The following is a 69,521-nucleotide window of genomic DNA, read 5'->3' on the forward strand; positions in this document are numbered from 1 at the left end:
CACTGCCAGGCGCTTGAAAAGCGTGAAACCTAGAAACGGGGAAGGGAGAAGGGCGGCGCGGAGCTGGAGCCAGAGAGGAGAGGAGACGGTGCGCGCGATGATCCGTGGGGGCTCAAAGGGAGCAGAGGAGCCGCCACGACGCTGAGAGGGACGCTCAGAACCTGCGCAGCCCGCAGCCTGCCACTGGCCCCTCCCAGTCCCTGGGGGCTGCTCCCTGGCGCCCTCCTTCCCCCGCCCACCCGCTAAGCCCGGGATCTGCAAGCAGTCAACCAGGTGAGTGAGGGGGACCAGCGGCCACTGCCCTATCCAGCCCCATCAAGTGGGCGCCCCTTGGCTGCCCTGCTCTCTAGGGATCCTTCCTCCCTTGAAGGGCCCCAGGCAAAACCAACCAAGAAGTGTTCATTGAACTGGCTCAGGCAAGTGCAAGCTACAGGTGTTGGGGGAGGCTGGAGAGAAGGCAAGAGGAGGGCAGGAGAGGGGAGAAGATGAGGAGGGTAGCTTTAGAACTAGAGGGGGTATTCCAGCCAGTCCTAAACCCCAGAGGAACTGAGTAGCAGCAGACAAGACGGCAAGGACCTGTACCTTGAGCACAGTCCTCTGGAAAGAGATGAGAACAACAGAGAGGGGAAACAGGAGAAGGGGGACGCACAGCATGGAGAGGCTGCCTTGGGCCCCTCTGCTCTGCCCTAACCCCTCCTACTCTTTAACTCAGTAAGAAACTGCCCTAGAATCCACCTCCAGTCCCCACCCAGCTGCACACCGCACCCTCCCAAGAAAGTAAGGAGGGAATCAGAGAGAAGTGGGCACAGAGCAACCTCCAAATCAGGAGACAGATAAAGGCAGGTGACAGTGGTCCCTCTGACCTTAACCATTTGTTTAACCAACATTCCCTGGGCACCTGGGGAGACCAGGGGGATGTGGCAGTGAAGAAGGAGGATATAACTCTGATCCTCAAGGTAGACCAGTGGGGGAATGCAGACCTGGACACAGTAGTTCCCCATCACCGAGGCAAAGGAAGTCTTCCTGGAGGAAGTGACGTCCCAGCTGCGCTCTGAACTGGAGTCAGCCAGGTAAAGCAGCAGGAGCAGCATGGTCACCCAGCCACACCTGGTGAGTTCAGCTCCACTCCATCAAAATCGAGAGGGTGGCCTAGAGGGAGCCAGGGCTGGGAAAGCCCAGGAGGGGTTCCCTCGGGAGGGGGAGGGGAGGAGAGCTTCGTGGGGTAGCAGTGAGACTAGAGAGGAAGAGATGGGCTCTAGAGACCCCTGGAGGGAAGCGCCTACAGGGCTGGTGTCGGACAAGAGGGGAAATGTGTGGAGGACAATCCAGGGGAGGAGGAGCAAGAATGAAGCTGGGTCTCTGGCTGTCAGTCTGGGCTTTGTGGGAGAGTATGAAGTTTAAGAGGCCTGTTTCCAAGAGGAGGAGAATGTTTCCAGGGAGGAGGGTCCAGCAGGTCCAGAGCTGTGGAGAGGTCACGAACAATCTTCACTGGATTCAGCAACGAGGAGGCGGCTGGTGGCCTTGGAGCCAGCAGTCAAGTGTGGTGGCGCAGAAGCCATATGGGAGTGGATTGATCTTTGAGAAGGAGGTAAAGTAGGGGTGTAGCCAGCGCTCCCAAGAAGGGGGTGGGCGAGGTTAAATGGAGGCAGATGTGGGGGAGATGGGGGCTTTGTTTGGTTTCAAGAGGAAGAGGCTTGAGTGCCTCCAGGAGGAGACGCAGGTGTGGTGAGGGGGTGATGGGGGATGTCATCCCTGGGAGCCTTGAGGGCTGCCAGAGTCAAACCAAAGACAGGGATGCACAAAGGCCCTGCCGCCTAGGAGCTGATCTTCTTTTCACCTACAAAGCTTCGCAGTTTGGGCACAAATGTGGAGGAGGCAGAAAGCTGGACCCATGCAGAGTTGAGGCATCTCTGGCAGCTTTGACAGAAGGACAAAGGAACAAGTTGCAAGACACGGTAAACTGCAAGAGATTAAGCAAAGTGAGGCAATGTGGGTTCTCGGGTGGATGCATAGAGAAGCAGAGACAAGAGGCTCATGGAGAAAAAGCAGAGTTCCAGGATGGCCTTAGATCAGAGCACAGTTACAGCTGGAGGCTGTGCAGTCATGGTGAGGAGCACAGGTATAGAAAACACACAGCCTAAGCTTTTTTTAATATAATTTTATTTATTATTTCTGGCTGTGCTGGGTTGTCCTTGCTGCGCAGGCTTTCTCTAGGTGCAGCGTGCAGACTTCTCGTTGCGGCAGCCTCTCTTGTCGCGGAACACAGGGCTTCAGTAGTTTTGGTGTGGCTCTGGAGCTCAATAGCTGTGGTGCATGGGCTTGATTGCTCTGTGGCATGTGGGATCTTCCTGGATCAGGGCTCAAACCTGTGTCTCCTGCAGTGGCAAGCAGATTCTTTACCACTGAGCCACCAGGGAAGCCCCACACAGCCTAGGTTTGAGTCCCAAAACTGCCACTTATTATCACCATGTCTGTGACCTTGGGCAAGTGACTCAACCTCTCTGAGCCTCTTTGTCCCCATCCAAAGCTGAAGATGGCAATAGCATCTATCTATAGGGTTGTCACAGGGCTTAAATGAGTTAATGACATAAAAGGCCTGGCATGCTGCAGTCCACGGGGCTGCAAAGAACTGGACATGACTGGGCAACTGAACAACAACAACGATATAAAAGACTTAAACCAGTGTTTGGCACATGGCAGCGCTGTACTGGTGTTTCTATAGTGGTAGCAACAGTTTAGTCAAGAGTGGGATAGCTGGGTTTCTCAGAGGTGAAAGGGTTTCAGGAAGATGACAAAGGTGATGAAGGGAAGGGTACGTGGGGTGGAAGGGAGGAATTGGGAATTGGAGAGGAGGAGCCAAGGCACTAGGAGGGTGCAGGGTGAGGCAGTTGTGCAAAGGTTGCCAAAGCCCCTCAGGGGATTTGCACTGGAGGAGCAAGCGTACATCCCAAAGCCTTGGAAGGAGGTGGGCAGGAAGGGCAGTCCTCTGCAGACAGTCTGCCGTCCATCTCCCTGCTTCCAGGCAGACAGGTCTCCAGGGTGCTTCTGCTGGGCAGCAGCTTCCTCTCACCAGATAGGCAGGCAACGGAGATTGGCTGGCTGGCTGGCTATGTGTTGGCCTGTGTCTTCAGCTCTCAGTGTGTAATGCACCTCTGTGTGTGTTTCTGGGTGTATCCAGCCACTGAGTGTACACATGTGATGTATGTGTGTATATGTGTGCACAAGCACTCAGGGATGAGGATCAAGGCTGCAGGTGTCTGACATAGGAGCTGGGAAACCACACCTCCAGACTTCATTCTCTCTGTTCTCTTGTTTCCAGAGAATCAGTGTGAGCCTGTGTGTGTGTCCACGCACACATGAGTCTATTGCCTGGACAGGGTGTAGGGGAGCTCTAGGATTGGCTAGGGTGGGGGTGGTGACAGCTCTGGGGGTTCCCAGGAGGCAGACTTCAGTTGGAAGAAGATGAGAGTTTCCAGGGTAGTGAATAAGCCGGCAATGAGTAATGGTGATGTGGGAGGTTCCCTGAGGATGGAGGTGGGATGGAGGGGGACAATGGGGAGGCCAGGGGAGGGGGCTGGCCCAGACTTTCTGGGATTGAAGGGGAACAGAAGGGCCAAAGCTCAGGGAAATAGAAGGGTTCACAGTGAGGGGTTCAGACTGAGCAAATGAGGCACTTGGTTTCACATGGAGGACAGCGGGCATAGTCCAGTGCCTGATGCTTCGACCAAAGCCCCAGCCCCCTCACCCTCGCCCGGAAGCTCTGGGGCCCTTGCAGCAGGAATCTGGAACCAGGAGACCTGGCAGCTGCCCCCAGTTAAGCAGCTGCTCTAGAACAACACAGACATCCCAGATTCAGGGACTGGGTGGGGGAGGCCGACCTGAAGGGGTTTCAGACAGAGCCCCCAACCCTAGGAGCTCTGCATCCATGTAACAGAGGACTACCCTCCTTGGGCCCCAAGCTTGTTGGCTGGATAGTAATAATCAATTGCTAATTTTTAAAATAATCCAACACCTCTGTACCTTCCAGTAAGCAGAAAGTCTGCTATAGCAAAACAACATGACTTTCAATCTGACAGAGCTGGGTTCAAATCCCAGTTTTACCTGTTACAGCTGAGTAAACCATGTTCTTCTCCTCTCCCAGCCTCAGTTTCTCACTGGGTGAACTGGGTTCAGGACTGCAACAGCTCATAGGGTCATGGTAGTGTTAGTCACTTAGTCGCTCAGTCGCTCAGTCATGTCCAACTCTTAGTGACCCCATGGACTGTGGCCCACCAGGCTCCTCTGTCCATGGAATTCTCCAGGATAAAATACTGGAGTGGGCTGCCATTCCCTTCTCCAGGGGTTCTTCCCAACTCAGGGCTTGAACCCTGTATTTCGGGCTGATTCTTTACCATCTGAGACACCAGGGAAGCCTCACAGGGTCATAGTAACGATTAAACATGTTAGTGCTGGGAAAGGGCTTAGCACAGAGTTGCTATTCAATGTGAGTGCCCCTCCCCCAAAATCAGAACCCCCCCCCATCCCCACCCCCGAATCAAGCAGTCAAGCAGCAGGTTGCTTCTGCAGGGCAGGGTAGCGGCAATGACTTAATCACATCCCAAAGCAAAGAATAGCCATATTTCAGATGGATATACCATTTTTTGAGATCTTTTAATATATTGGCAGTAATTTCTGAAGAGGTTTCATGCCCACCCTCACAAACCACTAGCAGCAGGAGGACGGATCCAGAGACAATCACCCAGTTCAACCTTTCCCTTTACATTCAGACAGCGGAGGCCCAGAGAGGGGCCCTGGCCCGCCCGCGTTGCCCCAGCAGACCAAAGTCAAGAACCCTGGTCATCTGAGACACAGTCCCTCGTGTCTGCCTCTGCCCCAAATAGAGTTTATGGCCTGGACTCCCAAATAGAGTCCACATGGTCTCCCAGGCTGAGGTGAGGCAGGGGGCAGTCTGGCTGCCTAACCAGGGTCAGTCAGGCACAGCGAACAGCAGGGGTCAGAGCCCTGACTTTGTGGGAAAAGGCCAGGGTCGGGTCTGGCTTGGCCACAGGCTCCCTCCATGACCTTCCTCACTCCAAACTTCAGTGTCACCGCTGTGCAGATGATGGAATTGAACAAGATGATTTCTACAGGTTCAGCAGCTTGGGTGCTCACTAAAATTCAAGATTCAGAGCAATGACCTTCCCTCCTGCTCAGGCAATGGGGTTGAGGACTGGACTCAGGATGAAACAGAGTTTGAAGGGATATTTGAAGCGATAGCAATGGTGCAAACTCGGAGGACCCTGCTTCTGAATTTAAAGACTCCATAGAGAAGGGAATGGTAACCCACTCCAGTATTCTTGCCTAAAAAATAGCATGGACAGAGGAGCCTACTGGGCTATAATCCATGGGGCCACAAAGAGTCAGACACGACTGAGCAACTGAGCACAATCCTAGAAGTGATGAATGTGACAATCACACACTGGCCAGGAAATCACAAATTGGCCAGGAAATGCAATCATAACATGTGTTCAGAGGGGAGAGTACCAAAACGATTTAGTGGATAGCACCAGTGACACCCACAGCAGAGCAAGCCAGAGCACCCACCGCAAAACAGCACCCAACAGCCCCACCTGGAGGGCTACAGTCCACCAGACAGAAAGGGTAGTGCAGACGGAATTGCAACAGCTGAACAACTGCAACACCGCCCCTGTGTGCCCTAGATCCCAATTAGCCAGGGTGGAGGCAGCTTCAGGGGGCTTCCCTGGTGGCTCAGATGGTAAAGAATCCGCCTGCAATACAGGAGACCTGGGTTCAATCCTTGGTTGAGAAGAAGATCCCCTGGAGGAGGGCATGGTAACCCCCTCCAGTATTCCTGCCTGGAGAATCCCCATGGTCAGAGGAGCCTGGCGGGCTACAGTCCATAGGGTCGCAAAGAGTTGGACAGGACTGAGCAACTAAGCACAGCACAGCACAGGCAACTTCAGGAATCAGCCCAGCACCCATCTGCCCTTAGCCTATTCTCTGCCTAGGGTGGAGACTCTGGGAGTAGTCTGTCTTCCAGAGTTAGTGCTGCCTCCTAGGAGCAGATAAGAATCACTTCTTGGCAATTAGCCCCTGGAAGCTTAGCTCTCGGGCAGGTATTTGCTTTAGTTGGACTGAGCCATGAAATTAAAAGATGCTTACTCCTTAGAAGGAAAGTCATGACCAACCTAGACAGCATGTTAAAAAGCAGAGACATTAGTTTGCCAACAAAGGTCCGTCTAGTCAAGGCTGTGGTTTTTCCAGTAGTCATGTATGGATGTGAGAGTTGGACTATAAAGAAAGCTGAGCACCGAAGAATTGATGTTTTTGAACTGTGGTGTTGGAGAAGACTCTTGAGAGTCCCTTGGACTGCAAGGAGAGCCAACCAGTCCATCTTAAAGGAGATCAGTCCTGGGTGTTCATTGGAAGGACTGATGTTGAAGCTGAAACTCCAATACTTTGGCCACCTGATGTGAAGAGCTGACTCATTGGAAAAGACCCTGATGCTGGGAAAGATTGAGGGCAGGAGGAGAAGGGGATGACAGAGGATGAGATGGTTGGATGGCATCACCGACTCAATGGACATGGGTTTGGGTGGACTCTGGGAGTTGGTGATGGACAGGGAGGCCAGGAGTGCTGCGGTTCATGGAGTCACAAAGAGTCGGACACGACCGAGTGACTGAGCTGAACTTAGTGTACTAAGCCAAGGAAAGAGCAAAGTGAGTTTACCTTCCTTAAGAGATACACAAAGCACACCCTGTCGCTGCTGGCATGCTAATTACAGGAGCTTATTTACAAAGCCTGTGCCCTGTGCTTCAGTCATTCAATAAGCACTTAGCAAACCTAGCAGTGTCCTGGGTTGAGAACTTGTGCTTCGGGATCAGGACACCAGTCTTCAAATCCTGGCACCACCACTGATACTCTTGGCCTTGGGAAACTTGAATCTTTCTGTACCTTAAAATCCTCATATATAAAATGGGGATATGACAATAATGCTTAATCACATTCTGTGAAAATTAAATTACATGTTATTACAAAGTGCTCAACATAACACAACTAACTTAGTCAGCAATTTAAAAATGCTAATTTCAGATTCTCATCTAGACTTTTCTATGGCTAAGAAAGACTAGCCTGTATCAGACCAACTCACTCAATGAGGATAACTAAAAAGGCTGGATTAAACATTTAAGAAATCTGTTCAAAGGCATGGGAGAGCTACCAAGGCAATTGGTAAAGGCCTTGGGCTTCACCAAGTAAAGTAAGGGCTTGAGGGGCCAAGATCTTGAAGAAAAGAGAAGTAGTATTTTATTTCACTTTTTTCCTTAAGGCATTTTCCGGTTTGTAGGGGGCAATGGTGACCATGGAGTTGGGAAGTCAGAATTGGGATTTAGGGCTGAAAAAGGTGAAAGGCCCTGTTAAACACCTCCAGTTTTTAATTGGGAGCCCAAAAGACTATCTTCTAGGAATACTGGTTAAACAGATATAGACCAGACTCAGGAAGACTGAACCATAGCTCGAAGTCAATGCAATAACAGATTGGGTTAGGGTGGCCTGTCCCTTCTTCAGCTGTCTGTCAGAAGCAAAAGTAAATCTTCTCTAAAAGGAGATAATATTATCCAGGGCTCAAGCTATCTCTACAATGTTGGGCATTTAATTAAAAAATTATCTAGCATTACAGGAGACAAGACTTAATGACCCAAAACCAAGAGCGATAAAACAGACAATAGAAACAAGAGAGCCAGATGTTGGAGTTTTCAGACATGGACTTCAAAGAGTTTAATACGTTCAAGAAAATACATAAGAGGAAGTTTTTTAGTAGAATACTGGAATTTATGAAATAGAATCAAGTGGCAATTCTAGAACTAGAAAGTTATAACAATTGAAATTAAGAACTGAATAGATGGATTTTACAGCAGAGAAGATGCAAGTGAAGACAGGATTAGTGAACTGGATGACAGATGAGTAGAATTAATAGCCAGAGAGAATGGGGTGGGGGGGGGGCAGGCAGAATACTAGAAAATATAGAGTAGTGTGTAAGAGATGTGTGGGACAATGCCAAAAGGTTGAACATGTACACAATTAGGGTTCCAGAGGAGAGGCAAGAAAGAATAGAGGAAAAGATAATGGCTGAAATTTTTCCAAAACGGGCAGAAATCAAGGCAGACTGTAGAAGCATCAGGAAGACCACAGAGGATAAAGACAAAGAAAATCTCACCTTGGCACATCATAGTAAAACTGCCAAAACCCAAAGATAAAGAGTCTTCTCTGTAAAAGAAAAAAGAGCCTTGGACCCTCTAGCCACCCAGGCTCCCCTACCCTTGTCCAATGTCAGCTTTCAAGAGTCTGTTGTGAGACGAGCTGAAGGGCTAGACTCCATCCCTCCCTCAGGGGCTCCCTGCATCAGCCTCAGACAGGCCTTTCCCACAGGAAGGACAATGTCAGAAAATGATGAGGTGCAGAAGGGGTGAAATTTGGGAATTTCACAGCACCCTCTGAGGGCAACAGGAAGAAACTTTGGGGATTTACCTCCACATCAACCCCAAGGTCAAAAAAAAAAAAAGAAAGAAACAAGATTACCTTCTGTGTGAACCAGACCACATGTTCTCTGATTCTGATCTCCCTTTTAGTCTAGCCACTAGACCCAAATCGACTTCCCTCTCTGAGCCTCCATTTCCTCATTTGTAAGATGTGGCTGTTAATAAGTATCAAGCAAGTGTATCATTCAGTGATGTCGTGGATGTGAAAATGCTTTGCAAACTGTAAATTGTTGTACCCCTTCAGTGGTTTCTACTGCCGCCTGGCAGAACCAACAACTGCATTAAAGACAGCAGATGGTTCGTGCAAACAGGGAGCTTCCCAAGGAATCTGTGGTTGGTAGATGCCCTCAAGGGTCAACATACACTTTCTTTGCCAGGATTTTGGGGGTTCTGAATTCCTGCCAGTGTAGTGTGTCAGCCAGGAGCTTCTGGCTGGAGTCCCAGGAAAGCTGCTACTTTCCCTGGTGCCACTTCCCAGCATGGGCCAGGGGAGGGTGCCCTGGAGTCACCAGGTTGAGCAGACCTGGAAATGGCCTCCAAGCCCTCTAAGCTGCTTGGGCCAAGCTGATTCCCACCTGGGTCCAGAGTGACAATGCAAACTGGCCTCACCTTTGCACACCCTGTCATCAAATTCTCTCCAACTCCACTGAATATAGGCTTTGGACTCAGGAAGGACAATTCAGGGCCTGTCCCTGAGGCCCTTCCACCTGAAGGGTGGAAACTGTTCTGATTCCAAACTCAATATGACCAACCCCCCAGATCTGAGGCCTGAGAGCCCCTTCTCTATCAGCCACCACTACAACAACGTGACTAATATGGAATTCTCACTATGTTCTTCATTGTTCTAAGCACGGATTAAGCTTAAAGCATTTAATCATCACCACATCCCATCAGGTAAGTTCTTATAATAGACCCAATTACAGGTGTGAACTGGAGAAGGAAGTGGCAACCCACTCCAGTATCCTTGCCTGGAAAATTCCATGGACGGAGGAGCCTGGCAGGCTACAGTCCACGGGGTCGCAAAGAGTTGGACATGACTGAGCAACTTCACTCACAGGGCTTCCCTGGTGGATCAGCGGTAAAGAACCCACCTGCCAATGCAGGACACGCAGTTCTATTCCTGGGTCGGGAAGATCCCCTGGAGAAGGAAATGGCAACTTACTCCAGTATTCTTGCTGGAAAATCCCATGGACAGAGAAGCCTGGCAGGCTATCGTCCATGGGGTCACAAAAGATTCAGACATGATTTAGCGACTAACCAACAACAATAGGTGTTAACACTGAAGCACAGAGAGGCCCTGTGTCCAGGTCACGCTCTGTTACTCATCTTGCAAGCTCATCCCAGTGGAGCATGGTTCTGATTACACCCCTCCCACTCCAACTCAGAGCCCTTTTCTGACACCTTTTCACAATTCTAGCACAGCTCCATGACAATGATCTCATCCTCCAAGGGCCTTAATACCTGTGATTCCATGTTATAGAACAGAATTCTCAAAATAGATGTCTTAAATTCCCCAGACTCTGATGCTTCTGTATGCATTCCCAGAATTCTAGAATCCGATGATAGATCCCACAACCAGTTACAACAAGAAAATCCTAGAAGGGGATCCTAGTACCCAGTGATTGGGCTTTTAAGTCTAGATTCAACAGTATAATCTTGGGGAACTGATGGGGGTAGGATTGGTATCTAATAGAATGTCCAGTCTAGAAGGACCTGGGGCCTTGGGTCTGCTCCAGCCCAACCCATGTAAGGACTGTCCCTTCTCACTTGCCATCTAGAACCTCAGGAGCTCCTCACTGTCACAAGGTCACTCACTGGCCAGGCAGCAGGTCACGAGGTCCTGGCCTTGGATATTGGGTAAATCCATAGATCTCTATGAGCTTCAGTTTCTCCTCTGGACAAGCTGGGGCTAGACCAGGTGGTTTCTAGGGCCTCTATTGCTCAGGGGAGGAAGTTGTCTAAATCCCAAGAGCTGCCCCTGCCGTCTGATTAGGACTACTGATCATGATCATCAGGTAATGAGCACCTAGGCACTGAGCTGAGCACTTTATAGCTATTTACTCATTTAATTGTTTCCCTGGTGGCTCAGACAGTAAAGAATCCACCCACTATGCAGGAGGTCTGGGTTCGTTCCCTGGGTTGGGAATATTCCCTTGGAGGAGGGCATGACAACCCACTCCAGTATTCTTGCCTGGTGAATCCCCATGGACAGGGGAGCCTGTAGGCAACAGTCCACGGGGTCACAAAGAGTTGGACACAACTGAGGGACTAAGCACAGCACTCACTTAATTAGCCCAAGAAGGCTTCCTGGAAGGGAAGAGGTGGAGGGTCTGTGTCTGTCTGGAGGACAAGAGGGAGTGGGGAGGGAGGAAGATAGCAAGAACTGCCACAAGGAAATCCAGGGACGTGGTGGAGAAGCCACTCTTCCCATGTGGGGTGAGCTGTTGCTTCCCAGAGGCAGAGGGGGGAACTTCCCTGGCACTCCAGAGGTTAAGACTCCTGGCTTCCACTGCAAGGGGCCCGAGCCCTGGTCAGGGAAGCTCCGCATGCCCTCGAGGTACGGCAAAAAAAAAAAAAAAAAAAAAGTCTCACAGAGGCAGAGGCAGGGGCTAGCCAAGATGGCATGACCTCTGCGCTCCCAGGCACTGAACGGAGCCACAGAACCGAGGGTGGGGTGGAAAGCCCAGATGCCCGGCTGACCTCTCCGTGGCTCTCTGCCCACAGGACGACTGTGAGCTGAGCCCCTGACATGTGGGCTGGCCGCGGCCGGCGGCAGGAGGAAGCTGAATGAGTGCCCGGAGTCCCCAGGTCGATGCCGCCCCCAGAGAAGAGCCAGGGGCCCCCGGCCCGGGAGCCCGCGGGCCACGCTCAGGACCGGCTTCCCGGCCCGGCGTCGCAGGCGCTGTTCTGCGCCTGCGGCCTGTGCTTGCTGCTGGCGGGCGTGAACGTGACGCTGGTGGGCGCCTTCGCCTCCTTCCTCCCCGGACACAACGCGCCCCTCGTCGTGGGGCCGGCGCTGCTCGTGCTGGCGCTCGGCTTCTTCGCGGCCTGCTGTGTGTGTAGCCGCCGCCGCGGCCGCGCGCCCCGTTCGCGCTCTGCGGGGGCTGGGAGTTCCGGACAGGGCGGCGGCGGGCGCGTGGCGCTGGAGATGGAGAGCAGCGAGCGCACGGCGCAGGACACCACGGCCGTGCAGCTTAGCCCCGCCGCCTCGGACGCGTCGTCCGGCCGCTCCAGCCCGGGCCCCGGCCCCTTCGCCCTGGACGCCCCCGCGCCCGCTGCCGTCTACGCACCACGCGCCGACGACGGGGTCCGGCTCGACCTGCCCCGGGAGCGCGTCGCCCCCTAGTGAACTGGGTTCCCGGCCCTGACTTCCCCTGTCCCGGTTCCCTCCCATCAGTGCCGTTGAAGAAAAAATAGGGAGGAGGAGAAAGAAAAGAAAAAGGAATTTTTTTACGGGTCCGGGGCTGGGCATAGGTGGCCTCTTCTGTCCCATCTCTGGAACTTCCAGGGTGCGCGGTGGGGAGGGGAATGTGATGACGGTGCCTGGTGCCCGGTACTGACAGCCCTCAAAGGAGGGAGCAATGCCTTGGCCCTTTGAGGGCGGTCTGCTGGGTTCTAGTTGATCTCATTCCCCAGACGTCCGGAACTGGGCTGCTGCACCTTCCCCGCCTCCCACCCGCCACCCATGGCATTTGGGCACTGTGAACAGAGCCACTCTGAGGGGGTTAACTCAGCAAGGCCCTGGAGGGGTGAGAGGAAGCTGGGAGACACGACCCGTCTCGGCCTGGGCGGTCTCCTATGCCCGCCTGCTGTGAAAGGCTGCGAGCGAGCTCCCGCTCCTGCCTGACCTCCTTGTCTCTACCCCAACCTGACCGTTTGGGATTAATGCCGGGGAGGATCTGATCTGAGCCAGATCATCCATAAGGTAGAGCTGGGTTGAGCACATTCCCATCCTTTCTGCTGGTGGCACAGATGGTAAAGAACCCTGCAATGCAGGAGACCCAGGTTCCATCCTCGGGTAGGTAAGATTCCCTGGAGAAGGGACTGGCTACCCACTCCAGTATTTTTGCCCGGAGAATTCCATGGAAAGAGGAGCCTGAGTGAGCTGAGCTACAAACACAGAGCAGGGGGTGCAGGGGGAGATAGGGAGGAGTGGTCAGGAGGCTCCTCCCACCCTGGTCTCCACCCGAACCTCACTGTGCATTCCCCCTATGCCTCGCTCTGCTCCTTAATAAAGCACCTTTGGAGTCAAGTTCTGACTGCAAGACTTCTGATCCTGAACCCTGGAGTCTGCAGTCCTCCCAGCCAGTGCCTGGTGCTTCATCATCTCAACACCAGCTCCTCTTGGAGACCTAGAAGAGAGCCCCAGGAGTGTGTGACTGTGAACAAAAGACTGTCTGAGATTGTGTGTGCCTGTGAACAACTGTGGAAGCAGAGTGTCAGATTTGGGGGGGGGGGGCGCTGGATGAATATATGAGTGTGACTGTGGGTGAGACGGCCTGGCTATGTGGATGAAATGGGGAGCGTGGGAGTATTTTGGGTGGCACTGTCTGACATCACACCTGTGTGGGAGTGTGTGTGTGTGTGTGTGTGTGTGTGTGTGTGTGGAGGGGGTGTTGTTGAGGGCTGGGTCACCCAGCAGAGATGGTGAGGGAAGAAGGGCTTCCCAGGTCTTGCAAAGCCTACACCTTTCTCATGGCCTCTGCTGGGCTTGCAGAATCTGAGCTGTCTAGGTGGGTGAGAGCATCTGGCGTAGGAATGCAGGCTGCCTTGCAAGAGAAACAAGGGGGCTGGGGGCGGGGAGGAAGACCCAGCAACTCTGGGCCAGCCCCTCTCACTGCAGGGATCCAGGCAAGCAGTGCCCAGTGACCATGGCACACAGCGGCCCACCATCTCTGGCTGGCCATGACTCCCTGCCCCGCCACCATCGGCCTCATCAGCTTCCCTTTCTCTTTCCAGACTGGGGCCTGATGCTCTTCTGCCCCCACCTAGGCACTGCCCATCAGCCCTGGGGCTTTGCTCTCTTTCTCTGACCTCCTTGCTGCCTCGGCCTCTCCTGCTGACTCCCCTCCCACAAACCCAGAGAAGAGAGAAGAATCCCTCTCAGTGGGTGCTGAGCAGATCATCTCTGTTCATTAGCGTGGGCTGATGGCCCTAACCTTTGAATCATCTACCCCTGGAACTGATAACCCTTCTCAGAGCACTTCCTTCTACCTAAGTGTGTGTGTGTGTGTGTGTGTGTGTGTGTGTGTGTGTGTGTGTGAGAAGACTACCTCCCCAGCTCCAGGCCTGTCTCTTCTGGTCCACTGGCAGCCTCAGACTCCACCTGCTGCCTTGGGAGAGTGGGCGGTAAGTGGGGCCACTGCCGATGCCGCCTTCGGGTGTGGTTTGGCCCACCCTTCTCCTGCCCCATTCTTAGGAAGAGGCACCCAAGATTCTAGCCCTGGAATGCCAGGCCCTGCCCAAAGCCCTCACCCTCCTGCTGGTGGAGGCCTGGAGTTACACCATCAGGGCTTCTTCCTCTTCTACAGGAAGACTTCCTGATCCTGTCTGGGAGCCTGGCTGCTAGGGAGGAGGGTGAGGTTAAGGTTCAGAGCAGGTAAGGTTCATGCGCTAAGTTTCAGAGCAGCGGGCCACAGGTCTATGATAACAGAGCAGGAGGAGGGTGGCCTCAGAGAAGAGCTCTGGCTCCTGGAGAGTCTCGCTTCCATTGCCACGCCCAACTGAAGGTCATGCTTTGTCCCATCTGCGCCTCCTCCCCTTCCCCAGGCACACCAGGAGATATCTGCACACCCCAGGACCCACTCTACAATCAGCCAGCCCTACACCAAAACCCCCCAGTGTCTCTCCAGGCCTGCTGCACCCTGGGACTCCTACCCTGATATCTCTTCAGGGCCCTCTGGGGCAGAATGTCCACCAAGGAGCCACACCCCTGCAGGACCCTCAGAAGGGTCAGATTCCAGGCCCTGAAGGCAGAGAGGGGCTCCAGCGGAGGGCAGTAGGGGGCATGTTTCTGCGGAAGGAGAGAAGGCGATTCTGACAGTATGGAGGCAGCAAGCTCCCTGACCTTGAGGAATCTGAGCAGGGACTGGCATCTCCCAAAGGGACGCTGCCCAGGGGTCCTAGGATGAAGGCACTGCCCCCCTCCCGCCCACAGAGAGAACCACTGCTGGCCAAGCCAGAGGAGCCTACTAAGGGCTGAAAACTCAGATCCTCTCCCTCTCCTCCCACTAGAAGAAATGAAGGCAGCCACTTAGGACCTTTTTTTTTTTTCACTAATTAATTCAACAAATAATTCCTGAGTCTTACTATGGACCTATGGGCTTCCCAGGTGGCGCTAGTGGTAAAGAATCTGCCTGCCAATGCAGGAGATGTCTCCCCTGGGTCGGGAAGATCCTCTGGAGAAGTGCATGGCAACCCACGCCAGCATTCTTGCCTGGAGAATCCCATAGACAGAGGAGCCTGGTGGGCTACAGTCCATAAGGTCATAGAGTTGGACGTGACTGAAGTGACTTAGCACGTACACACTATGGACCCATAGTGAGCAAGCTCTGGGGGAGCTCACGTTCTACTTAGGGGGGAATTAAAGAATTAAATACATAAGCACACAAGACCAAACACGTTAGCTAGTGAATAGTGCTGTGCAGCAAATCACAATAGGAAGAAGTGACAGAGGGACTTGGATGGCTGGAGAGGACTCCTCAGAGAGGTAACATTTAAGTTGAGCTCTGAAAGCCACACAGAAGTCTAGAGCAAGACCATTTCAAGCTCAGGAAGTGGCCGGTGCAACCCTAAAGTGAGAATAAACTTGTGTTTATTTGTGTCCGTGTGTCAGACCACGAAAGAAGGGATGTGGAGACAAGGGTGGGAGATGAAGATGGAGAAGGTGGGGAGTGGGTTATTGTTCTGCTCCTATAAAGCTAGGAAGCCAAGGTGAGGAGCTGGGATTTTAATCTCTGTGAGATGGGAACCACAGGTGGGTTTTAAACAGGGACATGATATGATCTGATTTATGACTGCACCGCTCAGTCTGCCTGCTGTGTGGAAAACAGAGTGTTGAGGGACATGAGGGAAAAGAGGGGCTGGGTTAGAAGCTCACTGCAGTGGGAAATGCTGGGGATAGGGACCAGAGTGGTGGCTGTGAGCTGGTCAGATCCTACATCCATTTTTGAAGTCTCCCTATCAGTCTTTAAGGGAGTAAGAGAGGAATCTGGAAGGAAGTTCTAGAATTTTGGTTTGCACAGCTGGGCCTATGGTGGAGGACAAAGCAAGGGCTATGGTCAGATGAAAGGTCAGCTAACCCAGTGGAGCTGTCCCATAGGAGCTGGAGCCACACCCCTGAGTTCCAGATGGAGAGCCCTAGTGATGCAGATGAAGAAGCTGTTAACCTGTGGGTGCTGGTGAAGCCATGCATCCCGATGAGGTGGGTGAGGGGAGATGAAGACAGGACCAGAACCTAGAGTAGTCCAACCTCTGACTCTAGGGCAGAGTAGGGACTTGAAGTTGCCTAGTTCTGAATCTCACCTTCTGCCAGTGCCTTTCCAATGAGGTCTGTGTACTAGGAGTTGGGAATTAGGGAGAAGGGAGTAGAAGGTGAGGTTCAAGAGGCTGGGACTCCTGGCTTGTTCACAGCTATGCCCTCAGTGCCCACCTGGCACGAGGCAGGTGCCTGATAAATATCTGTCAAACAGCTGAATGAGTAAAAAGGTGTGAATGTTATCACACAGCTAAGATTCTGGGCCTCCTGCAATAGCGAATTATCAAGATACCCAATTCTGAACAGGAAGGGAGAAAAGTTCTTATGTGTGTGGGGATTCCCCTGGCCAATTCCTGTTTTCTGCATTGTGAGGAGGTGGAGTGAGGCTGGAATATAGAGCTGGCTAGATAGACATTGCGGAGAAGACAATGGCACCCCACTCCAGTACTCTTGCCTAGAAAATCCCATGGACGGAGGAGCCTGGTAGGCTGAAGTCCATGAGGTTGAGAAGAGTTGGACATGCCTGAGTGACTTCACTTTCACTTTTCACTTTCATGCATTGGAGAAGGAAATGGCAACCCACTCCAGTGTTCTTGCCTGGAGAAGCCCAGGGACAGGGGAGCCTGGTGGGCTGCCATCTGTGAGGTCTCACAGAGTTGGACACGACTGAAGCGACTTAGCAGCAGCAGATAGACACTGATGGATGCACCTGAGGGCCAGGCTCCCTTAAGTAGGAGGCGGCCAGATAGGAGGGCTGACTGAGGAAACCAGCGCTGCTAGGGAGTGCCACCAGAGGGCACCCTGGGCACATGACAGGGGATAGAGGTGACAGTCCCGCCAGACTGCACAACTTCCCCCATTTCCTTTTCTGAGGGGCCAGGCCTGAGGAGATGGAGAGCAGGGAGTTAGGAGTGCATGAAGAAGTGGGTGATAAAGTCACCCAAATTTACTAAGTGACATCTCCAACTCTGGATTCTGCCCTTATCACAGAGGGAGGCCTGATACTGGACACAGACTTATGCTTTATCAAGGACACAGGTTAAGTCCTGGGTCTGGTCCTAGACTGAGTCCTCACTCTGACCTTCGACTGAGCCCCTGCCCGGGTCCATATGCGGTCCTGACCTGAACTTGATCCTGATCACATTGTGAGCCTTGATCCTGACTGATCTATACAGTGAACACTGATCCTGATCAATGCTGACCTGTATCAAAGTTTGCACCCTGACCTGGGTACAGACTAAGCCTTAATCGTGGACAAACAGTAAGCTCTTATTTGGTCACAGACTGAGCCCTGACCTTGATCCACGCACTAAGCCCGATTCTAGTATCAAGCTGAACCTGATGCTAGTCACAGAGTCCTGAATCTGGTCCCAAACTGAATGCTGACCCTGAACTGAGACTGAGCTTTCGTCGTGGTCACAGACTGAGCCTTGATCTCTAGGACTTGCTCCCAAATACCCAATGGACTTCAGGACTTTCCAGATAAGGCTCTCAGACCAGGCTTTAGCCCCAGAAGGCAGTAATTTCTGGAAACACTTTTGAGGGGGAGAGAAGAAATTCTGGGTCTCTGAGTGGTCCAGAAACTCCTAGACATTGCATCCCTGAGAGGCCAGAGAAAGGCTGGCTCTAGGCTGCCAGGGATGTGAGGGGGTAAGGACAGCTGGGCCTTCTCCAGGTACCCCTGGAGCTCCAGGTAGGGCCTGCCTGCCTGCCTTTGTGTCTGGGGGCCTCCAGCCTGGGTGCCCCTTCCATCTGTACTTCTGATTCCTGCAGAACACTGGGCAAGTCCCTTCCACTCACTGGGCTGTGCTCCACCCCTGGTTACCTTTCAGGGACAAAGGGGAGAAGGTGACCAGGTCATGCCTGAGGGTCCCTTGTCCCTACCATGTGCCCTGGCAGGAAGAAAAGCCCCCTTACTCTGGTCAATCCCTGCAGACAAGCAAGAAAAAGTGAATTGTGCTCACGGTGGCACTCGCCAGGCCTCAGCCTCAGGTGGGCAGTGGCAGTCAGACAAGCGCAGGGAGGCAGGAAGTAGGAGTCCCAGCGATCCCTGTGCACTCTGGGGGCCCGGTGTGTGTGAGGGGAGGCAGGTCCTCCCCTGGGCACACTGCCCAGGTCAGGGCTGGGCCCCGGGGCAGGCCGAGCTGGCATCAGCCAGGCCCTCCCCCGGCTCACCTGGGGAGGCACTGGGGCGGGGAGGGGTGGGGGGCGCTGGGGGCCGAGCCAGGCAGGAGCGGGGGCGGGGGAGGGGGCGGCTCGAGTCAAAAAACGCTGACGCCGAAGACAATGAGCTCTCCGAGGCTGAGGCAACTCATTTGGTCCCGGCCACGCTTTATTAAATTCTCATAAACCTGTCAGGGGGGACAGGGCTCGCTTCAGTTTACCTCATTAGCCCGACACAATGACAGTGAGGGGGAGGGCGAGGGAGGGGGCGGCCAGGGGAGGCCCGGGCTCAGCGCTGAGAACCGAGCCAGCCAGGAAGATAATTGAATTAAGTGGCTTTTGTTAATGGTTTTTAAGACTCCGAAGTGTAAATAACATTTAGGGTCTTTCTTTTAATGGGGCTGGGGTTTTAGAGACCCCAGGAGCTTAGGCGAGGCCTAGCCCCCGTCCCTGGCCCTCTCGCCCACTCCAGGGGAGCTTGGGAGGGGCCACCTGCCAGAGCGGCCCCGAGATGGGAGGCGGGGCAGTTAGGCTGGGAGGAGCGAGGGGAGGGGCCTAAGAAGGTGCAACAGCTTCCTTGGTGGGTCTTTGAACCCAGATGAGGTTAAAAGAGGGCCTAGAGAGGGCAGAAAGGCAGGGGCTGACCGTGGCGACCTGGCCAGGGTTATGTCTGAGGTGCTACTGGATTCATGGACTGTGAGGGTCAGGGAACCTCAGGGTCAGGGGGTGGGGAGCGGGGGTGGGGGTCTTCATGCCTCACTCAGAGATCTGTGGTACTAGGCAGTTATGGCTGTATTGCCTATTGCCAATGGGGAGGCCCCCTTGGAGACAGTGAGCGCCCCTGTTTGTGACACGTGCAACGGTTGTGGTGGTGGGTGGACTAGACCCTGGGTTCCTGAGGGAGACTGGACTGGAACTGAGCTATAAGAGAACCTGCAGATAGAGGTGGAGAGTTCACTTCTCTGGGGGCGCTGGGCCTGGTGAGCTGCCCTAGAAGGAACGGGGATGTGGACAAGCTGCTTGGGAATCTGTCCCCTGGCTTTCCTCAGTCACAGCGTCTTGCTCCCCGCAGACAGGACCAGGTCCCAGCGCTGGCAGGGAGGGAGGCAAGGGCTCTGGGCTAGGTAGGTCCCCAGGGGCTGGAAGTGCTGTGGGGCGGGGCTGGCCCTGGGCCAGCCCACAAAGGGTTAAGGCATTAATCGCCCTGCGTGTGACAAAGGGAAGTGAGTTTTCTGATCCAGAAAGGATCAGTCCCTGGGACGCCCCATCAGGCCCTTCAGCGTGAAATTACACCCCAGCGGGGGTGCTCCCCTCCCCCAACACACACTACCCGCCTAGGCCTGGCACAGGATTAAGGCCTGGAGTCATCAGCTATTTAATAGATCCCACCCCCCTCCCACCCCTTCTCCCCCAGAGCCTTCACTGGAGCCTCCAGGCCTGCACCAGCCTCTTTCCTCACCGGCTGTCCACCTGGATGTTGATCTGACGCGTCTGGTCCTCTCTGGCCTCACCCGTGGTCTGATCCTTCCATCTCTCTCCTCCACTGCACCCTGATCCCACTCCCTATTTGAGTCTTTCTTGACCTTTCATCAGCACCCCAAACGTATTTGTTGCAGTGCTTATCTATTTGTTGTCTGTCTCCAGCACTGAGTGCCTTGGGAGCAGGGACTGTCTTGTTCAGCACTGCATTTCCAGTTCCCAAAGCTGTGTCTGGCACATAGATGGTGCTCAATAAACATTAGTTGACTGAAGATCCTCCCATCCTCCTCACAAAGACTAGGGAGTGGATAGCCCCTAAAGTCTGGACACTGGGGCTCAAGACTGAGAGGAGAGAGCTAAAGCTTGTGCCAAGACAAGAGCCACATCCTCGGGAAGAGACCAGGCTGGGCTATGGCCTCAGCCTCAGGGCCAATCTCATCTCTAAAGAAGGAAAGGAACATCCCTGGTGGTCCAATGGTTAAAAATCTGCCTGCCAATGCAGGGGACATGGGTTCAGTCCTGGTCCAGGAAGATCCCACATGCTGCGGAGCCACTAAGCCCATGTGCCACAACTACGGAGCCCACACTCTAGAACCCGCGAGCCGCAACAACTGAAATCCGTGTGGGTAGAGCCTGTGCCCTGCAACAAGAGAAGCCACCGCAATGAAGAGTAACCCCTGCTCTCCGCAACTAGAGAAAGCCAGCATGCAGCAACAAAGGCCCAGTGCAGTCAAAAATAAAGAAAGAAAAGAAAGATGTATTTTTTAAAAAATGGAGAAGAAGTTTGAGGTCCTGCATGGGCCAAGGGTGCTTACTCCTCCTTGGTGCCATCCCTGGACACATCCCACTTCCTTGGGCATCTGCTGGGCCTTTGCCGAATGAGTGCCTTGACACACCATCTGCACCCACAGCTGGGTATGTGGTCCAGGCTGGGAAGAGGCCCTGGATGGAACAGCTGAGGAAACTGGGCTGTGAATATCACTCAGCAGGACATTCAGAAGCAAGGCCTTCCAAGGCAGGCAGGTGGCCTGAAGAGACTACCCTCCAACCTCTGCACAGGAAACCGAAGCCCAGAAAAAGCCAGGGCTTGCCCAAGGCCCCAGAGCAAGTCCAGACAGAAACCGGACCCCCAGAATCCCAGGCAGAGCCCACCCCTCTGGCTGCCCCTCCAGTGCAGTATTGGTTCCACAACAACTCTGCGTCTGGTTCTTACCATGCCCCCAGGTCCTGCTCAGGGAGCTCCATCTGGATTTACCTGGTGCTCCAGAGAGGTCAAGAGAGGGAGGGGGCAAGGAGTGACCCCACAAGCCTTCCCAGAGAGGGTGCATGTGGTGGGTTCTGAAGAGTGAATAGACTTCCACAGCAAGAGCAGACAGGTGGGAAAGGGCCCCATGAGTGTGCGAGGTACTACACAGTCCAATTTGGTCAGACGTCCCAGAACACTATGAACAGATGTGTTCTGTGTGCCCCTCTCCCACCCTCCCCCAGGCCAGGCCTGAGGAGGAGGAGGCAGGCTTCAGCTCAAATGAGGATGAACTTCCCAGTCAGACCTGGAGCAGGCTGCCCTGCAAGGTAATGAGCTCCTCGTCCTTGCAGGTTTGTGGGCAGGGGCTGGGTGTTAGCGACTCCTGCCCTAATGGGGACTAGATTGGAGGGACCCTGAGGATGTCTCTTCTGAGAACCTGTTGCAGGAATCCCCAGACCATTCACACAGCGGGTCCTACAGTAAGCAACCCCCACCCTATCCTTATCCATTCGCTTGGGCTTGGCAGGATCCTAGCAGCTGAAACGGCAGAGAGGGAGAGGAGATGATAGACAGACTCCTTTTGCGGATCCGGCTACTCCAGGTCCTGCCTGTGTACCTGGAGCTTCTACCCAGTCCGTCCAGGGGCTGCAGTCCAAGCCATCATAGGGACTGAGGCCCAGAGAGGGACTTCTCTCATACCCCACAGTCTGAGAGGCAGGTCGGGGCTTGCTGGCTGACGGTCTTTCTCTAGGTGGCTCACCAAGAGCCTACTGAAGGTAAGTCTGAATTAGGCAAGCCTCCTGGGCGTCTTGTTGGCCCTGCCTCCAGAGGGGCTATGTATGCTGGGCGCGGACCCCAGGGCGAAGGAAGCACTGGACCTGATAAAAGAACCAAAACTCCCGTTCACCTCTCCCATGTTGTCAAGCATCCATCCCACCCTAACCTGCCTTCTTCCTGAGGCACTAGGGCTCCTGTTTCCTGGAGTTCTCGCCTCTGGGAGAATCTTAAGGCGAAAAAGAAAGTGTTCCCGCCCACCTGGCTGTCCAGCACATCTGTGTAGAGGTAAGGGATGGACAGGTTGACCTCTGAAGGACCCAGGCTTCCAGGTCTGCAGCCGCTCAGGTGGGGACGGCAACAAAGAGCAGCTTTGTGAGCACAGGCTCACACTCACACGCACTCGCACACGCCCCACACGAGCTCTTTCCAAGAACGGCTCTTCAAGCCTGGTTGCCAAGATAAAGGAGCCATTGGGCGGTCAGCCCCCAGGAGGAAATATCGCTCCTGTGGCCTTTGTTGTTCAAAGGGCTTTATGAAATATCCAGACTCCTCTTGGAAAGGATCCCAGGCTGGGGTGGTGGTTTCCCCACAGCTGGGGACATGGGTGAGGGTGGCACAGCCTCCCTGGCTTGGCAGGGGGAGGAGCGCCCCAGGGGAGCAGGCTTAGAGTCATCAGCAGCCATGGCATCGGTGTAATCCTTGGCTTCCATTATGAGCTCACTCGATTCCCATGAGCCAGGGGGCAGACAGAGATCTCCCCATTTTACAGTTGATAAAACAAAGGTTCGCAGAAGCCTAGCAGCTCAATAAACAGCCACACAGTGACTGACTGCTAGAAGTGTCTGTCTGACTTGGTACCAGTCCCAGTCTCAACTCAGCCTGCCCCAAATTAAGCTCTGCCCTGGCCCCAATCTGAGCCCCAACTCTGACCTCTAATTGAGCTAGCTGTCTTGCCCTGGACCAAGCCCTACCCCTTGCCCTGAATGGTCCCTGACCCCAGCCAAACACAAAGCTTTGAGCCTGGCCCCATTCTGAGCCTTAGCTCTGGCTCCTAACTGATGTGCCCCAGGCTGATCCCTGATTCTAACCTCAGACTCATGGCCTTTGTTCCAAACCAAGTCCTGATTCTTGCCTCAGATTGTCTCTCCTTTTAGCTGTAAACCCCATGAGACTAGGGACCTGTGCTCCTTGTCCACTTCACCTTTGTGTATGTGTGATTATTCAAGTAATCTCTATTTTACCCACTAGACCCTCAGAGGCCCAGGGAGGCTGGATCTAGTTTTGTTCACCAGCACTTATAATAGTGTAATCTTAGCAATAATAATGGAGAAGGCAATGGCAGCCCACTCCAGTACTCTTGCCTTGAAAATCCCATGCACAGAGGAGCCTGGTGGGCTGCAGTTCATGGGGTCGCTAGGAGTTGGACAAGACTGAGCGACTTCACTTTCACTTTTCACTTTCATGCATTGGAGAAGGAAATGGCAACCCACTCCAGTGTTCTTACCTGGAGAATCCCAGGGACGGGGGAGCCTGGTGGGCTGCCGTCTATGGGGTCACACAGAGTCGGACACTACTGAAGCGACTTAGCAGCAGCAGCAGCAGCAGGCTTTGTGCTCAGTGTTTCACAGATGCTGTTTCTTTTAAGTCTTTTGAAGTCACTGTTCTCATTAGGCCATTTACAGACGAGGACACTGACCCCCGAGATGGCACTAGGAAGAGGTGCATAGAAGCGTAGTATGCTCCCAGCAGCTCCCTTCACTCATCACACCCAGCTGCCTGATGCAGAATGGGGTGGACACGGAAGACTCGGCTGTAAGACCAAGTAGAGGCATTCAGGCAGGTGGGAGAAGTTGAGATCTTTCCAGAGACTCTTGAGTTTCCAAAGCCACAGAAGGGCCGGGTGAGTCAGAACTCAGGGAGATTGCGATGAGGGCGTGAGAGCAGCTACATGGCTGGTGGTGTGTGTGCGTGCTCAGCCGTGTCTGGCTCTTTGTGACTCTGTGGACTGAGTCCAGGGCAAAATGAAAATTCAGAGTCCTTTGTTTAAAAGTTAAAGATTTTGAAATGGAGACATCAGAACAATACAGGGCTTGAACTCAGGGACCTGTGTGTCCCCCAAAGTGTCCCCCAGAGAGGAGATGTTGTGTGAGGATGGGTGTATGGGATCAGGGAAAGTGGGTGTTGAATGGCATCTCGGGCCCTGATCTGACTCTCGTGTGGGCATCTGGGCAGCTGATGCCCAGACTCTCGTGTCTTCAGCAGGCCTGGGCCAGAGCTCATGGAGAATCTCGGGCACCAAGCTGGCAGCGTAGCTGGGAGGCCTGTGTGTTGGTGGGGGGAGTTGGAGCCGCTGTCCCAGTGTTGGGGGGATGCTGTCTGGAGTGTGAGTGAGCCAGGAAGCATGCACGTTTCAGGGCGGGGCAGGTGTACAGCCTCCTGGTGAGGCTGAGGACTTGTATGGGGTGGAGAGACAGACAGACAGACACCCTGAGATTGATGCAATGCAGAAGTCAGCACGTCCCATGTGTGTGGTTATGGCGGGGAGTGGGGGGGGCGGTACATGTGTCATGGGGAGTGTGGGACTGTGGGTGAGAATGTGTGCAAGAGCCCCACCTGCCCTCCTGGGGTTGGCCCTGTCCCCGTTGTGAGGGGGTCCCAGGTGGCGATGTCCCCCAGCCCCCAGGCCTTGGAGAAGCTGGGTCCCCTCTGGAGACATTCCTGTCTGCATGGGGGTAGGGGGGTTGTGCAGAGTCACACAGCCGCCTCCCAGGCTGCCGGGGTGTTGCTGGGCCAGTGGTGTCAGGTTCCTGGTGGCGGGCCCTCCCTCTGCAGCCCTCTGAGGGCCTTTGTTGGAAGTTCAGACAAACTTGTCAGGGGGGCGGGCAGGAGGCCGCCTCCTAATCGGCTTTCCCAGAAGGGAGAGGGGAATGAGGGATGGGTGGGGGGAGGCTCCAGGTCCGGCAGCTCTGTGGGAAATGGGGGAGGGGTGGGCGGGCCCAATCCTCTGGGACCCTCTCAGATGGTGCCCCTTCCACAGGCCCGCGGGGGAACCCTGGACTGAAGGGAGACGGGCCAAGGTCTAAGGAAATAAGGATTCGGGGAGATGCTCCAGGGAGTCCCCTGCCTTTCCCATCTTGCCCGCTGTGGGGCTGCTGAGCACGTACTGCGTGCCGGGCACAGATCACTCAACCCCTCAACCTCCTCCAGACCCTCTCTTCATCTTCCCTTCGTCTCATCCAAGCCTCCCGGGAAGCAGGCTGGACGCAGTTAATGATACCCAGTCAATAGAAGACCAAAGGCAACAGCAGCTGAGAGCAGCTTGTCCCAGCTCCGTAACAGAATCTTTTTGGCTCTGTAGTCAGTTTCCCTGAGGCCCCATCCTCGGCGTCCCCTGTGTGAGCTCACTTAGTGACGTGGCTTCGTTCTCCATCTCTGTTGACAACCGCCAAGGTGAAGCGCGTGGATTCTGAGATTAGCCGGGTTTTCACACCTTGGTTGGCCCATCACTAGCTGTGTGGTCATGGGCAAATTATTTAACCTCTCTGTGCTTCAGTTTCTTTTTCTATTAAATGGGGATAACAGTAATACCTACCACATAGCGTTATGTGAGGATTAAGTGACTTAATATCTGTGAGGTACCAGTCACAGAGAAAGTGCCATGTGAGTAATTATTAAATAGATTAAAATCTAAAACAGTATAGACAGGTCCCTCTCTTGCACCTTGATCCAGTACATCCCAATATCTTCCCTTGAACAAATTAAAGACACCCCAAAGACCAGCCTGAGCTCAGGCTCATTCCCCTCAACCCAGCCCAAGTTTCCCCCTGCACCAAACCAGAGACTCCGAGCACCCCTGATCCCTCCCAAGCCTGTAGTCCCCATGGTAATTCTACTTCCTAAATCTCTCATCAGTCTGACCCCTTCTCCTACCCCTCCTCCCCTAGTCCACACAGATGCCACCCTGCTCTCATCAGGATGTGACAATGGCCTCCTCTCTGGTCTCCCTGCCTCCTCCAGAACCACCATTCAGCAAAGGTATGGGCGGGCAGAATTTCCTAAAATGCAAGTCTGATCCCCCCCTCCCAACTCCCCCAGCTTCTAATCTCCCTGGAGCTTGAGTTCAAGCTCCCAGCTTCCCTTTCCCTCCTCAGCTCCTGACAGCACCCACCCCATCCTTGCCCTTGATCCCCCAGAACTTGGGACTCACCAGCCACAGGTCCTGCAGCTCTGTGGGTGCTATACCTCCCAGGATTCTCTTCTCTCTTGCTCTCCTGGTGAACACTGGACCTATGGGACTCAGCCCAAAAGTCTCCCTCCCAAGGGGCCTTCCTGATCTCCCTGGGCTAAGTAAGCCAGGAACCCTGCTTCCTGGAACCCTGTGCTCCCATAACTTTCTATTTTTTGAACCCCAAATTGCCCTCTTTTGTACTGTCTTGAGAGAGAGGACTTTTTCTTACTTGTTTCTATATACCCAGCACAGGGCCAGGCATACAGCAGGTGCTCAGTAAATGCTGAGTGCATGAGTGATTTGAACTGCAGAGGTCCAGGGGCACCCTCCCCGCCAGGGAAGGTGTGTACCTGGGGTGGAGATATGTAGGGTCAGGCAAGGCTCGGGTCTGGGAGGGGCGGTGGGAGATTTGGGGCAGACATTTGATCCACCAGCCCCTCCCAGGGAGGTAGGAAGACAAGGTGAAGGGGGTGATCCCCGCCCTAATCCTCAGCCCCACTGGGGAGAGAGGAATGTGCCTCCTAGGGTCCAGCAGTGACCTGGGAAATGGGGGGTGGGGCTGGCCAGGGGCCCGTGGGTCCCTGTGGCCTGAAGCGCCTACACCCCCCCACCCCTACGGAGCCCAGCAAGCAGCTTCCTGCACACCATTCAGGCCTGCTGAGGTTCTCCTCCCAGGAAACTCCCAGAGGGGACTCTCACCCCCAAGCCCAACCTTGAGCTTGCAGCACCGCTTCTGGCTCAGGGCCCTGGTGCCGACACTCCGGGGAGGGGCCGTGAGGGCTGAGTGGGGGAAATGGCTGGTCGTTTTTTTCCTGAAAAGAAGGACCTTCACAAATCTCCAGTCCATCCAGCCACCACAGCAGATCCTTCTTCCTCCTCTGCTTGCTCACCTCCAAGGACTAAAGAGCTCCCTACCTGCACAGGCTGCCCATCTCATTGGAGAACAGCCTGGCTTTAGATCTAGTGTGCCTTCCTGTAGTTCCCACAGAACCTCTGTCCGCTCCATCCTACAGACCCATTCTCCAGACCACCCCGAAACCCTCCTAGTGGCCCTGGCCCCCCACCCGCCGCTGCCCTATCACAGGTGCTTGGATGAGGATCAACAACCCAGAGTAGATGGAATCCTTCCCTGCCCCTGTCCCTCTGCTCCCTGAGACCTCCCCAGAGGGCACTCCAGCCCCAGACAGGTGAGGGCCCTGGAGGAAGTGGCCAATCATGAGGCAGGTCTGCCTCCCTCCCCTGCGGGTCACAGCGCAAAACCACCTGCTCAGTCCACCGCGGGCCCCTCTGGAAATGAACTGGACTGAGGGCTCTGCTGCCAGATTCTCGTTTATTAGCCAAGTAGGACAAAGAACAGGTCACAATGTCACAGGAAGTCAGACAGACAGACGGAGGGGTACACGGGACAGAGTGTCATGCCGCACTACGCAGGGGGTGGAGCAGGGGAGGGGGCACTTGAGTCTTGTTTTCTCAACTAACAGAATAAATAAATACGGTACACAGTGGTTTTGCCACGGGCTGGCACGACCTCTAAGCACAAAAGGTCACAAAACAGCTGGTTTGGAAAGCAGTCTGTACAGCCCGCTACTGCGGAGTGGGGGTGGGGGACCCAGGCCCGTGGACCATGCTCTGGGGAGGTGAGGAGGTGGAACACAGAGGCCTCAAGTGGGAGGGAGAGGAGAGGAACAAGACCTTCCTGGGAAGGACAGTCAGAGCCTGACTCTCAACCTGCAGGTGACCAGGCTGCCCTGGGAGAGGCTTCGGCCTCAGTCTCCGGTGAGGTGGGACAGTCCCAAGCTCATAGGAGGTACAGGTGCTGCTTACACATAAGCTCCCCTCTTGCTCTCTAACTGCTTTCATTCACTGAGGCTGGTCCCCTAAACTAGGTTGAGATCTGCCCGGGGAAGGGGACCACATACACTTTCTTTGCCTTCTCTGGGCTGGCGGGATTGAATGAGGACACCTTGAAAAAGCGCTGAGGGAAGCTAGGCTGAGCCAGAACATGACTCCGGGGTGGACTTGCTCCTTGGGAAATCTGGGGAGGCTTCTTGGGGGAAGTGGGCATGTCTAGAGCTACTAGATTCCAAGGTCCAGTGATAGTCATTTGCCTCCAGGGACAGGAAAAAAGCTTCAGTCCCCAGGCCTGGGCTAGATGAGATCTCTTTCGTTTCAGAAACAGAACTTCCTGATCCCAGAGGATAAAACAGAAATCTCTCCTGTCCCTAGAGTTGCTCTCTCTGCCTTCCTGTCTCCCTGACCAAGTCTCTCCTCTGATCTCCAGTGGCTGCTGGATTTACCTTCCAAATCTCAGATACCCAATCCTGGTTCAATTAACCCCCTGTTCAGAAACCCTCACCTGCCTGCCTTGGTCCCTGCCACATCGAGGTGAGGACTTTAACCTGGATTCAAGAACCTCGGCCCCACCTCTCATGAAGCCAGCCACCATTTCCCCATCATCCATGTAGTCTCACTCCATTGCTTTTTTGAAATAGCTTTCCTGGCCCAAGCTACCATCCCCCTCACTTTTTCCCCATCCAAAGCCTTCTCCATTTGCCCTGGCCCAGAACTCCCCACGGATCATGGGCATCGACTACTCTGCAAACCAGTCCTACTCGTGGACCCCCCCCCCTCCTCCCACTGGGAGAGGAGTCAAGCCTTAGGTATCTTTACCCTGGTTTTCAGATGCAGCTTCTCTAAGCAGGGGGAGGAAGCTTAGTGGTGAGCCACAAAGTGCTGGGTCTGGGGATCATGACCCAGAATCTGTGCAAGCCATTTCTCTCCTCTTGCCCTGAGCCCTGAGCCTACATGAAGGTTTGGAGATGGGGTGCCCACAGAGGCTGGACTAACACTCAAGAAAAGCAGGATCAAATCCAGATTGTCTCAACTCAAAGGGACCCATTACACTTACTGGGAAAACTGAGGCCCAGAGACTGTGGCCATGCCCAGGGAGAGGCTTGTGCCTGCAATACCTTTTGCTACACAGCAGTGCAACAATCATTTTCTAATTTAAACACTGTGCTTTGTGAGAGCCTTTTTGTGGTGGTTGTTAGTTTAACTAAAAACCTCTGCCCTGCAAGGCTGAAAGCACAGATGTGTGGAATGTTAGAGCTGGATAGGATGTTGCTACTGCTGCCGCTAAGTTGCTTCAGTCATGTCCGACTCTGTGCAACCCCATAGACGGCAGCCCACCAGGCTCCGCTGTCCCTGGGATTCTCCAGGCAAGAACACTGGAGTGGGTTGCCATTTCCTTCTCCAATGCATGAAAGTGAAAAGTAAAAGTGAAGTCGCTCAGTCGTGTCCGACTCTTAGCAACCCAATGGACTGCAGCCTACCAGGCTCCTCGGTCCATGGGATTTGCCAGGCAAGAGTACTGGAGTGGGCTGCCATTGCCTTCTCTGGGATAGGATGTTACAGGCCCTCTAATCCAGGTGGGGAGTGGGCACAGAGGCCATGGGCTAGCTCAAGGTCATACTGCTTTGAAAGGGAGTTTGCTGAGCTGGGTTCCTGGCCACAAATAGGAACACACCTTTCCGTGCCAGCGACTCGCTGGACAGAAGCCCTTACTTCGACAGTGGGCTCTGAGACAGGATGCCAGCTGAAGCCCTGAGACTCTGCATTGCCGCATGGCGTGATCAGGAGGTGGAGGACCCTCCCTCCTGGCTCAGTCACACCCTGCCACGGACACCAACTGCGGAACCTCAGGCTGGGGGGCAGAAGACCTTATTCCTCGAAGACACTTCTCTGAAAGCACCTGTGCCCTACTGCCTCCCTCCAACTAGGGAAGTCACACCAGAGAGAGAGGTCTAGAACCCTGTGGTCAGCCCTGGATGAATGCTGGCCCCAGGCTCCAGTTCTGGAGGTTTTATAGCCAGAGATACTGCCCTTCTACTGTCTGCTCCAGCCTGACTCCTGCCTCCACTCCCCTCCTTCTCAATCTGGGCTGGGGATGGGGAAGGGGCGTCTCAAAGCTAGAAAAGACAAAGAACATGCCTTTCTGGACACAGGCCCGGGTCAGGGGTGGGAACTAGGGCCCCCTCCTGCCTGCCGCTCCAGTGGCTATGGGGTCTCCAGCGAGGGCCATATCACCTCTACTGGAAGGAGAAGCTGCCTCAAGAGGGTGCAGGCGGGGAGGAGCCAGGAGGCTGGGAAGAAGCAAAAGGAGAGGAACAGGAAGAAGCCAAATGACTAAAACTGAAAAGCCATATCCCCAAACAAAACGTAATTTGGGACCGGTCTACATCAACACAGCCAGCACGGAAGAAAGAAAGCAGGGGCAGGAAGAAGAGACAGGGTGGGGAGATCCAGAGAGGCGAAGACAGAGGGTGGGGAAAGGAGAAGGAGGAAAGCGGAGACAGAGAGAGAGGAGGGAAGGCCAGAGGGAGAGCAGAAGCTGTAGGCAGAGCTGGGGGGAGGCAGTGGAGAAGCGATGGAGCTGGAGCGGGGCAGGGGGCCTGGGGCAGGCAGATGCCTGAAAATATAGCTTTATATATTTATATTTATATCTCACATTCCACACAGCAACTTACTAGGGGAGGAAGCAGGGGATGGGAGGAGGCGACCCTGAGGCAGGGGTCTGGCCAGCGAGAACCTCTCACTGGGGAAAGCTGGGGGCACTGGCCTCTCACCTCCTCCCCATTCGGCCTCCGTGGGATCCAAGCAGGGCCATGCAGAGGGTGCAGGTGTGGGCTTCACCGAGGGCTGGAGCTTGGGGAGATGGGGGGGCAGGAGGCAGGACTCCAAGGCCCCAGGATCCCTGGGCTCATGAGGTAGCTCCTTGAGAGCCATGTTGGGATGACCCTGGGGCTGGGCTGGGGGCGCCCAAGAGCCCTGGCCGCAGGGGGCGGCCAGCAGTCAGTTAGGCAGCGTATCAAGTCCCAGGGATGCTGCGTGCTGCTTGGCCCGCAGCCGCAGGTTCTCAATGCTTGTGGTTTTACTGTTCAGGGCGGCTGAGGCAGGCGCCAGGCCTGCAGGGGGCGCAGGCAGCAGCGGGGACCCCCACACTCCCTGGTGGGCAGCGGCGGCCGCGGACAGCGACTGGTAGTACGACTGGCAGTGCAGTGAGCCCAGCGGGGCCACGTTGACGCCCAGGTAGGGCACGGCGGCCGCGGCGGCGGGGGCCGGGGCCCCCACTTCGAAGGACGAGTAGTGCACCAGGTTGCTGGTGGCGGCCATGTGCTGGCGGAACTGCTCCTGCAGACGGAAGAGGCTCAGCGGGGAGGAGGAGTAGGAGTGGGAGGGGCCCAGCAGGCCGGCCCCCGGGGCTGCAGGCGTCAGGGCCAGGCTGCCCGGGGAGTCTGCAAGCAGAGAATCAAGAACCGGGGACTCAGGACAAGGGCGCTAGTCTGCCAAGAGGGGCTCCCCCGGCCTCGCCTCCCACTTGGTGCTGTAGACAAGACGGGCTGTGGCTGAAATCATATCCACCCATCTCAGCCAGGGTGTCCCCAGAATCCTGGGAGGGAGGGACCCAAGCTTCCTGATGGCACGGACTCTGCCAGGGCCCTCATGTCTGACGTCTTAGGGAGTCTCCTTTTCTTGTTTTGGTTTTTGCTGTTTGTTGGGTTTGGTGGGACAAAAGAGTTCTATTGACTCTCAAAATTGCTACAACAGAATCAGACTGACAAAGGGAATGGCTGAGCCATAAGCAAATTGGGTGGTACCGAGGTGTCCTGCCCCAAGACTCTTGTTCTTTCCAAGGCTGTGCCTCCCCTTTCCCTCGCCTGTCTGTGGTTCCCCTTCCCCTCCAGCTCTCAGCTCACAGCCCCGTCCCCTCCCTGCCTGGATGCAGGGTTTGTGACTGAGGTTATGCTTCCTGCCAGAGCTCTGCTCCTTCAAAAAGCAGAGCCCAGTCTCTGCTACATGTGGGGATCTCTGGTACTCGTATAGCACTCACTCAGTATGCACTGGTACATCTGTGCTGTTGTTAACATACTGCACTGATAAATAGCTTCTACCCTGAGCTCCTCAAGTATCCCTCCCCTGCCACACAGCCCCTCCCCCCAAAATTCCCTTGACCTTGCCATGATTCAGCGACTAAAGGGGGATCACCTGGCATGGACCTGCTTGGCCGTGTCCTTTCTCTGGGTCAGGGCCAGTGCCACGTGTCCAGGGTTAACTCTATCTCTGCTCTGACACGGCTGGCAGAGCCAGGCCCCTGGGCAGCTAGACCTGGCCATTCTCCCTAGGCGGGGCCCCAGACCACCCATAGCCCCTGCCAAGCCTCACCTGCCTTGGGGCTGCCCCTCTTGCAGCCCAGCCCCTTGCTCTCAGCCCCAGGGCTCTTCTCGGTTTTGGGATCCTCAGCCCCTGCCTGGGGGTCTTCCTCCCGGTCAGGCTGGTCTTCGGGGGCCGACTCACTGGCTGACTGCTCAGACAGGCTCAGGTGAAGCTCAGCAGGGGGGTCGCCACTGGGCAGGTTGGGGGGCTGGTCAGTCTCCAGCTGGGTGTCTGGGGTCGGGGCCTCAGTCTTGCCTTCCCCGTGGGAGCCCTCAGCCTCCTTCTGCTTCTGGAGCTGCTCTTTCTGCAGGCTGCGCTGCTTCTTCCGGAACTTGGCCCTGCGGTTCTTGAACCACACCTGGGGACCGGGAGAGGGGCCGCAGGAATAGGAGGGGATGCAGCGGTGTCATGGAGCAGGGTACTCCCCAAAGGAATGTGCAGGATAAAGTCGCACCCGCCCTCTGGGAAACACGCACCCACAATCCCTTCCCTCCCCTCCTGTCACCACAGCCATTCATGGAGACACCGGGTGCAGTTTGAAATGCTGGCTCCTGGGCAGTGGGAAACCAGCCAGTGGGCTGGTGCTTGTCTGCAAGGTCTAGCTGGGCCTTACCTGCACCCGGGCCTCAGGCAGGTTGGTGCACATGGCCAGCCTCTCACGCATCACCACGTCCGGGTAGTGAGTCTTCTGGAAGGTCTTTTCCAGGGCCTCGAGCTGCTGAGCTGTGAACGCGGTACGGCTGCGACGCTGTTTGCGGTGCTGTGAGCCATAGCGGGCCTCCAAGATGATGTCTTGAAATGTACAGCCGTTGGAGGGCAAGGAGAGGGGGCCCATTTAATTATGGGAAATAGGTTTTAAATCTTACCCTGCTCTGACCCATTGTGGTCCTGCCAGAGCTAGACCCTGGTCTCTTCCCCATGGAAATCACCCATTTCCTCTCCATGTAGCTGGATTTTCAAGATCACTCCACACTATCATTCACTATCAGGCCACTCAGTTGTGTCCGACTCTTTGTGACCCCATGGATTGTAGCATACCAGGCTCCTCTGTCCATGGGATTTTCCAGGCAAAGGTACTGGAGTGGGTTGCCATTTCCTTCTCCAGAGGCTCTTCCCAACCCAGGGATCGAACCCGGGTCTCCCACATTGCAGGCAGACGCTTTACCATCTGAGCAATTTAGTAGGAAGTTACTATCAGGCCCAATGAGCTTTAATTCATCTCTAAGAATGGCTATTAGGAATATGCCTGAGGGGGATCTTCCTTATTTGGTTTGAGGTGGGTAGGTGGGTGGGTTGGCTTTACCCTAAAATCCATAAATTCCTACGATAATAAGATATAACATTCTGAGAGTACAAGATGCTGGCAATTTGGAAGTCCATGTCACAAAGGTTCTAAGAGCCAATGACCCTTAGATTCTGGATACCAACAGAATACCACCCTGACCATGAGAAGCCAGGCCGTGAGCTTGGGACCTATCTGCAAGGTCTTGTTAGGAGGAGTCTGACTAAGTAGATGGAATTCACTGGCTCTTGATCCTATGTCCTCTGGCTATGAATTTCATCATCCCAGCCTATGAATCTCTGATGGTAGGACCTGAGGCCTTGGTTTTATATCTCCTCAACAGAAAGGCTGGTTCTGGCAGGGCTGGCAACCTCAGAAAGGCTAGTTGCATTCAGTCTTGGCCCTTCTAGCTGCTTTCTCCAAGAGGTAAGGACAAAGAGAGCAGGTACTAACCACCACCACAGGCTAGGAGAGGAGACAGGCCTGGTAGACCACTGATTCCACGGTCCTGCCCATGTGCTGAGAACGTGAACCTCCCAGCATATATATCTGCCTGGGGTTGCTATCTACCCTCCTGCTCTTCCCTGATAGCTCAGTTGGTAAAGTATCTGCCTGAAGTGCAGGAGACCTGGGTTCGATCCCTAGGTAGGGAAGATCCCCTGGAGAAGGGAATGGCAACCCACTCCAGTATTCTTGCCTGGAGAATCCCATGGACAGAGGAGCCTGGTGGGCTACCGTCCATGGGGTCACAAAGAGTCGGACACGACTGAGTGACTTTCACTTTCACACTCCTGCTCTTCTGCTTGACTAGTCCTGGGATGATGGACAGTCAACTTCTCTTTCCCGGCCTCCCATCACTCGTAAGTGGGCCCTGGACTATCTATGCTGAAGGGAACCCAAGCTGCGTCAGCTTTTGCACAGGGTCGCCTGCACTTCAGGGACTGGGAAGTCAACACAACACTCTAAACGAGGAAGGAGGCAGCTGGGTCTCCAGAAGGCCTCAGACTTTGGGCTGCTCCTTCTTCAATGTAAAGAGGGAGCCCTGAACTCCACACAAACCAGCACTAATTCCAACCTGGACTGAGCCCCAAGCTCATGCTGGTTACACTAGGGAAGAGGAAGGAGAGAACCCCTCTCAGTGGAACCCTGGGTGCAGGAGCAACAGCTCAGCATCCTGCTGCTGGCTCCAGGGGCTGTAGGTGAGGGCAGGGGGTTGCCGCCTGGGAGACCAGGCTGTCTGCAACATCAGCAAAACCTCCTGCTGGAAGGCAAGGCCTCCATACGAGGGCCCGCCTGGAGCTCGTGTGCCTCTTCTTTAAGGTTAGAGTTGTGGTGGGAGCACTGAATACTCCACTTCCTCTGTCCCTGACCTTTCCTCTCTGAGCCCCAGAACATGGTCAGGATCTATAATGTCACCACCAGGCCAGGCACAGGGAACTCACTCCAAACCAGATAAGCAGCCATAGCCGGGCAGGCCTGCACACACATTCCCACACTGGAGACTGATGCTCATCCACAGATGAGGGGCTGTGACCAGGGGCTCGGTTTCATCCTCTGAGCCCTTCCCAGAGCCTTGCAGGGTAGCTGCCCCACCCTCCTTGTCAGGCCAGATCCCCTGCCCAGGCCTCACAGCTCATCCTAGTTCTCTGCCTTTCTCATGCTAGTCCCCCTTCCTTACCCTTTTAAGGCTGGGCTCCTGCCGCATGCCCTCCAGGAAGCCCTCCCTGACCGCACTTGCTGATCATGCTTCTCTGGTCTGCCCCACCACTTGATCCTGGCCGCATTCTTTCTGCTGTGCCCTCTCATGGGTATATGGGCACCTGGCCTCCCTGGAAGTACCCTAAAGCCCTCCCAGGACCATCTGGCACAGGCCCAAAGCAGTTCATCTGCTGCTTGAGGTTTGGCCTGGGACAGGATGGGGTGGGTGGCTTCACCTCTCAGGAACTTACGTTCCCCACCCAAGCCATCAAATCCTTCCCATGTTCACTGAGGGACTCTCACGGCAGAGCAACCATGGGTGAACAAGAGTAGGGGGGACCAGGCTGTAGCTCCCTCATGGGTGCTTCCCATAGGACCTGGATAATAATTTCCTCTGAGCACCTACTAGTCCCTGCTTAATACCCTACATGTGTTATCTCAAGTAATGTCCCCACCATCCTATGGAATGGGCCCTACCATGTTCCCTGTTTATAAAGGGGAAGCTGAGGTTCAGAGAAGAGAGGAGAGTGGGCAGACCCTACAATGATGGCAAGTCTGCAACTTCAAAGCTCAGATCTTTAGCCATAAGGTCCCATTCTAATCTCCCACCCCAGCCCTGCCTAGATTTAGCCTCACTGAGCCTCCGTTTCCTTGTCCATACAATGAAGATAATAACCTCCCTTTACTGGAGTTGAATGGTTTGATGCACGGAGAGACAAAAAGCAACTCACGCGGTGCCTGGCCACACAATCAGTGATCAAAACGTGGGCGCTGTTACAGAAGTGGCTCCTGGGGCATTCTGGCCATTTCCCAGCTGGAAGGCTCTGGGCTAGTCCCTTACCTCCTACCTCGGTCTCTCCACCTGTGAGAGGCTACTGGGCCCCTCCCGCAGAGGGCTGTTAGGGAAATGTGAAGGAAGGCACAGGCAGCTCCAGGGTTCAGGCCCCGGCAAACATGGGTAGTCTGGATACGCACACAGATTTTGAATTGACATCTCCCTGTGCCATAAGTGACCTGGGTCTTCCTGAGTTTCATTCCCAGTGCTCCCTCCTGCCTTCACCTTCCAGACAGAGCCTTGTCCCCCAGATCTCTCCTCCACCCTGCAGCCGCCATCCCCACAAACGGCCCTTACCAGCCAGGCGCTCGGCCAGCGTGAGTGCATGCACTGAGGGCCGGTAGTCGGGGGCGTGCTGGGCCTGCTGGGCCGCCTGCTGGTGCAGGTTGTACATGGCGCTGAGCGAGTTCATGGCATGCAGCGAGTAGCCATTCACCCCATAGTGCTGCATCGCGGCATGTGCCTGCAGACGGGCGAAAGGGAAGGGACGTGAGGCCATGCAGTCACACTCTACCCTGGGGAAGACACCACCCCTGGCCCAGACCTTGGATGCCCACCTCACCCTTGAGCTTCTGCCATCTCATGAAAAAGAGGCCCGCCTTGCCCACAGCCAAGAGCCAAAGGGCTCCTGCCTCTATTTATTTATTCAATCAGCCTGTCATTCATTGATTCACACAGCAGGACTTGTGTAGGGCTTAATGCTCTGGGCCCTGGAGTCAGATTGCCTGAGCTGGACTCTCAACCACCTGCAGGCTTTCTGGCTTTGAGTACGTCACTTAACTTCCCTGACCTTCAGTTTCTCCATCTGCAAAATGGGGTGACAGTACTTATTTCATGGGGTTATTGCAAGGATTAAGAGAAGCCTTTACAATAAATAGGGTCTGGTATGTAGGGTATGCTCGAACACATTAATCATTGGGATTCAACAATCTGTTTGCTGCTTCATTCTGTCATCTCTTCATTAATCACCCAGGCACCTACTCATTTGCACCTCACACACATATTATTTGTTCAACGAAAAGCCAAGGAGGCTCACAGGGGACCAAGTCCAGAGCTGGACTGGGAACACTGAGGCATTTGCTCTGGTGAGATAGTGGACTACAACCCTCATGCACCACACAGCTTTAAGAACACTGTTACTATGACTGCCATACACAGACTGCCATTGCCTCCCTCTATTCTCACCATAGGTCCAAGAAGCAAGCAGGCCAAGAGCAAATGAACTCCATTTACAGATGAGTCTACTGAGGCTTGGAGAAAGAGCAGTGACATGTTGAGACCACACAGCCCATGCAGGGCCTCCTCCACCCCATAGCACTTCAGCCTCATTCTTTGGCGGCCAATGCATCGGAGAGCACATCCCTTCTGCTGAGGTGGCTCGGATCAGCACAAGGCTGCCGGGGCCCCACCAGCCCCAGGGCTCCTCCGGACCCTCCCAGTCCTTCTGCCCACCAAGTGTTGCCCTGAAATGTCAGTTTTGGAATGTGGACCATTTGACAAGAGAAAGACCATGTCCAGGTGTCTCAGCTCCCTACCCTCACTGAAGTGGACATATCACCAAACATCCATAGCACACACACACGCACACATGCACACACATAGTTCATGCACAGACACATATACAGACACTCTTCACATAAGCAGTCATACACACAAATTCATCAACAATCACAAATGCAATGTCATTATTCCCACAGTTCCACACATACACATTCTCACAGATACCTATCCACACAGCAGATGTATCTACACACAAACCTGACACTCATACACTTTCATATATTACACATATTCATTCAGCAGAGACTCATTAAGCACCCGCCTACTAAGTACCAAAGTCCTTGCCTTTGTGGAATTTTTTTGGCCACACTGAGAGGCATACAGTATCTTAGTTCCCCAACCAGGGATTGAATCCATGCCCTCTGCAGTGGAATTGCAGAGTCTTAACACTGGATCACCAAGGAAGTCCTACCTTCATGGAATTTACCTCCCAAACAGGGAAGGCTATAAAACCAATAAACCTATATAATAAAGTCAGACAGGAATAAGTACTCTGAAGAAAAACAGAGCAGAGGAAGAGCATATCAAGAGGAAAGGTGAGGCTGTTTTAGAACATATGGTCAGGAAAGGGCTCTCTGATATTCAAAATAAGCCATGTGAATTTTACTGGGGTGGGGGGAGACTTTCCAGGTAAAAGGAACAGCAAGGACAAAGTCCCTGAGGCATGAACAACTTGGTGTGTGTGCGGAACGGCAAGGAAACCAGGGTAGCTGGAGCTCAGAGCGGGAGAGGGGCAAGTGGATGAGACAAGGTGGGAGGGAGAGAAGGGGCCAGATCCCAGAGGGCTTCACGGCCCATGTAAAGAGTTTGAATTTTATCCTGACTGTGATGGGAAGCTCCTGGATGGCCTTGAATAACATGATTTGTTGTTAAAACCTCACTTTGCTGTTGTATGGAGATCAGACTGCAGAGGGTCAAGAAGAGATCAGACTGCAGAGGGTCAAGAATCCCTGGACTGGATTTACTGAAGAATCCAGCCCAGGGACCAAAGGGCTTTCCACTCAGGCAGGATGGGTGGAGGTGGGGAGAAGTGGTCAGAGTCAGGACATGGTATGAAGGCAGAATTGACATGACTGCTGATAGGTTAGTTTTAAGATGTGAGGAAAAGAGGGCAAAAAAGATGACAAGTGGACTGGGCTATTGAGTGAAGATGAAATTAAGACACTTGCTCCTTGGAAAAGCTATGACAAACCCAGACAACATATTAAAAAGCAGAGGCATTAATTTGCCAACAAAGGTCTGAATAGTCAAAGCTATGGTTTTTCCAGTAGTCATGTATGGATATGAAAGTTGGACCATAAAAAAGGCTGAGCACCGAAGAATTGAAGCTTTTTAACTGTGGTGTTGGAGAAGACTCCTGAGAGTCCCTTGGACTGCAAGAAGATCAAACCAGTCCATCCTAAAGGAAATCAGTCCTGAATATTCATTGGAAGGACTGTTGCTGAAGCTGAAACTCCAATACTTTGGCCACCTGATGAAAACAGCCAACTCTCTAGAAAAGATTCTGATACTGGGAAAGATTGAAGGCGGAGAACAGGGGGACAACAGAGGATTGGATGGTTGGATGACATCACCGACTCAATGGACATGAGTTTGAGCAAGCTCTGGGAGTTGGTGAAGGACAGGGAAGCCTGGTGTGCTGCAGTCCATGGGGTGGCAAAGAGTCGGACACGTCTGAGCAACTGAACAACTGAGTGAAGATGGATCTTTTCCCGAATTGCAAGCTCTTGGGGAGAAGCAGGCCTGGGAAGGAGTGGAGGAGAATGAAACCAGGCTTTGGGGGGACATTGTTGTTGCTGCTGTTTAGTCGCCAAGTCATGTCCGACTCTTTTGTGACCCCATAGACTGTAGCATGCCAGGCCCCTCTGTCCATGGGATTTCCCAGGCAAGAGTACTTTAGTGAGTTGACGTTTCCTTCTCCAGGGGAATCTTCCTGACCCAGGGATAGAATGCATGTCTCCTGCATTGGCAGGTGGATTCTTTACCACTGAGCCACCTTGGAAGCCTTTTGGGGACATGATAGGTATAAAATATGGCTGACTTCCAAGTAAGAATGTTAAGATGGGGGCAGTTCCCTAGTGGTCCAGTGGTTAGGACTGTTGCTTCCATTGCAGGGGGCATGGTTCAACCCCTAGTTGGGGAACTAAGATCTCACAAACCACGCAGCACCACTAGAAAAGAAAAAAGAATGTTAAACCGGTAGCTGGATTTACAGATCAGGAGCTGAGGTTTGGGTTTACAGGTTTCTGAGTGGACACTCACCCAAGACACCTACCAACAACACTTACTCACAGAATCCCACTCCATGCACCATAAACATGACCCCAAAGGCAGAGATATAGGAGAAGAGAATGATGGGGCAGAATAAAATGTTTAACCATTTGTGTAACAGAATATGTCGTAAACAAAGCTAAAAGGCAAACAACAAACCTGGGCAAGAACTTGCTGTACGTGACATAGCAAAACTGACCAAAAAATAAATAGCACAAATAAAAACAAAACAGAATGCCCATAAGATATAAAGAGCTCTTATATAGAAACAAAAAGATGGTCACCTTAATAAAAGATGAGCTAAGACCTTCCCTGGCGGTCCAGTGGTTAAGAATCCACCTGCTGATGTAGGGGACTCAGGTTCCATCCCTGGTTGGGGAACTAAGATCCCATATGCTTTGGGGAAACTAAACTCACACACCTCAATTACACTGCAATTACAGAGCCTACACGCTCTGGAGCCCACGCTCTGAAATAAGAGAAGCCCACACACCACAACAAAGACCCAGCATGACCAAAATAAAAATAAAACACGGGCTAAGTAAATGAGGAGACAACTTATTAAGGGAGAAAAATAGCTGTCTGATACATGACAAAAAAAGCTCAGCCTTCCTTGTAACCAAAGAAATAAAAACAGAAACAATAAAATAAGAATTTTTACCAGTTTAGCAAATACGAAGAAAAACGATTACACAGGGTTATTGAGGGGAGCGAGAAATGGTCCTTTTCCTACCTCACTGGCAAAAGAGCTCTTTCGTCCCTGCATCAAAAGTCTTTAGAGAGAGCATCTCTGGACTCAACAATTCCATTTCCAGAAATTTATCCTTCAACGACGCAGAGATATGGATATAAGAATATTTATGATGGTTCTGCTTATGATGGCAAACAACTGGAATCCTCACTGTCCATAGAGAGAGGATTAGTTCAGTACATGAGGAAACAGTCATGAGCGCCATGGAAGACAGTGCCACGGTTTAAAACAATGATGTGTGTCTGCATATGCTGATGCTCACAGTATACTGGTGACTGAAAGAAACAGGTAACAATATGCATGAGGTGATCCCATTTGGGTAATGTATGTATGTATAAATATGCAGAGGAAAGAAATATAGAAGTAACACAGAACTAACAGAGGTTATCTCTGGGAGTCAGCAGATGGGATTACAGGTGATCTTCAACACTCAAATTCTTTCCTTCTTTCTTTAAAAAAAAAAAAAATTATTTATTTGACTGCGTTGGCTGTGGCTCTCGGACTTAGTTGCCCCATAGCCTGTGGGATGTCAGTTCCCCAACCAGGGATAGAAGCCAAGTCCCCTGCATTCCAAGGTGGATTCTTAACCACTGGATCCCAGGGAAGTCCCCTTTCTCTCTTTTTTTTGAGAGTGGGGATGGGGGAAGGTTATCTTTGTGTTTCCAGGGATGTGGAAACAGAGCCGATCTCCAAAAGGTGTCACAAGGGCCAGGTGGGAAAGAGGAAGAAGGATTTAGAAGTGATTTTATTCATCCCCCATCCCCCTGCTGGGCTGGAATGCTGCCCCCCCCCCAACCAAACTCAGGGGCTATGTTGCCTTAAAACTAGCTGCTGTTAACGTGGTAAGTGACATTTTAATTGACTTAATTATTGCTGATCTCACATTTTTTGATGGACGACAAGTCTTTATTAACAGAACCCAGGAGCAGTGCCTCTCTCCAATCTCAACCGCTGGCCCTCTGAAGGCCTCCAGAAGCTTCCCAGTCTGACATCTACCCTCCCTCTCCCCTCCAGCCTGATGCACTCCCCTTCCCCGGCTTGTCACCTCCGTGCCTTTGCTCCCACTGGGCCTCCACCTGAGATGGCACTGCCCTTCCTGCCCTGGGACCTGATAAAGCCCCAGCGACACCTACTCTTCAGAAACCGGGCCTTCCCCACCTGCCCCTGAGAAGGTATCTCTCTCCTCTTCAGGTTCCACATAACTACTCTCCGATCCTAGAAAGAACAGTAACAGAAACAGCAGCAGCTGCCCTTTTCTGGGCGCACTGAGCAGGCCCACACAGCCTTTATGTGGGTTTTCTCAGTTGTAGCCTGCACCAGAGCAGTGTGCCACTTCCATTTCCCCCACAAGGCTGAGCTCCTTGAGGGCAGAAAGTATAGCTCACGCCTTTCAAGATTCCCCACCTCGGCCCGCTCACAGGCTCTGGCACAGAGGCAGAGCTCAGGAGACGAGGATCCGATGAATGAATTAATAACAACAACTATTTATTAAGTGCCTCAAATACATCAGACATCCCCATCAATCCTCCCAATGCCCTAGGAAGTAAGGACTGTTATTACCCCCATCTCACAGATGTGGAAATGGAAGGTGAGAATGATCGGATAATTTGTTAAAGGCCATGCAGCTAGGAGGTGGTGGAACAGGTTTCCACAGGTGAGGTGAGGCTCTTCCCACCAGCTAGTATTTCCTAACCCCAGTCACAGGCTCTTACTCCAGCATGTTCCATTCCCTGACTCCTAGCATCTCTGGTTTGGTCCATGGCAATAGGACAACAGCAGAGAAAAAGCACCTCCCCTGGTGTTTCTCATACACTCACGTGTGTGCCCACGTGAGCGTGCGTATATGTTGTAAGATAGGCAGTGCCAGCCTGAATCCTCCCAGCTGAGTTCCTCTCTCCCCACCTTCATGCTCTCTTCCTTCTCCAGGTGGACATCAGAGCCTCAGGTCTCCTCTGAGGCCACACGATGCTGCTTACCATCCAAGCTGCACACACGTGGGACCACCCGGCCACATGCTTACAGCTCATCACATTGATCATGCTTGTACATAGCCTGGCTGTGACCGGGCATGTTGACCACAGGCATCTGTGTTTAGGTGGGCATCTGTGCTTATGTACATGTTCGTACGGGTGTGCACATCTGTGGGCCGGTGTGTGTGAACGTGTGTGTGTGACCAGAAGAACATACACTAAATGGTACTCTCAGAAGTCATGTGGCCCTGGACAGGGTCTGAATGAGACAGAAAAACAAAGAGAAAGAAATAAAAGCAGAGATGGAATTGATGCAGATGGCAAGACAGATCAACACAGAGAAAATAAACAGATCTCCCTTACCCATTTTGGGTTTCCGCAGCACCTAGCACAGAGCCTGGTAAACAGTCAATGCTTAGTAAAGAATAAATCTTGCATGGAGGAGAAAGATGCACAGCCTAAGAGACGGTAGGGGAGGCAGGGCCCACACAGCCCAGTATGGTCCTCGGGGTCCTGGTACCACCACCTCCTCTCTCCCCAGGACTCTGAGTCTGGGACTGGAGGAGCCCTGTGCAGCAGGCACTTTTCCAGCAATAGGGCAGCCCAGACCTGCCCCCCTGGGGTCCTCAGCCAGACCCAGCAACTGGAGCTCCATCCACACCCAGTTCTGAGAGCTATGGGTCCTAAGGGGAAGCCAAGAGCCGCCCAGGCTGGAGTCCGGCAGGGCCAGTTGGAGCCTCGAAAGGGGGCCCAGCACCTCTGGCCCCAGGCCAGGCCCTGCGTGGGCTCAGCCCACTGCACACTCCAAACAGAATCAATTATATATTTAAAAGGTGCCGCCCCGCAATTCCTGGCGAGCCAGGAGAGCCATCCATCATGGCGCGGCCGTGTTTCACAAGCTGTCGAATTGTGCTTACATTGGTTAAAAGAATCTTTATATTTCATTAAGCAAGCAGATCGGCGGATCTCCCGCCACAGGCGCCATATAGATGGCTTTAATTTTCCAAATCTGCAAATGCATCCGTTATGTCCCCGCGTCGCTGCTGGCTGCAGCCTAATGCCCAGCCAATCGAAGAATCAAGCAGAATTTTATTAGGGGGCATTTTTTTTTTATAAATTAACAGCAGCACTGCTAAAAAACCACACGTAAGGCGTCTTTGATTAAAAGCAAAGTGGACCCTCCCTTCAGCTGCACCCAGCTCAGCCACTCCACAGGCCTGTCCCTTCTCTTTTCACCTTTCCTCTTTTTCTGAACTTTTCATTCCCTCTCCATTTCTTCTCATTCCCACATACAGTGAAGAACCAAGCAGAACAACTGTCTTTAAAGGAAAAGGAAGAAAGCAGGAGGGGAGGAACCAACACTCTGAGTGACTTGTCTCCTCTGTTCCAAGTGTGGTCAGACACATTATCTCACTACCCATGACAGCTACCTTTTACTGAACATTCACCTTGAGCTAAACCCTCTTCTGCTCACATTAACAAGCTTCAGCACAACCCTACCAGATAGGACTTATTATCACCACTGTATGAATGAGAAAACTGAGACTGAGGGAGGTAAAATCACCTGCCCGAGGCTCTATAGTGACTAACGGGATAGAGACAGGACGGGAACCCCAGGTGGCAGAGGATCTACCTGTACTGATTTCCAGAGTGTAGCCAAGACCTAGGCCCTGGTGAGGACTAGCCCTGGTGCCAAGGGCAGTGGGAGGGGCTGCAGGGGGCCTACTGCCCTGGACTTTCTGCCCTGAGAAATGCTGCCTCCCCTTCACCACCAGAGGCTTGCCCAAGACCCTCTGGGGAAGAGGCCCCTGCAGCCGTCCCCGCTGCTGAGTAGTTGGGAAACCAAAAGGACTCTGGTTTGGCAGGTAGAAGAACATGAATACATAAGTTCAGGAGGTCCAAACCAGGGCTCCTGCCCCAACCCCAGGCTGCTGTGCAACCTTGGCTAGGAACCTGCCATCTCTGACCTCCTCTGACACAACACTGACCAAAATCTTGGTCAGGTGAAGTGTGTAGTTCAAGGCCATCCAGCCACCTGAGGACACTGAGGAGGAGAGTCCTTTGTGTGTGTGTGCACATGCACACACATGAATGTGTATGTGTTGAGGTGGGGGTAGCTGATCAAGATGACCTAGAAGTTGTCCAGCTCTGAGCTGGTGGGTCCAGGATTATTTTTTTATTCAAAACATTTTTTTAGGGATTCCCTTGATGGTCCAGAGGTTAAGAATCTGCCTGGCAATGCAGGGGACGTGGGTTCGATCCCTGGTCAGGGAACTAAGATCCCACATGCCAAGGAGCAACTAAGCCTGCACGCCTCACCTAGAGAGTCCATGCTCCGTGATGAAGATTCTGTGTGCTGCAACTAAAACCCATGCAGCCAAACACATACATAATTCTTTTAAGTGTTTTTAAAGCATAGTTGGGAATTCCCTGGTGGTCCAGTGGTTAGGACTCAACGCTTTCACTGCCAGCTGCTGCTGCTGCTAAGTCGCTTCAGTCGTGTCCAACTCCGTGTGACCCCAGAGATGGCAGCCCAGCAGACTCCCCTGTCCCTGGGATTCTCCAGGCAAGAACACTGGAGTGGGTTGCCATTTCCTTCTCCAATGCATGAAAGTGAAAAGTGAAAGTGAAGTCTCTCAGTTGAGTCCAACTCTTCGCGACCCCATGGACTGCAGCCCACCAGGCTCCTCCATCCATGGGACTTTCCAGGCAAGAGTACTGGAGTGGGGTGCCATTCACTGCCAGGGTCTGGTTCAATACTTGGTCAGGGAACTAAGATGTTCCTGCAAGCCGCCCCACAGCCAAAAAAGCTAATTAATTACAGTTGCTTTACAATACTAAGTTAGTTTATAGGATTTTAAGAGAAACTCTCTGCCCAGAACATGCCAGATACTCAATACTGGTAATCTCATGAATTTCTTATCCCAATTCTGTGAGGGAACACTATTATTATTCCCACTTTACAGATGAGGAATTGAGGCTCTAAGAAGCCAAGTCACTCTTGGTTTATCTGTTTGGGAACTGGAAAGGATGAGCTGCCATCCCAGTAAGCACCCCTATTCCCACACCTCTTCTGAGTTGCCAGGAATCAGCAACGGGAGCATATCCTATAAGACAGCATCAAGACCCTGGCCTTACTCTGACCAGGGACTCTGCAGGTGCCAGGGCTAAGGGCAGACCCGAGATGAGGATACCCCCAGCTGCTCCCTCTTAGATGCTATTTATTTTTAAGATCCATTCTCAGGTCACTGTCAAAACCCCCAACCTCTCGAATCTTCACTGTCAGTATCAGGCACACAATGGTGCAGAAAGTCCAGGAACCAGCCTCTCTCCCCTTGCCAGGCAGCAGATTCTCCCCAGCTATGCCCCACCCTTCCCAGGAGGGTAAGCCTGGGCACCAACAATTCAGTGATTCGATACTGAAAGCAAGACCACAGAAAACAGTCAAGGACACAGTCTAGACACATATTCATCATTTCCAATCCCCCACTCTTGCTTCCTCCTAACCCACTGTACCAGCACCCTCTCACCCGCTGAGACACAAAGTCACCCCCAAAGTCACCATGTGACTGCCTTCCCCTCTGGGAACACTGTCCCTCCACCAGCATTACCTGGAGAATTCCTGATCCCTCATACTAGGCTTGATCCCTCATATTCACCATCTTCTCCAGGACACCCCCCGTGATGGGCCAGGTTGGGGCAGGTGACTTCTTGGAACTCCCATGGTAGCATTACCTCACCAAAATGTAGTTGCCCATTTGCCTGTCCTTCACCCAAGATATAATAATGACTATTTTTCACCAGCCATCCTGAGAGAGACCCGACAGGCAGCATCTCATTTATTTCTCACAACAATCTCATCCCATTTGACTGACAAGGAACCCAGAGAGATAAAGTCACTTGCCCAAAGCCACACAGCTAATCAGCTTAGCCAAGATGGAATCCAGGGAGTCTAACTCCAAAGCATGAACTCCGTGCTCACCAACAGCCCTTAACCTCACCAGTCTGGGGCTCCTGCAAGGTAGGGTCTGGATCCAGAGCCAAGACTCGGTACCCAGCAAGGAAAATGTTAGGCATTCATCCCACAAGTAAAGATAGAGCCAGTCTTTGTCCGGTATAAACTCTGGGGTAATATAAGGAGCACCAGCTCCAGAGGCTCCAATTCTAGCATAATGGTCAGATGGTCTAAAGTCCTGGGTGAGGGGAGACCAGCTCTGGGAGATGTGAGAAGGCCAGCAGAATGCAGAACTGAGTGAGCCAAGGCCCCCAGTCTCCTTCTCACCTGCCTGCACTGCCCTACTCCCATGGACGACCTCATGACCCCACCAGAAGCCAAGCCACCTCCTGGCCATAGCTTCAGCCCTGATTTTGCCACAGACTGAGCCCTGATCCTGTCCCACACCAAGCCCTGGCCATTGCTCCCATCCTGACCATGGCCCCCTTCCCCGAGTGGCATTTGATACCAACACCATGACTTGCACACTGCTACCATTAACCCTCACTGCTTGATCCATGTGCTGAGGGAACAGGCTGTTGGGGTCCAAAATCTCCAGCATCCTCCTTCCAGTTCAGCTGAGGGACCCCAAAGTGGCCCCAAAGTTAGAGCCAAGGACCTCAGACGGTGAGCTTCAGGCTGTGTGGCTTTGCCAGGGTCAGATCTCCAAGCCCTAGAGCCCTTCAGTTTCTCAAAGGAGATGCTCACCTAGCCTCGGGGTTTGGGATGTTGACAGAGAGGGGAGGGAAAGAACGTCATCAGGGACAGCCCCAGAGTTCTGGGTGGGTCTCAGGGCAGACCCCACCCCCAGGGCCCTCTGGAAGAGCCCAGGGCTTAGTTCCCTACACAAACTGTTATCCATTAACATCCAATTATCCCTCGGTCCGAGCCATTAATTATAAATCAGCCGCTAATTGGGGTAATTAGCCCCCTGCAGGCTAATGGGCCGAGACTGAGAGAGGCCCCTCCACCTACTATTCTCGGATTTTCTGAGGAGCTTAATGTTGGGGGTGGGGTGCGGCGCAAAGAAATCAGGCGGCTGGAGTTTTGTTTTGTTTTGTTTTAAGGCAGCAAAATGCGTCAGGGGAAGAACGGGAAGATGAAAAGGGCCGATTTTTGTTTCTCCTCGAATCCCATCCAGCGTGTGATCTGGAGCACAGGCTGGCTCAGGGGAGGTCTGACCGCAGGCCCTGGGAATCGAACTGGCAGGATAATCGCTTGATTCTCCGCTTCCTTTCCAGCAAAGATGCAGCTGGAAAGCCAGAGAAAACGCAGGAGACCTGGACGGACCCGGAGTGGAGCGGCGCACCAGTCGGCCGCCAGCACGTTTCCGCGTCTCACCTGCCTGGAGGAGCCGGCCCTACTCGCCTGGTTTGCCCCGGGTCCGGAGGCCCGCAGGGACGAGTTGGGCCGCTCCAGGATCATCGAGACCCAGGCCTGGCCAGCCCGGAAACAGAGACTGCAGAGTCTCCGCAGAGCCACAGCTCCAGGGTCAGGTCTGGGCCTCCGGCAGCTGGTGGGGTGTCTTGCTGACTTGGAGACCCCAGATCCTACTTTGTGCACAGACAGACCTATGGATAAGTAGGTAAAGGGCCACGCAGCCACAGGGACTCAGACAACCCTGATGCATAGAGCTGTGGGAGCTGGAAGGGGCCTCCAGACCCCGTGGGCTCCAATGACCTAGGGACACACCGAAGCAGCGCCTGCGGCAGCGGTAAACCATTTGCAAGTAGTAACTCCGTCTGGGAAAATGCACTCTGGCCAAGTGACGGCAGATCCAGGGGACTCTTCCCTGCCACTGCCAGAAACCCAGCTTAAGTTGGAAGAACAGACGGGCCAGAGCTGTGATCCTGGGACTGTGTGAGCTGGGATGTCCACCCATCCGGCAGCACTGGGCCGAGTCAAATAAGTTGTTGGAAGAGCAGAGGGGTGACTAAGTGGAAGGACAGCTCGCTGGATGGCGGGGGAGGGGGGGTGGGGGTGGGGAACAGAACAGGATAACGGAGAGCCCAGCTCACCCGTCTTACCCAAGGGGAAACTGAGGCGGAGGGAGGAGCAATGACCCGCCTGAGGTCAGAGATTAGGGTACTCACTGCAGGACGAAGGTCCAGACCAGACCACACGCTTAGCTCGCCACTCACCGTCCCCCCAGTACCCCTCCCTAAACCGCCCGCCTACTCAGTAATGGGCTTTGGCGGGCGGCGGGCGGCGTCGCCCGGGGCCTTGATTAGATATTTATTGCTGTCATTTACATGGGCACCGCAGGGCGGCCGAGCGGGACTGTGAGAAGCGGAGGGGAAAGGAGGGGGAGAGGACTGGGAACTTGGGGAAAGTGGGGGTTGGCTCCACCAAGACCAGAGACTTCCTGGAAGGGGTGAGAGGCCGTGAGTGGCGATTCCCCAGGCTAGCAGTGGGAATGGGGGTGGGGGGAGCAGAAGCGAGGGCAGGAGTTATGGACTGAAGCCCATGGGCTGAAACGGTTGAGGAGAGAAGTGGAGCTGTTGGGCCTCAGATGGGTGCCCTGGGAGTGTCTTGTGTGATATGCCTGAGTGTTCGTATGAGTTCAACCTGTATATGTACAGCAGTGTCTGTCTAAGGAGTTTTGTGAGTGTGTGTCCAGCAGATTTACCTGTGTGCCCCTATGTGTATGGTTCTCTACCTATGTGACTTCTCACCTGGGTGTGTCCTTGTTAGCCACCCATAGTTCAGGTAACACTAACCCATGCCTTTGACTCTGGGTGGTGGTCAGCTGTACATGTGTGTGTGTCCCTGTGTGTCTGTCCATCTGGATGGCTACAAAATGTGTGTGTACAGGACTAGCTCAGAGATTGAGGGGGAGTTTCTTCCCCTCCTTCAGATTCTGCAACCTATAGGCACGTCCGAGTGCTCTAACCACCAAACTCAATTGGGTATTTTTTCGGAACCCAGGTTTAAGGGTGGTAGGCTCATCCTCCATTTCAGACCTGACAGGGCCAGAGTATTGTCAGTTCAGGGTCCTCTGGAAGCTTTTGTTTCTGAAAGATTCACTAAGCGGCTTGTGATGGGATGTATGGGGCCAGGTCTCCAGAGCCAGTTCTGTTCGCATCGGATCAGAGAAACGGCTCCAGTTTCAAGACTACACAGGACTCTGCATGTGAAAGTGGTGGGCACCAGTGCAGGGATTCTCCCAAAACTCACCCTTCACCCTTGAAGCTGACTGGCCAGCCCGAGGTCCGGTGGGGCCCATGTGGAGGCCCGGGTGCTCACCTTTGAAGCCACCTTCGCCCAGGGCGGGTTTCCTTTCCTATGCACTTTTGCTCTCTGTTCCACTTTCTCCGCAGAGTCTGTGTGGCTGCATGGTTCCCGCTTCCCAGCAGGATTCATGCCCATAACATCTGAGGGGGTGGCGGAAGCTGTTTACCCCCATCCTGAGTAGTGAATCCCTGCCTCTTGTCCAGAGACTGTATCTGCCCCAGCCACGGAAATTTGAACCAATTATTCGGATAATTTGCTCTCACTGGGCAACAAATTTAATTTTTTTTCTGACCTCCTACACGCACATGAGCACAGCTGGTTTGCAGAGAGAGGACGTAGGAACCAAATTCACCGACCCTTTGGTCAGACTGTCTTCTCCTTTGGGGGAAGACTGAGGATGAAGAGAAGTGAAACGCAAATCCCTGCAAAATTGAAAACAACTCTTCAGCCCAGTCCACCTAAAACTAATAGGCAACAAGACCTCCTAGAAGATGCTGGGTCCGGCCAACCCGCCTGCAGTGCATAGGTTCCAGAGCTGCATTAAGAAAGACACCGGGCCACCCAGCCGTCGGGACTGCAAACTGGGAACCTATGCAATTTCGCAGCTGCGGCGCAAACAGCCTCCAGGATGCCAACCGGGCCACTCCTCCGGCCAGCTCGCAAGGCCGATCCAGGCAGTAAAGCCCTCTGCTCTCCCCGACGTCCTTAACCCAGGGCCACCTCAGAAAACCAGCCCTAGCCCGATCGACTCCGTGCCTTTGCAGAATTTTCTAAAACGAAAAAGATAGTCCCATGCCCTGGGCGGACCAGCGCTCGAGGCTCCACGGGTTCACTACTTTGGGGGATTCGAAACAGGAGCAAAGGGTGGAAAGGGCGCAGATTCCCGCCTCCTCCCACTCCCCAATGCGGGACTCCCTCATCGGACAAACAACGAACCTGAGGAACACACACACACACCACCACCACCACCACCACCAGAATCAGGGCAAGTTCAGGCCCCATATCTGGGGCGAATTTAGAGGAGGAGAGGTTCCGCTCGGCCCCTAAGCGCACCACCAGGGCCGCAGCGGCCCCTGCGGAGAGCCCGGAAACTCCTGATGGACGAGAAAGTTCAGCCGGCAGAGTCCGGGACACCGCCTGTCCCCGTCCAGAACTGGGTCACAGCTACCCGCCATGGGAGGCCCAAGGAGGAGAGTCCCTGGCAATGCCCCCTGCCCCTTGACAGCTTCACCCGAAGCACCACGAAGAGGCTCCGGGTGCTGGCCCCAGCCTGCCGTTCCACACGTAGCTCACCCGACGCACGCCAGTCGAGGCCGCGGAGGCAAAACGAATTCCAGGGGACTAGGCCCGCTGCGCCCCAAACACCCACCTGGGGGACTCCAGCCCTAGGCTGCATTTACGAGGACAGAAGCTGGCTGAGCGCTGAACCACCCCCAACCGGAGAATTCTCGCAGAATCGCAGTCCGGAGAGAAAAGGCTCACTCGCCGCGGGTGGAGTGTGAACCAGGGACGCGCAGCCCGGACCGATGCAGGATCCCGGGCAATGCCCGGGGCATCGGGCGGTTCGCTGGGCGGCGTGGATGCGGAAGCTGGGGAGGTGTGGGGGCGACCCCTGTGCTACCCCAGCGGGGACCTGGGCTGCGGGCCGTGCCCCCTCCCCAGTCCTGGCCCCGGGCTCCGCGACGCCCCGAGGCCGCATCTGCTCCACATTACCCCCGACCACCTCCTCCCCGCCCCCCTCCAAACTGAGAAGGATTTGTCTCCGCTTAATATCCAAACCTTTTTTGTATTTATTTTTTTTCAGGGGCGAAGTAATATCTTCCAAATGAGGCAAAACCGTGACCGATCCGAAGCGTTCTCTGCGGGTGCCTGCGTCTCCGCGGGCCGAGGCTTCCGTCTGGGCCTCCGCGCGTTTCTGCCCACGGCTCTCTCTTTTCCCTCTTTCTGCCTCGGAATTTCGAATTCTGCTTTCGGTCCGGCTCCTTGGGCTGTTCCCTCTCTCTGCCTCCGTCGTCAGCCCTAGGTATCACTCCCTCCGTTTCACCCTACGCGTCTCCCGATCTCTCCCTGCCTCTGTCTCCCTGGCCTGTCCCTCTTTCCTCTCTGTCCCTTCGCAGTCTGTTTGTCCGTCTCCAAGTCCCTGGCCCCAAGCAAACTTTCCGGTCCTCCCGGCGGATCGGGAACTGCAGGACCACTAGAGTGGTGGCGGTCCCCAGAGTTCGCCCGCGTCCTCCCCGTCCCGGCGCCCCAGCCCAGCTCGGCCCCGCCGGCCGTACCCGCTCGCACCTGGTCTCCCAGGCCCGCGCCGCCGTCGCCGCTGCCATCTACGCGCGCCTCGGCCGGGGCTGGAGTTTTAAACGGCGTTTCCCGGGCGCCCCGCGCGGGCCCACGCGTTCCCCAATGGCCCGGGTGGCTGCCAATCACGCGCCGCTCCCGCCCCCGCCCCCGCCCCGCCCCGCTGGTGCTGCAGAGCGGCTCTCGGCCTAGACTGCCAGGGTCCGACCGTCCGTGGGTCGGTGGGCTCCAGCCGCGTCGGTCACCTCCTTCGAATCTCCGAATCTCCGTCTCCCGGTCCCCGGATCTCTGCCTCTCTCGGGTCTTCAGAAGCCGTAGGCCAATCCCTAGGGCGAGGAGGAGTCTTGAGAAACCTTCCCCTTTAAAAGCCTAACCCCGCGGCTGGACGCTTAGCACCAGACAGGGTCAGCAAGTGATGGCCTGGGGGTGCCCTGACTGACTCACACGCTCACCGTCTCTCCAGGATCGGTCCCGAGCTATGCATGCGCACACACCACACACACTTCTCTCTCCCCCTATCAGCCTCGCACTACCCGCAGCCTTGTCACCACCGTGCCGCCATGCCATCACGCCACCCCACAACAGCGATCAGAGCTCACCGCCCACACTCTCAGCCCATACACAGGACTGCGTTCCTAGCAGCTGGTCACCTGTCTGTCAGTTGGAGGCCTTTTAGAGAGGCTGCTGGCCTGAGACTCAGCTTCACACGAAGCTCACCCACCTGTCTCAAGGGCAAGGGACACCCGGTGCCTGGCCTACATGGGGAACACCTTGGGCCTGGGATCCTCCCGTGCCTACTAGCGCCTCACTCCCTCCAGGCAGGACCAGTTCACAGGAAGACATGTTCTGGCCTGGCAGTGAGCAAGGCCGGCCTCCTGAAAGGTGTGCCAGAGGGGCAGGTTAACGCCCACACTGCTGGTGCTGTTGGAGTGGCAAGGGCCTGCACTAAGACTGTGTGTGTGGCTGCTCTATGTGGAGGTGACTGTCGAGTGCTTGGCCAAGGGTGGGTAGGGTGGGGGGTATGCTGCGTGTGCCCCTGTATAGTGAATTCTGTGTGGGCTGCCTTTGGGCACAGTGGCAGCGACTGTGAGTCACACGTGGACTGTGTCCTTGTGACCTGTGCCCTGTGACCACAAGTCCACCGTGGAGTAACCATGGAGCCTCATACAGCTCTAAGTCCTTGTGTGGGTATCACCAATCCTCATGCAGATGTGAGTTCAAGCATGGTTGTGAATGGCTGAGTGCAGGATGGACACAGGGCAAGCCCAGGGTCTGACACTCAGGGCAGGGCAGCTGGACCCTGACTCTGGCATTCCCTCTGGTCTGTGAGTGACACTTCTGAGTCTCGCTCCTGGGAGCTGGTTGCTTCCTTGGGGGCAAAGGCATGGAGATGCAGGAGGTATTGACTGGCTGATGCTGCCAGTAGATTTTAGAGTTCTGGCCTGGGTGGAAGAGGTCAGGAATTTTGGCCTGGGTGGGCCAGAACGGGGCACAGACTGATTTGAGGGTCGATCCCCAGGCAGAGTTAGGGACTGAGCGCCTCAGAGTGGGGCGGGGAGCAGTGGGCCTCAGAAGAGAGGGGAGAGGAGGGGGCGGTAAGAGGATTAGGCCGCTTAGACCCTTCTCTCCCACCAGGATCCCCCACCCCCACCCCCAAGCTCCAGAAAAGATTTCTTCTGCCAAAGCAAAACCGTTTAGGCTCCATTTAAAGGGACAAGAAAGGTGGAGGCGGGGGCTTTAAATAACCTTTTAATTTCCCTTCAGGGATCTGGCCCTGTGAGGGAGAGGAGAAAAGAGGGAAGGGAAGGGAAAGGAAGGGTACCACAGGCTGACTTTTTGGCTTAAGGGATTGGGACAGCGGCCAGGGGCATGCTTCTCAGGCTGGAGAAGTGGTGGGAAGGACACCGTGCCCCCACCTGGCTGCCCTCCACACACAGACACACACACAGATCAACCTCAACGCACACCAGTCAGTTACACTCACAGACCTGGATACAGGTGCCCACATAGAGAGTCACATTTAAAGACACACAAATGAAGGGGAGGGGGTCACCAAAGTCTCTCCAGCGGTAAGCCAGATGTGGAGTCCCTCCCTGCCCCTAGTCATTCCTACTTGGTAGTCCAGGGGCGGGTGGGAGTTGCTGAGCTCACTCCCCCCAAGGAATCCTGGTTTCAGTTGGGGCTCCCCTTCCAGCAGGAAGGAGCATCATCTTTCTTTGCCCAGGGACCCAACTCCAACCCATCCCTCCCTTGTCCCCTCCCCAGACTAGAGAGGGCTTGGTGGGCAGACTGGGTTGGGGCTGAGAACCCCACCCCTGCCTGGGCCTGAAGCGGGGCTCAGCCCAGACTCCTGGAGCAGACTTTGAGGATAGTACAGGTTCTGCTAGTGAGCTAAGGGCTATGGAAGGCTCCAGCCGGTGGGTCACAAGGCTCACCTAGGTGCTTGCTCTTTGAAGGGACTTGTCTGCCACACAGACTCTGAGCCCAGTGGGGGGATCCCTTGCTTGCCTCCTGTCCCAGACCCTTGCCAGCATCAGTTCTCCCAGTCCTTGAGGTCTGGAGGTGGTGGTGGGGTGGCCAGTATGCCTGGAGTCTCCTGGCACACTCTGGGCCTCCACACACAGGTGGGCTACTCAATCACACTCCACCCCTGTGCACTTCCAGAGACACTGTGACACAGTGCTGGGCTCTGAGTTGATGGTGGATTCTTATGGGGAGGGGGAGCACAAAAATAGCTGGCCTGTGCCGGGACAGAAAATCAGAGAGGAAAACAGGGTAGGAGGGCTAAAGGGAAGATGTCCCTGGGGAGGCCTGGGGCAATGGAGAGCTCAGCATGCCACAGTGTGGGTGGGTTTTACTGATTTACCAAAATGATTCCTAAGGTGCCACCATCTAGACAGGAGCTAAGAAGTGGAAATGATTCAAGGCCTCCCTTTCTAGCCTGTTCCTGGAGCCTCCCCACCCACCCGCCCTAGGGCTGTGGCTGACACCTTCAAAGGGCTTAAAAGGAAGGCGTCCCAGACTGACTGGGGACCCGCCCCTAATAGACTTTCCTGGGGTGCAGGGGCTTGAGAGAGGAGGCAGCAGGGGCTTTTCAGGATAGGCTTGTATGTTTCTGTGTGTTCATTATCCTGTGAGTTACATGTATGTTGTGGTTACGTTACATAATCCTATATGTGTGTGTAACATGTGTGTACACTTTTAAATATTAATATGTAATACATGGATGCAGACTGCGCCTTTGTGAGCCATGAGCATGGGTGTTCTGGGAGATGTTCCTAAATTGGACAATGGTGATGGGTAGGCCAGGGATGGGTTAACTTGAGAACTTTGGAAAAGCGGGTGCTCACAGGGCTTCTGGGAGGCCTGGAAACTCCGACACCCCCGGGGTGCCAGACGCCTGTGGACAAAGATCTGCATCCGAGGTTCCCCTGAAGTTCCAGGTCATACCCCAGCCCTGCCTTTTCTGGGCTCGGTTTAGAGTAGCGATGCCAAACCCAACCCCCCCAACTCCCCCGCCCCCGCAAGTGTACACATTCTGAAAGAGAAGCCCCACTCACAGCACCAGAGGGGAGGGGGCAGATGCCGGGTGCGGCCACCCTCTGAGCTCCCCAGACGGGCAGAGGAGACCCTTGAATTTCGGTAACACCCGACCGGGATGTCGGAGGCTCGGCCCGGAGACTGGAGACCCAGCCGCCTCGCGCTCGTTCCCGGAGGTTCACTGTCTACGTTCCGGACCTGCCGGGAGTCGGAGGCCTGATCCCGGTTTGGGGTTGGGGAGGAAGAGTGGGGGCGCCGGTGCCACTCCCCGTCCTGGCCCGCTCCCGCCCCCACGGCTGGCTCTCCCCGGGGGCAGTGGCTAGGTGGTGGGCGGCTTAGAGCTAATGCGAGAGCTAATGGCTGCGGCCCGGCCCCCCGCGGCCCCCTCCATCGCCCTCCCACTCCCACCCCCAGCCCCGGGCAGGGCCGCGGGCCGCCCGCATCTGCGCGGTCCGCGGCGATTCATCATCTTGATCCATGGCGCGCGCTGACGGCGGCCCCGGCCGCGCTGACAAGACTAACAAAGCAATTTGCCACGAGCCATCTCCTGGACAGGTTATTAGCGCGGCCGCCGCTTAAAGAGCCCTACTCCCCGCCCCTACCCCAGCGCGGGGCAACTACCTGCTCTGCTCCCTCCCTACGACCGGCTACTGCCCCCTCACGGCCTAAGATACCCTTGTGGATTCCTGGCCATCCCCGACCACCCCAAAGTGCCCCCCCCCACGCCCACTTAGCTGCCGTGCGCCTGGGTCCTTCCCCCTAGCTGGAGTCGCTACCTGTTGGGGGCCCCCTTCCTCCCACCAGTTCCTGCCTCCAACCGCTCCCCAAATCCCCTACAAGCTCCTGGCCCCTTCCCACCATCTCTCAGCCTTTCCGCCTGCACTGACTTAGCTCCTCACTTTCTCACTCCCCGAGGCTCCCTCCTCACCTCCTCTACCCATCCCATTGCATTCAGGGATTGGAAAACTCTATTTATTCCCAGTTTTTCAGGGAGGAGTTCTCCTACCATGCCTTTGAGTCTCCTCTGACCACTTTTGCCCCTAGGTAACCTTGTGGGGGTGAGGTGGCCCAAGACCGGCTGGGTGGCTATGGAGGGGGGAGGACACTGGGGCTTCTCCAAGGGTCCCCTGACCAGGGATAAGTTTGGTGCACTTCCTCTGAGGGGAGGCCACGAATGCTGGGGGGAACAGTTTGGGCCCCATCCAAACAGATGCTCAGAGAGATGCAGAAACTTGCTGAGAGTCACACAGCAGGTCAGAGCAGAAGAGGGACTGGAACCAAAGTGTGTGGCCTCCCAGGCCTGGGCTGCATTCCTGGCTGCACAGCTCTGGGAAGTAATAGAGGCCAAGAGACCAGGGTGCCCTTACTAAGCAACTCACCTCCCACTTGCAGAGAAGGGTAAGGAGAGCTATATTTGTGAGTGGGTGTGTGTTGGGCCAGAATTATCAGTGGATAACATAGATAACATGGGAGAGGACCGAATCATACATTCAGATCTCCAAAGTGAAGTAACTATGTGGTCATTTCAGACAAGTCTATTTCTTAAAAGAATTCTCTAGGTAGAGTGGAAGCAGCCTGGTTCTTTAGATACATGGTGGATTTGCGTGGGGAGACTGGACGTACACTGGATGAGCTCCTGGGTGTGTGTCTGGGTACATGGATAAAACCAAGTATCCACCTGCTTGCACAGGTGGGGATCTGTTAAGTGTGTCTCTCTGAATGTATGGAGGGTGTCTCTGTGTATGGGTACACTGGGGGCTAAGTATGTCCCTTTGTATGTACATGGGGGTCTGGGAGAGGCCAGTGTGTGGCAGCCGTGTGAATGTACGAATGTGTCTGTGCACAATTAGGGTAACTGGACTTCAAACCAGGAAGGCGCCCCCAGCCCCTTGCTCCCTCTTCTCTTAGATCCAGCCTCAGTGCTCCCAAACTGTCAGCCTCTGCAGCTGGGCAGTGAGGAGAGACAGAGCCCTGTTTTATGAGTCTGGAGGAGCTGCCTCTGCAGGTCCTGAATCTAGGAGGGGTGCTCTTTCTTTAGGGCAGGTAGTCGGGAACCTCCACCATAAGCCAGGTTGGTGCTTAGCGTGTAAGTGGGGGCAGGGGAATGGACCCTGTACCCTGAACCTGGCTTTTTTCTTTTTCTTTGGCCAACCAGGCCGCCAAGCCTTCACCCGCGGGGAGGCCCAGCTCTGTCGCTGCCTGCGCCACCACTGCGTCCCTGATGTGAAATATGGGGGCGCAGCCCGCGCTGGGGAGATTTGTCATCTGTGCTCAGCGGGTGACTCTATCTGCAGACTATTAGAGTATAAAATATATTTTACAAGAGTTTTAGCTACAGGTGACTTGCTCTTTATTACTAGATGTGGGCAAAATCAATACTTCTGTAACTAAAAGATCATTTATTTTGCTTTTTGAAACATTTTTCAACAGGGGCACTGGCTAAGCTTGCAAAGCTATGATTAAGAGTTATGGCGGCGCCTGTTTCTCTTAACCCTTGAAGGTCCACAGCCTAGGTGCTCCTAGCGCTGGTACCTGCCTCTGGAAAGCCAGACACAGACACGCATCCCAATTGAAGCAAACACAGGCACACAGACTGAAGTGCATAGGCCCCCACTCCCAGGGTATCTGTCTTGCAGATACACTGATTCTTATACATGTTTACAAAAAGTCTCCCAGGTACACACAAAAATATAGCAGTATACACACACCTTCCTACCCAGAAACCCACAAATCAAATGCACACAGGCACAAATGCATGCTGCAAGAAAGTCACCAGCACACACTCACACGTACACACCATGACACTAAGATGTGCAGTCGCATTGTGCTAACTTCTGACCAGTGGCCAGACAAGGGTGGAGATTCTGAAACAGGGGTTGGAAGGTGCTCAGGCAGAGCCTCGTGAATGCAGCTCTGGGAACTCCTGAGCAAGGAATGGAGACAGCCCAGGAATGTCAGGGATCTGTGGAACCATGGCCTTATCCTGTCAGAGCCCAGCTGTCCTCAAGTCCTCATCCCCATGACAGCCCTGCGCCTCTGTTGTCAATTAAAGCATGGGGTGGGCTTCCCTGGCAGCTCAGCTGGTAAAGAATCTGCCTGCCAATGCAGGAGACCTGAGTTTGGTCCCTCTGTTGGGAAGATCCCCCAGAGAAGGAAATGGCAACCCACTCCAGTATTCTTGCCTGGAGAATCCCATGGACAGAGGACCCTGGCAGGCTACAGTCCTTGGGGTCACAAAGAGTTGGAAATGACTAAGCAACTCATACACACACACACACACACACACACACACACACACAAAGCAGGGGGTGGTTTTTCTGGAAGCCACTATATAGGAAAGCTGTGAAGTCAATCAATCGTGTCAAAACTGCTCATTGGTAACCACCCCTGGCCTGGGTGGGTTCAGAACGATGAAGTGGCCACATACCATTCCCAAAATGACATCCCCCTAACCAGACTGAATGTGTCCTTTAGCTTGTTACCTCGGCATCAGCCAGTTATTATTCATCTCAGGGTTGGGGAGAGACATGGAGGAGACAGTGACTTAACCTATCCATAGGTGAAGCTCTGATGGTGAGATTCCAGACCATGAGGATGCCCAAGTGTATCAGTTATCTTTGGCTGCATAACTAATTACCCCTTGGGAATTTCCTGGCAGTCTAAGGTTAGGACTCAGTGCTTTCATTGCCAGGGCCCAGATTCAATCCTTGATCAGGGAATTAAGATCCATGAACCAAATAGCATGGCAAAAAAAAAAAAAAAAAAAAAGGAAGAGAAACATATTACCCTAAACTTAAGTGGCTTAAAACCGATGTTGATTATATCATAGTTTCTAAGCATCAGGAATCCAAGAGCAGCTTAGCTGGGTGGGATCTGGCCTGGGATCTCTCATGGGTTGCAGTTACACTGGTTAGGGCTACATCATCTGAAGTCTTATTAGAGCTGAAGCGTCCTCTTCCAAAATGGCTCATTCACAGGGCTGGTGGTTGGTGCTGGCTGTCCGCTACGATGTCTCAGTTCTCCTCCCTGTGGTCTCTTCAGCGGCATAGCCTGGACTTCTTTATATGGTGGCTGGTATCCAAAAGAGAGAGAGAGAGAAGGGTCAGAGTATTAATAGAAGCTGTAGTCTTTTGTAACCTAACCTTAAAAGTGACATCTCATCACTTCTGCTAAATTCTAGTCATTATAAGCACATCACTATGTCTAACCCATACTCAAAGAGAGTAGAATTAAGCCCCACCACTTCTCAGGTGGCAGTGGTAAAGAATTTGCCTGCCAATGCAGGAGATGCAAGAGACATGGATTCAATCTCGGGTTGGAAAGATCCCCCTGGAGTAGGAAATGGCAACCCACTCCAGTACTCTTTCCTGAAAAATTCCATGGACTGAAGAGCCTGGCAGGTTACAGTCCTTGGGGACTCAAAGGGTCAGACACAACTGAAAGACTAAGCAGGCAACATGCACTCAAAGGAGGAAGTTATCAAAGAATTTGTGGACATATTTTTTAAATTACCATGACTAGGCCAGGGGACACTTGCATTCTACCCAGCATCTGCAAAATGACAAACACCTCTTGACAGCTCCAAATCCTAGAAAAGCAGTGGGGCATTCTAATATGGGGAGGGCATGGCCAGATGGTGGTAGGGACTCAGAGGTAATCCTTGCTCAGGACCACAGTAGAGCAGTAATGAAATGCATGGACCCTGAAACCAGGCCATCTGGGTTCAAATCCAGCCTCAGCCACTGACAAGCTCTGTGACCCTGAGCAAGTCACTTAACTCCATGCTTCTTCTTCTTACTTATAAAATGAGGAAATTACTAGTCCTTACCCCTAGGACTGTTGTGAGGATTAAATGAGTTAACATTTAGTGTAGAACCTAACAAGTGGTAAATAACACATAAGCATTGGCTAATACTGTCAGTTCCTACCTCCCTGGCAGCCTGTGGGTTCTTTCTCACAAGGGATTTATCAAGCACCTTGAGTGTTCCTCAGACTGACGCCATACACCCGCCCCCCATGACCCCAATTACCCTGGGCCCCTCTGTAGCCCCAGCCCCACAGGCTGGCCCAGAGGGAGGCTGGGCAGGTCGCCGGGCTCCGTGAGCTCCATTTGACCCCGCCAGCCCAGCACTGCCTTTTGTGGCCTCTCTGGGAATGTTGTGCAATATGTTGGCCACAAACATTTTATGAGCGAGAGGACAGGAAGAAATTTCCCTCTATCGACCCACAATCAGGCCTGCTCCCTCCCCCTCCTCTTCATGCGTCTCCTTGGCAATGAGGGGGACAAGGCAAAGATGGCCCTTTCAGCATAGCCCCTGAGGAGCAGCCCAACCTCAGGGCCTCTTCCCCCAGTCACCCCAGGGCCAGACCTAAAGCAACTATGGCCCCCCCAACCCCTGGCATGAGGGGTGGGAAGACCCAGATCCTGGGGACCTGGATACATAAGATCTCAGCCTCTTGTGGCAGGCACTCCCCGCAGGGTCACCTGGTCTAGGAATCCCAAGACATTTCACCCAAACATCAAGAAGAGAGAAAATAAGGATTTTGTAGGACATTGTTCCTAAAGCTACATCTATTCAATATGAGGCTCTAACCTCTCTATTTGGGATTATATCTTTTCAACTTTTGACACTAAAGTATCCTTTCTTTTATGAAATGATTCTGACAGCAGTTGGTAGTTTTTCTCAGTGTCCTTTTATGGGCAAATTAATAGCTGGCAACTTTATGCTAGAACCTCCATTTTTTAAATGTTTCTGTCTTCCCTGCAGGAAGCACAAAACTGTCTCCCACCTCATCAAGAAGGCCTGCTGACCACTAGCCTGGGTGAAAGGGGGCTCTCTCCACATTCCTGACCCAGCTGGACCAGCAAAGTGGTGTGACCCAGGACATGGCCCTTCCTCTCTCCAGCCCTGGTTGGTCTCCCCACCCATTCAATGAGCCTGTTGCACAGGTGGTCTAGACCAGCTCTGGCCTCTACCCTGCGCGCCCCAGCCCTCCTCACCCTGAGACAACCACAGGTGGATGCTGATGTACTGGGGGCGGCAGGCAAGTCCTGGAAGTCACCTCTAACTGCCCTGAAATGCCCTTCACCGGGTCCACTGGAGACTCATTCTCTGAGCTGGGGGCAGGGAGACGGGAGGGGTCTTCGGCCTTTGGCCAGGGAGACCTTCGTGATGCACCAGGGAGGGAGAGAAGGATTTGTCTCAGGGGCTCGGTTTGTGCTGCGTTCTCGGGACCCCCTCCTGTCCCTGCCCCCAAGGCTTGGCTGGAGCACAAGGGGCCCCTTTGTGGGGCCTAATCTCAAAGCACTGCGGCTTTAGCGACCTTCAGGGATGAAAGAGCCAGGAGCTGGCGGCCGGGAGGTGGTGTGGGGGCAGCCCCACTAATCCCTGCGCGCTTTCGCCAAACAAAGCTGCCAGGAGGGGCTGGCTCCCAGGAGATGATCCAGAGAACCAATTCCTGGAGCCTAACCCGCTCTGACAGCCCGAAAAGGAGAGGCCCGCTGCCCGCCCCAGTGGCCCCAGCTCGGACTTAGAGGCTGAGGGGGCCTGGCCTGGGACCTTCAGCATGTTCTCCCACCCAGCCACAGAGCCCTCTCCCTGCCTAAGAGAGGATGTTTCTCTACTGCCTTTGTCTCCATGGCCCCCTGGTGCCTCAGCCCTGAACATCTCAACATCTCTAGTCCCCCCAACACCCCAGTTCTTAACCTTTAGTCTCTAAATTCTCCAATAACTCAAGTCCTCAGCCCCCCAATATCCTGATCCTCAGTATCTCAGACCCCAATCCTTTAGCTCTCAGGCTCCTGTCTCCTCACTTCTCAACCCCAGTTCCAGCACCTGACCCCCAGACTCTCAGCTTCCCAATCTCCTCTCTTCTAGATTCTCAGCCTCCAATCCTTAATTCTCCAATCTCCTAGCCCTCCAGCTCTCATAACCTGTCCTGCCTCCAACCTCCGTAGCACACCAACTCCTGTTCTCCCAGCCCCTCCCCTCCCCGTCTGACCTGACATTCCTCCTGTTCTTGGGGTATACCTGGCTATCACTGCCCCTTTCCCTCCCACCTGGCCAGGCGTCCTGCACCCCTTGTGCCCAGACCTGTACTCAGCTCCTCATGAAGAAGACTGAGGAGGGGAGTGATTCTGACTCAACCCTGATTAAACCCATGCCTCCCACCAGCTGTGATCACCCTGGAATCCGATGCTTCATCCCAGCCTCACAGGTAAGCATATCATGTCCAGAGGAAGGGGCTGGAGTCCTGCTGGGCTCACTTGTCTGAGAAAAGAAGCCCAGAGGAGGGGAAGGGGTGTCAGCAGGGCTGGGCTTTCTGCTGTCCCATCTCCACCCCCCAGGGTAAGGAGACCCAGGATGCAGAACTCTCCACCAGACCACAGAAAGCCAAGTGAAAGGTGGGATCGCTCAGGCCAGCAGAGGCCACTGCAGAGCCAAGATGGCTTTGGGGCCCACAGGGGAGGGCTTGGGCAGGGCACGAAGGTTGGATTCCCAGGAGAGGGGTGGGGGCCAGGCTAGCCCAGAGCATTTTCCCACCATAGCCTCTGCCGTCTCCACTCACTAATCTGATTACGATATTTACCAACCTCCCATGGCCTGCTTGGGGCCAAGCTGGGGGTGGGGGGGTGTTATACTGAGGATCTCAGTTCCAGTTCCCAGCAAAATGGGAGGCCCGGAAATGTGTTAGTGGGCCTGCAATGACTATACCAGGCCCTCCTTCCTGCCTGCCTGAGGTCACAGTGCTCTCTGAGACCCCCCTTCCCGTCAAGTTTAACCTTCTTCAGTAAGTGTCCCCTGCCACTGTCTGTCTCCAAGTCACTTCTGGGTCCCTCATGCTGTTCCATCCCAGAACCATGATTACTGTGATGCTATGCGATCCTGGGGCAGTGCCTTCCTTCCTAAAGGTAGAAACTTGAGTGGTGAGCTTTTGGGCACTGAGGACTAGGAGGGTGGTGGCAGGCCCCACGGGGCTGCTCTGCCTAATTGGAGTCAATGTCACATACTTGCTCTGACCTCACACCCAGGCTCAACCCCTTCCTGAAGTGTGTGTGTGTGTGTGTGTGTGTGTGTGTGTGTGTTGGGGGCGGGGGGGTGAGGGCGGTGTGCCCGGTAGCACCTGTCTCAGATTTGCTGAGAAAAGAACAGAACAAGCCTTGTTTTCACCTTCTCTCTTTCTCTCCCTCTCTCTCACATACACACACCTGTGCACACACACGCATTCACTTTTTATTAGTGTGTCACAGACACGGTCACACCATCACACAGGGAAGGCCCAACCTTCCCCTCCTCCGTGGAGGGTCCTGCCTGGTCCCTTGGGGTTAGCTTGGGTGTGTGCCCTCCTCCGCTGATTCAGGGGAGTCCAGTGGAGGGAGAACACTGCCTGTGGGTGGGAAGGGAGAGCTCTTAAGGGGGCCAAGGGGAGACCCGTTACTCCTTGCCTCCCCCAAGTGGGACGGTTTACAAGGTAGAATGCCAGTATCCATGCGGGCTGAGGACAGTGGAGGTGGCCATCCCCCAGCAGAGGAACGACAGCAACCCTCCGACCTCCCTGTTCCCCAGAGGTCCAAGGCCAAGCTCATTCATCCCTCGTAGGAGTTCAAATAGAGAGGTTACTCTGGGACACAGGTAAGTGTTTCTTTAAAATGCAAACAGTACAAGACCAAATGCAGTCTGGGACAAAGCTCACTCTCTGCTGAGGGCCCGCTAGGGGTCCAACCCTCAGTGTACTCAACACTCACCCCTATGGGCAGGTACAGCTGTGGGGCCTGAGTAGAGAAAGGATTGGGCGCCCCCTGCTGTCAGGCCTTCAGAACTGCGCCCTCTCCCCAGGGTGCTCCCTGGCCAAGCGACCCCACCCCAACCCCCAATCACACAAGGCCTCCTCCTTCCACCCCCACCTCCAGATGCCCTTGGTTGGCGCAGAGAACCTGTCTCGCCTTGGGGTCCGGATTCCCCACTGGCAGCTGATTGGAAAAGGGGATGGCCCGGCTGAAGTAGGAGCAGTTGATGGGGAGATGGAGTTTCACAGGCTGTCTTAGCTTTTTTTTAATATGAGGCCAAGTGGGTGGAAAGACTAACACAGGAAATTGGCTTAAAAAGGGGAAGACTGTGACCCAGGGGATGGGAACAGGGAAAAGGAATCTGATGGGGGGACAGCAACAGAGCAGAAGGGCACACGTAAGAGGACATAGTGGGCAGGGCAGGTGAGGTAGGCACAGGTGATGGAAGGACAAAAGGCCTACAGGTGAGGGCGCCAGTGATCTTGGCAAGACTGAAGGGGGCAGGGAGGGCATAGAGTGAATGAGGCCACCAGGGAGTCCACGGGCAGGAGTCGGTGCCCCCCTCCACCTGCCTTCCACTGGTGCACACCCGGCCCTTGTGTCCAGCCAGCCCTGTGACTGATGGCCAGGCCCCCGCTGGGGCACTGAGGGCAGGCACTCAGGAAAGGCAAGCAGCTTGGATGTCTGTAGCCTCTGGACTGTGGGGCACAGTGGGGGCAGTGGGCAGAACAGATTGAATTCAGAGCTGGGGGTGGTTTAGGGGACCATGGTTGTGAGCCAAGCCCCAGGGGTCCTCACACAGGCAGGCCTAGCCCCTCTCTCCTGTTACAAAGCCCGGAGGGGAGGCCTGTCCCGCTGGGCTGGGGTCCAGAGTGCTCAGGCTTCCAGTCTGCTGGGCCCCCTTCAGGAAAGGACAGAGCCCTGTGTTCTGACCACCACCACCACCTCCTCCTCCCACTACACACACACACACACACACACACACACACAGAGTGTCCCACCTGGGACAGCCAGGCCCAAAGAGGGGAAGGGGCAAGCTCCTGCTCTACTCTCAGCCCCATCTTCCTCCACATCCTTGCTGTTTTGTCTGTGTGTGTGTGTGGGGGGGGTTGTTGTTAAGGAGACCATACATACAGATTGTCCCACCCCAAATCCATGATTTCTGCCTCCCAAAGCACTTACCCAGTCTGTCCCCTGAAGGAGAAAAGCCAGCTTCATTATCTCCCTTTCTCAGCAAAGGCCTTTGGGGAGCAGGAGGGAGGCAGGCTACGGTGGGCAGTGGGTAGCTCTCCTATCGCCACCCAGCAGATGCGCTGGACTAGGACCTGGGTGTCCTGCCCTATCCGGGGCCCTGTGGTGGGTTCATCCATCTGCTCCCCAGCCTCTTGGAACCTTTCCAGACACGTATTTCACAGAAGCCAAAAGATCTGTGACCATAAGGAGGGATAAGGTCCTGGGGAAGCAGACTTGAGACCCACCCCCCTCCCCAAGTCCTGTGAGGTTGTCTTAGTCATAAAGTGAATGCCCCTAAGGGGTCTCAGGGCTCTGGTACCAAGAGCGGCTACTCAGGACCCCAGATGAGGAAGCACAAAGCAATGAGATGGCCAGGATGGTGCTGAGCTTCCCGTGTCTCAGAGAGTTCAAGAAGAGGCTGGAGAAGGAGGCTGGATGGGATGCTCTTGAAAAGTCCTTCCAGTCCTGGAGCCCCCGACATTCTGGGTAGGAATGGGAAGTCACCCACCCTAAGTAGGGACCCCTTGCTCCCCAATCCCCAGCGCATAGTCAGAAGAGTCTGAGTGGCCTCATTTCTCCAACTTCCCTCCCCCGACCCCCAGGTTCACCCAGGGAGCCTGGAGTCCGAGCTTAAAGATGGCCCAACCCAACCCCTGCAGCCACCCCCTCCACGAGCTCCCCCACCTCCAACAAGCCTCCTGCTCTGCCTGACTAGGTGGGGGATGGGTGTGCCAAGGGGCTGGGGAGGGGGGCTGATCAGCAGTCGTGGGGCTGCTAATAGACCATCCTCGGCCACATCCTATTATCGAGCAGCCCCTCCTCAGCCCCCCAGCCTGGCTGGCCTGCGCCTCTCCGCGGCCCCGGGGACCAGGCATCAGATTGGAGTCAAGATTCCGAGAGTGTCATTTGCCGCCGTTGATGGTGCTGATAATAGGGACCGGCTGGCGGGCGGGAGCGGCGGCGCAGAGGCGGATTCTCTATTAAGGCTTCCCCCCTCAGCGCAGGCAGCGAGTGTGGGAGGCAGGCCAGAGAGAGTCCGGTGATGGGCTGGGCAGCTTGCCTCTGCCGCTGTCTGCTCCATTAGCGCAGGCCGGGCCCTTGGCAGGCAGCTTGAGGTCTGGGCAGTGATGGGGTCAGAGGACGCCAGTCCAGGGAAGTGGGTGGAGGACAAACGGGAAGCCCAGCCCACCGCTTTGCCTCATGGTGCCTGGAGAGTCAGCCTACTCCCATCCCATTTCACTGCCTGGGACCCAAAGCCTCTGATGCTGAAGGGAAGGGAAGGGGGGGTCCTTGCTATGCTACCTGCTTCAGAGCGGAACCATACAAAAGGCTAAGAACATGCCCACACACCCACACACGCACATATACACATACACACCCAGCACCAAGGAAACCTGCCAGAGCCTCTTCTCAGGAGCCAAAGCCCTGCTGGGAGCTTGGCTAGTGGATGTTCTTATAGAGGCCATCGCTGCCCCTGCACTCCTCCGGCACTGCCACTGCCCAGCCCCCTCCATGACCATCCCCCACAGTACACAGCCTCACTATCTCTGTCCCCAACTCCATCACTGTTGCCCCTCAGCAAGTGGTTAAGTGCACAGACTCTGGAGCTCCTCCAATTACTAGCTGCGTTACCTTCATCATCTTTTAAATGGGCATAATATTAGCTGGCTCATTGGGTTAAAATGATTAAACAAGTTACTACATACAAAGAGCTTAGACTAGCACAGGGCACATAATACTCTGTGTTGTTATTATAATTCCTCTTCTCACCATGATCAATTTTATTACCGCCGTCTCCATGCTCATCTTCCCCACCTCCACTGCCTGCTTTAATAGTAGCAGCAGCTATCATGTACATAGTATTCACCAGGTTCCAGACACTGTTCTAAGTACTTTACATATATTAACTCATTTCATCCTTATGACAACTCTATGAGGTAGACACTATTATTATCAGATGAGGAAACTGAACCACAGAAAAGTTATAAAATAACTTGCCTAAGCCCACATGGTTCACAAATGTCAGAAGCAGAAGTCAAATCCAGGCCGAGGTCTGATCTGCTATGCCAAGCTGTCTCCCACTAGGGCCTGCTTCTTTACCTATGGGATTGCTGCCTTTTGACTGCTGCCAATGCTTCCCTACCACCTCCCTCATTATCAGCACCCTAGCTCTTTCCTTAGTACCACCACCGCCACTCCCTCCATGACCATCTCCATCTCCATGATCATCAACTCTATGCCAATCTGAACCACCACCAGCTTCTCAGCCCTCTTACGCACAGCCTACCCAGAATCCAGTCTTGCTTCTGTCCTCCCCAGGCTCCGTGCCCTAAGAGGTGTGAATGTTCCCAGTGATACAGACCTGTTCATGTGGTCAGATCTGGAAAGGACAAAGAAATTTAAATTGCTACAGAACTATTCAGGTGCCAGCTAGAATTTAAGGTTGGCTGGAGCCTACAAGATGCGTTTTGCAATGCTGACTTCTCAGTTCCCCCCAGGAGGCCCAGTATGGTTTAAACACCCTTTTAGCATTCTGAGAGCCTCTGATATTAAAAGACACCTTCTACCTCACAAATAGGTGGGCTGAGAACAGATTTATCTACACAGACACAACCCCCACCCCATTAGGCTACTTAGAAGTCTGTCTTCTCAACCTACTGAAACTCTGGAAGTGAGTGGGGGGCACAGCTGCATTCCTCTGCTTGTCCCATTTCTTCTCCAGTACATCCTTCACCTCCCACCTCCACTCCACAACACACACCCAGTGCCCATGAATAAATGGACAGAGGAGCTCCCCTTGGGGCTGGAAGGGGAGGAAAGATCTTGCTGTCCATGGTCCTGAGACAGCCTTGCTCTTTAGGGATACAGGGGCATGCATGTGTGCTGTCATATCCAACTCTGCGACTCCATCGACTGCAGCCTGCCAAGTTCCTCTATCCATGGGACTTTTCCAGAAAAATACTGGAGTGGGTTGCCATTCCCTCCTACAGAGGATCTTCCTGACCTAGGGATCAAACCCATGTCTCCTGTGTCTCCTACATTGCAGGCAGATTATTTACCACTGAGCTACCAGGGAAGCCCTTAGGGACACAAGTTCCCTCTTATCCTTTACAGATAAAAACCAGTCTGTCATTTTTCCAGGGCCCATCACAAGTTGCCACTCCCACCACCATTCCCTGAGCCTATCCCTATTTACAAGGCCCGTTATTATTTGCTGAGCCTATCACTATTTGCAGAGCCTTAATTATGTACCAAGTTCATCAGTGTTTGCAGAGCTCATCACCATCTGCAGAGCACATCCCATCACTGATTCCTGAGAGTGTCACTGTTACAGATCCCATCATAATTTGCAAGGTATGTTACTGGTTTTAGAGTTCAAGAATTTACAAAGACCATCCTATTTCCCCTTCATGGATCAGAGCCTTGTCGTGGAGAAGGGGCTTGCACAACTCAATGAAGCTATGAGTCATGCCTTACAGGGCCACCCTGCAAGACAGATGGGTCATGAGAGTTCTGACAAAACATGGTCCACTGGAGGAGGGAATGGCAAACCACTCCATCATTCTTGCCACAAGAACCCCATGAACAGTATGAAAAGGCAAAAAGATATGACACCAGACAATGAAACCCCCAGGTCAGAAGGTGTCCAATATGCTCCTATGGGGAAGAGCAGAGGGCAATTACTAATAGCACCAGAAAGAATGAAGCAGCTGGGCCAAAGCAGGAACGACGCTCCATTGTGGATGTGTCTGGTGGTAAAAGTAAAGTCCAATGCTGTAAAAAACAATATTGCATAGGAACCTGGAATGTTAGGTTTATGAATCAAGGTAAATTGGATGTTATCAAGCAGGGGATGACAAGAGTGAACATAGATGTCTTAGGAATCAGTGAACTAAAATGGATGGGAATGGGTGAATTTAATTCAGATGACCATTGTATTTACTACTGTG

At 54.1% G+C, this 69,521-nt stretch overlaps 3 protein-coding genes and 1 non-coding gene across 4 annotated transcripts; 2 read left to right on the forward strand and 2 right to left on the reverse strand.

The window, feature by feature from the left end:
- Positions 1-11,349: 11,349 nt before the first annotated feature.
- Positions 11,350-11,883, forward strand: TMEM275 (transmembrane protein 275). The gene has a single exon (XM_055586977.1). The coding sequence runs from the start codon at positions 11,350-11,352 to the stop codon at positions 11,881-11,883; it is 534 nt and encodes a 177-aa protein (XP_055442952.1).
- An 18,136-nt stretch (positions 11,884-30,019) lies between these two features.
- Positions 30,020-36,395, reverse strand: DMBX1 (diencephalon/mesencephalon homeobox 1). The gene is made up of 4 exons (XM_055586978.1): positions 36,233-36,395; positions 32,734-32,912; positions 32,130-32,478; positions 30,020-31,201 (listed from the first exon to the last, which is right to left on the reverse strand). Exons 1-4 carry the CDS (start codon positions 36,384-36,386, stop codon positions 30,759-30,761), a joined length of 1,125 nt encoding a protein of 374 aa, XP_055442953.1. The 5' UTR covers positions 36,387-36,395; the 3' UTR covers positions 30,020-30,758.
- On the forward strand, positions 33,984-34,055 carry TRNAF-GAA (transfer RNA phenylalanine (anticodon GAA)). Its single transcript has one exon. It is a non-coding gene; the product is annotated as a tRNA-Phe (tRNA).
- Positions 36,396-50,548: 14,153 nt separating the features above from the next.
- On the reverse strand, positions 50,549-52,577 carry LOC129656493 (uncharacterized). The gene is made up of 3 exons (XM_055587123.1): positions 52,544-52,577; positions 51,992-52,336; positions 50,549-51,734 (listed from the first exon to the last, which is right to left on the reverse strand). The coding sequence occupies exons 1-3, from the start codon at positions 52,575-52,577 to the stop codon at positions 51,112-51,114; spliced, it is 1,002 nt and encodes a 333-aa protein (XP_055443098.1). The 3' UTR covers positions 50,549-51,111.
- Positions 52,578-69,521: the final 16,944 nt, after the last annotated feature.

Source organism: Bubalus kerabau, chromosome 6 (genome assembly GCF_029407905.1).
Source record: "Bubalus kerabau isolate K-KA32 ecotype Philippines breed swamp buffalo chromosome 6, PCC_UOA_SB_1v2, whole genome shotgun sequence".
In the NCBI taxonomy this organism is placed as follows: Eukaryota; Metazoa; Chordata; class Mammalia; order Artiodactyla; family Bovidae; genus Bubalus; species Bubalus kerabau.

Excerpts from the sequence above, each read along its gene's own strand:
- TMEM275 (XM_055586977.1), top strand. The coding sequence starts at position 11,350 with ATGCCGCCCCCAGAGAAGAGCCAGGGGCCCCCGGCCCGGGAGCCCGCG.
- DMBX1 (XM_055586978.1), bottom strand. The coding sequence starts at position 36,386 with ATGCAGCACTATGGGGTGAATGGCTACTCGCTGCATGCCATGAACTCG. Across the intron at positions 32,913-36,232 it reads GCTGGCCGAGCGCCTGGCTG|ACATCATCTTGGAGGCCCGC; the intron begins GTAAGGGCCGTT and ends GTACATTTCAAG. Across the intron at positions 32,479-32,733 it reads TGCCTGAGGCCCGGGTGCAG|GTGTGGTTCAAGAACCGCAG; the intron begins GTAAGGCCCAGC and ends CCCGGTCCCCAG.
- LOC129656493 (XM_055587123.1), bottom strand. The coding sequence starts at position 52,577 with ATGGCATGGCGGCACGGTGGTGACAAGGCTGCGG. Across the intron at positions 52,337-52,543 it reads CGGTGGTGACAAGGCTGCGG|GGATTGGCCTACGGCTTCTG; the intron begins GTAGTGCGAGGC and ends TCCTCGCCCTAG. Across the intron at positions 51,735-51,991 it reads GGGAGACCAGGTGCGAGCGG|GGCTGACGACGGAGGCAGAG; the intron begins GTACGGCCGGCG and ends AGTGATACCTAG.